Here is a 72,089-nt window from a genome sequence, read left to right on the forward strand (position 1 = left end):
TTCATTTGCACACAAAACAATCATACAATGATGGAAAGACCTGTGTGTTGTCCTTGTTAATGCAGACAGAGAAGAGCTCCAACTTCTTAACCATGGCCTCAATTTTGTCCCGCACATTGAATATAGTTGCAGAGAGTCCCTGTAATCCTAGATTCAGTCTCGTGAGAAACTCTTCATCATGCAAGTGGTCAGACAAGTGAAAATGACGGTCAGTAAAGAAAACTTTAAGCTCGTCTCTCAATTTGAAAAAAACTTGTCAATACTTTGCCCCTTGATAACCAGCGCATTTCTGTATGTTGTAAAAGCGTTACATTGTCGCTGCCCATATCATTGCATAGTGCAGAAAATACACGAGAGTTCAGGGGCCTTGCTTTAAAGTGAACCATTTTAACTTTTAGTTTCCAAAACGTTTTTCAAGCTGTCGTTTTTCAAGGCATTCCCTTGGCAGCAAGAGCCTCTCGGTGGATGCTGCAGTGTACCCAAGTGGTGTTGGGAGCAACTGCTTGCACGCACGTTACCACTCCACTATGTCTCCCTCTCATGGCTTTTGCGCCATCAGTACAGATAACAACATGAGCAGCAGCTACGTTTGGCTACATACAGAACGTTAGTGAAATTCCAGCGAGCGAGTAATGGCTAACCATCTAGTGTCCAGCAAGCGAGTAATGGATGTTAATTATTTGACTAGGCTAACTGTATTTGACTTTGTTGTTATTTCGCTGAATACTAGATGGTTACATTTTATTTTTGGCAGTGAAACGAGGCAACTCAGGCAAGAAAATGTATTCCCAAATGTTTAGCCCCGTTGGAAAATATAAATGGACGGTTTGAAAATGTGAAAAGAAAAAAGAAAAAAAGAAATATATATATTTAAAAACAAATGTGAATCACATTTTTATTTGGCATACCCCCGACAGCATTGTACGTATCCCTGGGGGTTTGGGAATACCTGCCCTAACAGAACCGTATTCATTACCAGGATGGCCTAACATTCTCACTTGTCTGCAGATGCTGCCACAGACAAAGATGACAGTGATGAGGATAAGGACACTGAACTAGATGGTAAGGCCCATGCAGAAGACACACAGACAGAGGAAGTGGCAGACAGCGACTCTGTGGCAGACAGCGAAGCTGCAGACTCAGACTCTGACACAGACGATGACAGGCCAGAGAAAGACGTTAAGAACAACTCAGATGACAGCCAGGACACCACCGAAGACGACAAACCAGACAAAGATGATAAGAAAAACAGAGACAGCGCAGACAACAGCAATGATGACAGCGATGAGATGATCCAGGTCCCCAGGGAGGAACTAGAGCAGCAGGAAATGAACCTGGAGGAGGGAGGAGTGATTGGCAGCCAGGAGGAGACTGTAGCTGCAGACATGGAGGAGGGGAGTGATGTGGGGGACCAGAAGCCCGGCCCTGAAGACAGTATCGAGGAGGGAAGCCCTGTAGGGAGGCAAGATTTTAAGCATCCACAGGATTCTGAGGAGGCGGAGCTGGAGGTAAATGAGGAGGAGCTGGAGAAGGAGGCAAAGAAGGAGGAGTTGGAGGAGGCAGAGGAGGAGAGGAAACTAAAAACAATACAGTCCGACAGTCAGGAGGACAGTAAGGATGAAAGTGAGGCTGAACCAGACTCCAACAGTAAAAAGGACATTGGGACCAGCGATGCCTCTGAACCACAAGAGGATGACAGTGAAGAGGACACTGAAGCCCAGTCAGAGGACACTGATGATAGCATGATGAAGGAGCCCAAAGGTGAGGTTACCACTACAAAACCATAGAAATGTAGCCAATAATTAGGCCAGGTCATGTGGTCAGGAAAAACAGCTAATAATGAAAAGTACATATGTGATTCCATGTAAAAGATGGTGTAGTATTGTTCGTGGCAATGGTATTATATTGTGGTAACTGAAACACTTCTTTCTGATATAGATTCTGACGATGCTGAGTTTGACAAAGATGATAAGGACAAGAATGATATGGACAAAGAAGATATGGACAAAGATGATATGGACAAAGATGATGTGGACAAAGATGATATGGACAAAGATGATATGGACAAAGATGATATGGACAAAGATGATATGGACAAAGATGATATGGACAAGGATGCCTCTGGTAAGTCTCTCTATCTTGTGTGTCACTTAATCACCTTGCCTGTTTTTCAGCTGATCCATGCAGTAGTGAATAAAAGAGTTGTCAAGTAACCTATGTCAAACGGTCCATCATTTTATCTTCATAGACTCAGTGGATGACCAATCTGAATCGGATGCAGAGCCAGGCGCAGATTCGCACACAGGTTTATTTCCTCTGATCCTGAATAATATCACTGGGGCTTTCAAATGGCTTGTTCTTTAGCTGTTGTAACATTCAAATTCATTATTGTGGCTCAACATAATATATATGAATCTGTTCTTTAGGAGGAGGATGAGACCAACGAGGATTAACATTTTTTTTTAAATGCATGTGAAATAAAAAACATTGGCCATACAAATGTATGTATTCTAAATAATGTATGTATTCCAAATACATTTACAAATGTGTATCATGGATTAAAATACATTACAAAATGCATTAAAAAATACATTATTTGGCCATTTATTTTATTTCACACATATATCCTAAAATGCATCAAAAAATATATTTCAAATCATTTGTTTTTCTCGTATGTATGTAATATTACTTGAAATAGTAAAAACAAGGCTGATTCGTGTTTTTTCCGCAGATGTCGATGAGATAGATGGGGAAGAAACAATGACTCCAGATTCAGAAGGTAAGGCCCAACACTGACTTACTTCTTGGGGTAGTTACCAATGAAAGGACCAATCATTCCAAGGCTTCCTCGCCAGGGGAAGAAACAGTGCATTTGTGTTCACCAGTCAACTCAGTCAACGAGCCACAAAATAAACACATCTTTTGTCCTTGTGACTTTTCTGATCAGATGTCTATTTGTTTGAACAGAGATAATGAAGTCTGGTGAGATGGACTCGGTTGTCGAGGCAACTGAAGGTAAGAGAGGAGACAGGACTGCCCTGCCTGATGCCTCCCACAGCTCACATCAATGGACACTATGCAGACACAAACACGAATCCGCCCGTACGCACACACAAACACACGTACACAGGAACCCAGGGCACTTTGCTGTGGCTAGACCAGTTAAATAAACAACTCTAATGAACTCACCAGAGGTTTGTTGTGGAGTACTGGCTGTGTTTGTGCTAAATTGCTTTGTGCTAAACCCCCCCCCACACACACACATTCACACATCCAAAGCACATGATGAGCTGGGAATGACAAGTATGAGGAAGTGACAGAGCAACACACAGACGACAGAAAGTTATTGGAATAAATGTGTTTTTTTCTCTCTCTCGGCCGTTCCAGCTGACATTCTGGACCAACCAGACCAACAGGATGACATGACACAGGGCGCCTCGCAGGGTAATGTCAGCAAAACACTGCAACCCACCAAACCACGTCAGCACTTTAATATATAATAATATATGCAGTTTCAGCAGACGCTTTTATCCAAAGGGACTTAGTCATGCGTGCATCCATTTTATGTGCGCACATTTTACATTTACATTACATACTTATTTGACCCGTCTCTCACTCTGACATACATTTATCGTATCGTATGATGCAGTCAGATGCTGTTGTATTCACTTCTATGTACTGTATATCTAATTTGATTTACAGCCGCCGATGCTGCTGCCACCGCCCTGGCAGCCCAGTCTTAGCCCTGTGGGTTGAGCCCACAGCACATTGTGGATGGAATCAGACATTTTGATAGGTACCTAAAGCCCATTGATTTGTACTTACTAAATGAGAGGAGAGGTATCCTGTACATTGAAATAATATATATAATCATTTCACATTCTGTCTCCTTTCATTGCAGACCCATCATGGTGAATCTCACAGAAAACTGACATCAAGCAATATCAACAAAAACTTTAGTCAAATGTTGCTCTTAAGTTCCTTAACCCTCTTTTGCCACTCAAAATGGTGAAGGTGTGTGCAGTGTCTATGAGGATCAAATTAAATTATTCTACTTTTTTTGGTGTACATTACATTTTCACCCACTTTTTGAATGTATTGTTTCTTTGGTAGTTGGACATTGAATCATGAAGAATGTCAACTTTGTTTTTTGTTAAAGACATTTTATGTAGTTACACTCCTGTCGTATCAACTAGCATATTGATAAAATGGTCACGATGTTCTTTTACAATGCCCTTGGGAATACCAGAAGTCTGTTTTTTTAATTCAGTCATTGTAGATTTGCTATGTTTCTGCAGGGTTCCTACTGGTTTCCTCCTGATTTCGTATGATGCATTGATGTCTCAGTCCTTGACAGAAAGCTCAATTGGCACGTTGTCCTTCTAACTGATAACAGCTGCTACATTTGAAAAATAACTCAGACTGACTCACAGCTCAACATTCGTTTTTAAATGATGAAAAACATTAGGTCATTTATACAAAATTGAGAAGTGTACATACGTTTTATGACGCAACAATGTCTTTGATAAGGTATACAAAACAAATCTAGAGAAAGTACTAAAAAAGTGTGATCTACATTAGTAGGAAAAGATTGTAAAATAACAATTGTATAGACATAATGAGAATGTCATTTGAATATGTACACAGGGGGGAAATCTAATAAAGACTGAGTTGTCAGCAAGTTTTTGGGGATAAAAAGCTGTATGTGTGTGTTTTTGTGAATCAGCTGATGAAACGAGTAGCAGGTAAGAAGCCTACTCACAGACTCCCAGGACTTTCAAATCATATGGTATTTGTCACATGCTTTGTAAAGAACAGGCGAAATGCATACTTTACAATAATATCAACTATAAATAATATGATAACATCAAATGTATACAATATCATAATAATAATCAATAGAGTTACGAGAATTTGACACACATGTCAAGTTCAATAGCCATGTTTTGAAGTTGCAAAGTCCTACATCTGAGGTCTGATAACAGTTACAAGCACACTTGTAACCGACACAGTAATAAAAGGGACCATGCCAATGACAATGATGACATGAAGAAGTGTGAAGTGGCCTGGTAGCAATCACTGTTTAGCTACAGGTAAGGCAGGGCCAGCGTACACACATTTCTCCTAAACTGTATCTTGAGACTTTCGATCAACTGTGTCGAGTAGTATTCAACACTCCTATTCCTGACAAAGCTTTCATTCTAGATGGATAGCGCCACGCCCTACTTTCCTTTCAACCAAGTCAGTGCCACTGTGGTGTTTGTCTTCTAAGAAAGCAGCATGCCATTGGCAATGCTTATTTATGCATTCCTTAACCTTGTCCTAAGAAATCTTTCTCCGAGCAAAAGCAGGGAATCCAGCACACACAAAATCAATGCATTCTGTTTTAAAATGTCTTACACACTGAGTATAACAAACATTAGGAACACCCCCCCCCCCCCCCCCCAAGTTGGCTGGATGTCCTTTGAGCGTGAAAATCCCAGCAGCGTTGCAGTTCTTGACACAAACTGGTGCGACTGGCACCTACTACCATACCCCGCTGAAAGGCATTTCAATCTTTTGTCTTTCTCATTCACCCTCTGAATGGCACACATACACAATCCATGTCTCAATTGTCTAAAGGCTTAAAAACCCTTCTTTAACCTGTCACCTCCCCTTCATCTGCACTGATTGAAGTGACATCAATAAGGGACCATAGCTTTCATTTGGATTCACCTGGTCAGTCTATGTCATGGAAAGAGCAGGTGTCCTTAATGTTTTGTACACTCAGTGTAAATGACCAATAACATTGAACTGGTAAGGTTTTTGTACAGTTCACAGGTGTCCTACATTAAAAGGAAATAAATGAAACAATTCTCCAGCACCACCCCAACATCAACATCTTTGATGCTTTTCTATGTTTTGTAGTAAAAAAAGATTGAGGAAAATAAGTGTTTCCAATTCCACTTATCTTACTCCATCTTTTTTTTACATCAAAACATAGAAACATGCCATTTTCACATCCTGTACGTTCTGGTGGTGTTGGAGATGATGAATATGAAGTAGAAAAATGTCCCTTTAAGATAAAACAACACTACACAGAAAGCCATCTGAGACATTACTATTTGCTGTTGAAGACATACTTTTTTTTACACATGAACACATTCTGACAAGGTATGACAACACAACGGTGGTAGGCCTGATCACTGACGACAATGAGACAGCCTACAGGGAGGAGGTCAGTGACCTGGCAGTGTGGTGCAAGGACAACAACATCTACTTCAACATGCAAGAGGAGTTGATCATGGACTACAGGAAATGGAGGGCTGAGCACACCTCCATCCACATCGATGGGGCTGTTGTGGAGCAGGTCAAGAGCTTCATGTTCCTCGGTTTCCACATAACTAAGGAACTATCATGGTCCACACACATCAACAAAGTCGTGAAGAGGGCAAGACAATGCCTCTTCCCCCTCAGGAGGCTGAAAACATTTGGCATGAGCCCTCAGATCTTCAAAAAGTTCTACAGCTGCACCATTGAGAGCATCTTGACTGGCTGCATCACTGCTTGGTATGGAAACTTCTCTGCATCCGACCGCAAGGCGCTACACAGTGTAGTGAGTACGGCCCAGTACATCACTGGAGCCACACTCCCTGCCATCCAGGACTTCTATACCAGGAGGTGTCAAAGACTCCAGCCACCCAAGTCATAGAGCTTTCTCTCTGATACCTCATGGCAAGCAGTACCGATGCAACAAGTCTGGAAACAACAGGACCCTGAACAGCTTCTACCCCCAAGCTATTAGACTGCTAAATAGTCAGTTAAGTAGTTAACCAATAGCTACACGGAATATCTGCATTCACCCCTTTTGCTCTAACTTTTTGTCTCATCACATATGCTGCTGCTACTGTTTATGATCTATCCTGTTGCCTAGTCACTCTATTCCTGGTTATATTTGCATATCTATCTGTAACGATGTGCACTGAGAGCTGGGAAGCAAGTTCAGGGAGTGAGTGTTTTAATAAATAAACACAATGTAATACAAAAACAAGAAACACTAACAGCACACAGACATGACACAGAAGCAGAAACAATGACACCTCGGGAAGGTACCAAAGGGAGTGACATATATAGGGAAGGAACCAAAGGGAGTGACATATATAGGGAAGAAACCAAAGGGAGTGACATATATAGGGAAGGAACCAAAGGGAGTGACATATATAGGGAAGGATCCAAAGGGAGTGACACATATAGGGAAGAAACCAAAGGGAGCGACATATATATGGAAGGAACCAAAGGGAGTGACATATATAGGGAAGGATCCAAAGGGAGTGACATATATAGGGAAGAAACCAAAGGGAGCGACATATATAGGGAAGGAACCAAAGGGAGTGACATATATAGGGAAGGAACCAAAGGGAGTGACATATATAGGGAAGAAACCAAAGGGAGCGACATATATAGGGAAGGATCCAAAGGGAGTGACATATATAGGGAAGGAACCAAAGGGAGTGACATATATAGGGAAGAAACCAAAGGGAGCGACATATATAGGGAAGGATCCAAAGGGAGTGACATATATAGGGAAGAAACCAAAGGGAGCGACATATATAGGGAAGGAACCAAAGGGAGTGACATATATAGGGAAGAAACCAAAGGGAGTGACATATATAGGGAAGAAACCAAAGGGAGTGACATATATAGGGAAGAAACCAAAGGGAGTGACATATATAGGGAAGGAACCAAAGGGAGCGACATATATAGGGAAGGATCCAAAGGGAGTGACATATATAGGGAAGAAACCAAAGGGAGTGACATATATAGGGAAGAAACCAAAGGGAGTGACATATATAGGGAAGAAACCAAAGGGAGCGACATATATAGGGAAGAAACCAAAGGGAGTGACATATATAGGGAAGAAACCAAAGGGAGTGACATATATAGGGAAGGATCCAAAGGGAGCGACATATATAGGGAAGAATCCAAAGGGAGCGACATATATATGGAAGGAACCAAAGGGAGTGACATATATAGGGAAGAAACCAAAGGGAGCGACATATATAGGGAAGGAACCAAAGGGAGTGACATATATAGGGAAGGATCCAAAGGGAGTGACATATATAGGGAAGAAACCAAAGGGAGCGACATATATAGGGAAGAAACCAAAGGGAGTGACATATATAGGGAAGAAACCAAAGGGAGCGACATATATAGGGAAGGATCCAAAGGGAGTGACATATATAGGGAAGGAACCAAAGGGAGTGACATATATAGGGAAGAAACCAAAGGGAGCGACATATATAGGGAAGGATCCAAAGGGAGTGACATATATAGGGAAGAAACCAAAGGGAGCGACATATATAGGGAAGGAACCAAAGGGAGTGACATATATAGGGAAGAAACCAAAGGGAGCGACATATATAGGGAAGAAACCAAAGGGAGTGACATATATAGGGAAGAAACCAAAGGGAGTGACATATATAGGGAAGGAACCAAAGGGAGCGACATATATAGGGAAGGATCCAAAGGGAGTGACATATATAGGGAAGGATCCAAAGGGAGTGACATATATAGGGAAGAAACCAAAGGGAGCGACATATATAGGGAAGAAACCAAAGGGAGTGACATATATAGGGAAGGATCCAAAGGGAGTGACATATATAGGGAAGAAACCAAAGGGAGTGACATATATAGGGAAGGATCCAAAGGGAGTGACATATATAGGGAAGAAACCAAAGGGAGTGACATATATAGGGAAGGAACCAAAGGGAGTGACATATATAGGGAAGGAACCAAAGGGAGTGACATATATAGGGAAGGAACCAAAGGGAGCGACATATATAGGGAAGGAACCAAAGGGAGTGACATATATAGGGAAGGAACCAAAGGGAGTGACATATATAGGGAAGGAACCAAAGGGAGTGACATATATAGGGAAGGAACCAAAGGGAGTGACATATATAGGGAAGGAACCAAAGGGAGCGACATATATAGGGAAGGAACAAAAGAGAGTGACATATATAGGGAAGGAACAAAAGGGAGTGACATATATAGGGAAGGAACCAAAGGGAGTGACATATATAGGGCAGGTAATTAGAGAAGTGATGGAGTCCAGGTGAGTCTGATGATGCGCAGGTGAACTTAACGATGGTGACAGGTGCGCGCCATAACGAGCAGCCTGGTGACCTAGAGGCCGGAGAGGGAGCACGCACACGTGACACTATCTCAATTACCTCATACCCCTGCACATACAGAAATGGAATATCCCTTAACTGGGGTCAACCTTTAAGAGAAAGCAGACAGAGAGATATAGAGACATACCTGCAGAGACATAGAAACAGTGAGACAGAGAGAGAGAAAGAGAGAGAGACAGAGAGAGAGAAAGGGAGAGAGAGAGAGAGAGAGAGAGAGAGAGAGAGAGAGAGAGAGAGAGAGAGAGAGAGAGAGAGAGAGAGAGAGAGAGAGAGACAGACAGACAGACAGACAGACAGACAGACAGACAGACAGACAGACAGACAGACAGACAGACAGACAGACAGACAGACAGACAGACAGACAGACAGACAGACAGAGAGAGAGAGAGACAGAGAAAGAGAGAGACATAGAGACAGAGAGACAAAGACAGAGAGACAGAGAGAGAGATACAGAGAGACAGAGAGACAGAGAGACAGAGAGGAGGGGATATTATGTTCTCAAAGTTTGGGTTTTGAAATCATCCAGTGGACTAGATCGCTTGACCCAACCGCAAAAGAGCTGTTTAGAAGGGCTCAAGTTCCCACGTGGCTCCTCCAAAGGGCCCCTGAAGCCTGGAGGCCTTCTCATGTTACAAATAAACCAAACCTGGTGGTCCAGACCGGACGCAGCCTGCATGGAGACGGAGGAAGAGGAGGAGAAAGAGGAGGAGATGGGAGGTGAACCAAAGACAAAAGTCTCCAAACAGCTCAGAACAAAGAGTCTGTGCCCTGCCAGACGACGAAATGGGGGTGGCCACTGAAGCTTGACCCCCCCCCCCCACAACCCCCTTCAACCTACATTAGTAGCTAACCTCCCCCCATGCTACTTTCCCAAAGAATCGAGCAGGCGGAAGAGCCCCAGAAACCTGCAGTAATGTTATACTGGTACTTTCATTTGAGGTGTAAGAGGTTTTAAACACCTACTACCTGATGGAAGGTATGATATCGGTGAGAAATGTGCTACCTTTTACCTGTAAAGTGGCATCTCCAGTAAAGGGCTTACTTGCCTTACACTTCTGTCCGTGGGTAGGGTGCATTCAGAAGTAAAAGTGATCACATTTTAGGCACTGGAAGTCCCTCTCAACAGAGAATGTCTTCAACAGTGTCTACATCAGGAACATTAGAAGCAGTATACAGTATCATTCTTTAGCTAGTTGGGGCCTGTATTCAACCCTGAGGGCCAATCCTGAATTACTTTGACAAACCTTTTTCTCTGTCATTTAATAGGTGATAAAACTAAGGTGATTAAAGGGGAAGGGGGGATTGAGACCATATATTATGATCCGATGTTCACTCTATCTATAAGAAGAATGTCAGAGAGCCTGCAGCCTAGAGAGGTTACAGTCAGATTCCGATGTTCACTCTATCTATAAGAAGAATGTCAGAGAGCCTGCAGCCTAGAGAGGTTACAGTCAGATTCCGATGTTCACTCTATCTATAAGAAGAATGTCAGAGAGCCTGCAGCCTAGAGAGGTTACAGTCAGATTCCGATGTTTGTTGTTTGTTCCGTTTGTCCCTAGTGGTTCTTTGTTTTCTTTTAGACAGATTTTACAGTCAGATTCCGTTTCACTCTATCTATAAGAAGAATGTTCTTTTCACTCTATCTATAAGAAGAATGTCAGTTTGAGAAGTTCAGAGAGCCTTATTAATCTCTTTTATTACCTTGTGATGTTTTTTGATCTCCTTTATGTTAATGCTTTACTGCACTTTAAATAAAGTTTGATTTGATTACAATTTGATTCCTCCCATAGAGATGAATTACAAGCTGATATATGACCACTCCACTGCCAGTCATTTGAGAAATATATCATAATACCACAAAGAATGACTCCTTCAGGAGGAACAGAGATGGCTCGTGACCACCAGGACAAAAGCACTAACAGGATTTGAGATCAACCTGAGATGGCATGGTAACATGAGAAGGATGAAGTGTGTGTGAGTGTGTGTGTGTGTGTGCGCGCGCATGTGTGTGTGTGTGTGTGTGTGTGTGTGTGTGTGTGTGTGTGTGTGTGTGTGTGTGTGTGTGTGTGTGTGTGTGTGTGTGTGTGTGTGTGTGTGTGTGTGTGTGTGTGTGTGTGTGTGTGTGTGTGTGTGTGTGTGTGTGTGTGTGTGTGTGTGTGTGTGTGTGTCTGTCTGTAAGTAATAATGTGTGTCTGTGTATGGGTAGTTAACTGAAAATGAGCTATAAACAAGTTTTTAACTTTATTCATTATTAATCAAAATAACCCAAATGCCTTGTAGGTTAAAATGTTAAATGCACTGTAGAGCTACTACAAATGTGGAATGCAAACTTAGACTAAATGTTTCAAGGATGCTTTGCCAAATGAATAATCTGTCTCTGATATTTCACAGCCTTCAATAAATTGTATTTTTCTTTCTTCTCCATCGCTCATACTTCACTACAACGTCATTACACTGAAGATGAATATTCACTGTTGGTACAATCCAGTTTGTGCATGTGTATCACTCACTTGCTCTACCAACAAGCTTCAGTTAACCCAACCTCAATCCAGTCTAGAATCCATAGCTTCCATCTGCCATATCCACTGGACCTGAGTCTGAGTGGTCTGAGTAGTAAGACATCAGTTACCCCCAGTAAAGACAGACTACATCTGCACTGGTTCCCCTTTGAGGATGATGCTGGATCGATCCATCAGCCAGTCAGGCCTCTAATCTCATCCGTCACCCAAGCTTGGCTCCAAGGCCACTATGGTTTCAACCCACAACAGCAATCCATTGTCCCAGCTCAAGGAGCCTAGCAGTCACATGAGCTGGTGAGGGGGGGGGGGGCATGGATCTAGCTAAGAGGAATCTTGGCAAAAGGCTGACAGGGTCTATCACACTATAATAAGGCAGCCTTTCTATATGTCCTCCTCATCAACCCTGTTATTTTGATATCCAAAAGGAGAAAGGGTCGCATCTCCTGCAGACACACTGTGAGTACCAGTCCCAAACCTTGTAAAGGAATTTAGGCCATTGTGCTGGTTCTGTTCAGTTATTGTTGCTTGGCTACTGAACAACTAGAACATAAGAACTGGCTACTAGAACACAAGCACAATAACTTTTCTCTGTATTCTACACATGTACTACATTGAAAATGTCTCAAATTAACTTCAAATAGCCAAAGTCAAGACACGGTTGATGCTAAATGATCAAATCAATCAGCCAGTTTCCATCCCACAAGCAAGGCCACTATCTTGTCCCAGCTCAAGGAGCCTAGAACATAACAGAGCAATTTACTTAAAAACATAGGTCCAAAATAAAAAAGAGATAAATCAATGCAAAAATGTATATATATATACATTTTTGCTTTGATTTATCTCTTTTTATATATATATATATATTTGTGTGTGTGTGTGTGTGTGTGTGTGTGTGTGTGTGTGTGTGTGTGTGTGTGTGTGTGTGTGTGTGTGTGTGTGTGTGTGTGTGTGTGTGTGTGTGTGTGTGTGTGTGTGTGTGTGTGTGTGTGTGTGTGTGTGTGTGTGTGTATGCGGTTTAAGTTTCTCAGTGCGCCTAAAGTCTATGGAGTTAACAAAGTTATTGGGTTGATCAGGGGAACAGGCAGTCTTATATTTCAGTGGACAACAACGGGGGTCTGTTTTAATGGCAGAGGTAATTACTTTTGTTATGAAAGATATCCTTTTCCAGTTCATCAGGGAGAATTTATTAAACCAATAAGTCTCTGAGCTTCCAGATATTAATGACAGTGTAAAACAGTCCGTCGGCTTGCCCTGACCTGGGATGGGACTGATGCGAATTGGCAAGCTCAGCAGGAATGCAATCAGCCGGCACTGGAGAAGGGGGCTCAACTAACAGTGTCTCTCCGGACAGCATTTGGTTTAATGTAGTATTCTAGTTGGCAAACAGAGGAGGGACTAAACAGAGGTTTAATAGCTAATATACAGGTAACTACCAAAATATTGGAAACACGTGTAAATGAGGGATACAAAGTATTTTGAAAGCAGGGGCTTCCTCACAGGTGTGGTTCCTAAGTTAATTAAGCAATTAACATCCCATCATGCTTAGGGTCAAGTACAAAAATGCTGGGCAGGCCATTATTATGGCAAATTTGGGGGGCTACCATGGCTATGCCACCATCCACCGGGCATGAGTGGTCACTGAATGGTTTTATTAGCATGAAAATGATGTAAACCAGATGCCATGGCCGTCTCAGTCAACAGATCTCAACCCAATTGAACACTTATGGGACATTCTGGAGCAGTGCCTGACACATTGTTTTCCCCCACCATCAACAAAACACTAAATTATGGAATTTATTGTGGAAGAATGGTGTTGCATCCCCCCGATAAAGTTCCAGACATATAATCTATGCCAAGGTGCATTGAAGCTGTTCTGGCACGTGTTGGCCCAACGCCCTATATAGAAGTTATGTTGGTGTTTCCTTTATTTTGGCAGTTACCTATAGAAAAAAATGATGGTGAGTAAAGGTAAGTTGTTTTTCATGACAGTATCCAGTAACATCATGGAAAACTTGGATCAAAAGGCTTCAAGTTGTCTTTATGTGGGCTGGAAGTACACTATTTCCTGGAAAGAAAGTCTCATAGCAAGTTTGACTACTCTGTTCATATCTAAGGCACTCTTAGGCCTTAAAACATAACTAATGAGAAGGGAGCATAAAGCCTTACTCAACATCGACTAGTCTAACCCATTATCCCAGAGGTGTGGTTCGGGAAGGGGAGAGGTGCGCCACAGAAAAACCCTTTGGAGTCTCTTTGTGTCTGTCTGCCTCTCTCTTGGTGGCTCTGGAGAACCAGTCTCTACAGATCAGTATCACCATCTCCCTGTCAGGCCCATCTTCAACAGGGGGGCCACTAGAACCAAAACACTATTCATAATCCACAACCCATAACCCCATCCTCAGAAACGCTGCTGCTGCTCTTTTCATGTCTCCTGTCTGTCAGCGAACAGGAAATGAGAGCAGAATGCAGTAGGCCACTCTGTTTCATTTCATAAGAAGGGTGGCTGTGCCCTCCACTGGCAGAGCAGCTCAACTGTTGATCTCAGAGCTGAGAGGTTAGACTAGAGGTGACAGCTCATGTCAGGGGGATTCAGGGTAGGCAAGGAGGTAGAGCAATCCGACCTGTTTTCTCTCCCCAGTAGGCTTACTCTTCACCACTGTCCACATCTATATATTTGTCTCACTCTCAGCAAGATCCACCAGTAAGAGACTGCCTGACTCAGGACTTGTTTGAAATGTTTGAATATTCATATTGGAATTCCTTTTTTGTTGTTGTTGTATCTTTATAATGTTAATGTGTTTTGAAGTATTTTGACCTGTAGAGAAATGAACCTTGCTAGGGAGTAGCTGAGCTCAACTGGTAGGGGCTGGGGTTATAACATAAGTCCTGCCCCTTCCTAAGATGGGGGGATGAGAGGGTATAAAACATATAGCGGTGCCCAGTCATGCAGAAGGAAGACTAAAGCCCTGGGTGCTACATGCTGTATATGTCTACTCCTGAGTTCCCCACATAGATCTTTAGAAAAAAACATGTGGTCACGGTGAGTAAACAATGAAGCGCTGCAAATGTTGTGTGTCGTGAATGCCGAAGCAGGGCATTTTAGTCATGAAATGTTGCATCTTGGTCCAGGCGTATTGTTTTGATCAAAGCGAGAGATGTTCGTTAGGCCTTGATTATGATTATTGTTATGTAATTGGTGATGTAATTGATCAATGTATGATGATTCTCAGGGTTAGTATTCACACAATGAAAAAATGTGCTAGTAATGCACTGACATTTTATATGACTAAGATAATTGTTTTTCAAGAGCTTGAGAATGATTTTTTGTCACCTAAAGAAATGTTTGCTGTTGATACTGATGTTGAAGAATACATACCATCTGATAAAATAGCTGACAGTTCTAGTCTTAGCATTATGTTGAATGCTTCCTATTGGGTTTATTTGGCACTCTTTCTTGATTCTTCCTCTTGATGTAACACAATTGATATGATGGGGACATCTTCGATTTATGCACTGAGGACATCAAATATGATATGGATGAGAAGAATATGGACTTAACGTATGTTTATGACAGACTTATCAATCCACAATGACATTTCACTTCCATCTGCAAAACGGTATCTCAACTTGAATCATACACTTGAGATTGGACTAGGGATATAATTGAACCTTGTTATAAAACATTTGATATTAACCTATGTTTCCGTCCATCTTTTGATATACATCTTCTTTATCTGCAGAAATCTTTTAATTGCTTCTGTAATTGTCTTTTTGGCAACAACAATTTCAACTGCTCCTGTGGAAGGTATGGAAGTAGCTCATTGAATCAAAGTTGTATTCATTGGGATATTTGAACAGGTAAACAACTCAATGCCTTCTTCCTTCAGAGAAAGAGCCGGAGGAGATAGAGGTAGAGGACGGTGAAGAGGAACTCTCAGAAGAGGAGGAGGGTATGAGATGGGAGGGGGGGAGGTTTGGGGAAGGATGAGGGAGTGGGGATGGGGGGGTTAGAGTCATGTGTCAGGATACCATAGGACTAGCTAGTGCTGGTACGACGAAGAGAATGGGCCTAGCCTAAATGTGACAAAGTAAGCTATTAACAAACAAAAAATAATGCCTCCCCCCAGGTTAACAGATTTCAAAACAAAGATCAATGCAGTCTTTTCTGATTATAAAATTAGGTAAAGAATACATAGAGTGAGAGTGTAGAAATGTCTAATATAACAAAATAAATTATATGGAACTAATAAAAAAGGACTAACACTCTTTAAAGAAATTATAAAGTAATTTTTGAAGTGCACTCAGACCTTTAAAGCTAATACCAATTTCCTCCACTCAAGCAGAAGGATATACACTCTTGGAAAAAAGCTGCTATCTAGAACCTAAAAGGGTTCTTCGGCTGTCCCCATAAAATAACCCTTTGAATAACCCTTTTTGGTTCCAGGTAGAACCCTTTTTGGTTCCAGGTAGAACCCTTTTGGAACCCCTTTTTTCTATAAGTGTAACCTTTCAGGACCAATTTTTGTATAATTTTTCGGGCACCTTTCCATTTGTTTCAATAGAGGGAACGACGTCGTCTAAATATGTGTGGAGCACAGACTTCTGGGAAGTATAGAATATGAGCATATATTTATGAAATGTCTCAACTTACTTTTCTTTTCAGATGATGATGACTCCAAGAGTCAGGAAAAGAATATGGGTGAGAAGTTAACAACTTGCCACCAATGAATAGAACATCTCTAACCTTTGTGCATAAACCAACGCCTACTTGTGTGACTAAAGTCCCATTTTGAGAGTAAACTTATGTAAATGGTTCAACTAAGAGCATAAATTTGTTTTTCCTGTTTGAATGTTTTGCATAATATTACCTTAACACGTTTCAAAGACAAATGGGCCTCATTAGTTCTAAATACAAACAAAATATAAAATAGTGGAAATGTGAATATGATAAAGCTACAAAACAGGACATAAGAGTACATTTAAAGTAAAATCTCACATATTGTTGGTATAAAACTATCATTAATCATAAGTATGTGCATGTGCGCATGCATGTAAACCTAAAATCCTCTCTAATAGGGTATAATACCATATTAAAGGTTTTTATTGATAAAGACAATCATACAGAATCTCAAATAGAAGTATGTTCCTCTTCCCTTCTCTTCCCTCAAGGAATTGGAGCACAGCAAGCTACCACAGTATCTAAAGGCCTGGGTAAGACACATCTAATTCTCTCTTAGCTCAGGGGTTAGGGCTTATGTTAACAACAGAATAGCTCTTAATTCAGTGAGTTCAACTCTGAGAAGTTCTTAGTGCAAAGTGGGGAAGTTGTCTTGAGTATAGACTTTAATCTGGTAAATGCTGCAGATATTTGGCTGATTTTTCTATTAGATAGCCTATCAGGAAAGTGAATTATATGATATTCATCATTCTTGAAATCAAACCATTTGAGACATTTCTGTTGAAGCTTTCTTCCATAAAAGTGAGTTAAACTCACTGCAGAAGTCTGCAATATGTTTGATTCTTACAATACAGGATACATATTTGTAAAGGACTGTATTGAACGATTTTCAATGGACTGTTAAATAAGCTTGTCTAGACTTAAAGGCTGGTTTCCTTCTAGGTTTAAGCGCTCAGCCTGGCACCTCATTCCAGGGCGAAGCCCCGAATGGTAAGGGAGGACTTCCTTCATAACAGTCAATCCAAATACAATTTGTACATTTGAAAAATATTTGATAGGAACCCATTCATTTCCTTTACTGGTTTGGTAAGCGTACAGGCTGTAAGTTGGTTGTGTAATTGGTTATAACTGGGTATTGTGTGTAGGCTGATCTTGTAAATGTATTAAGGGCATTTCACATCAGAATTAAGACAAATCAGAAAAGAAAAGTCTTACGATGACTCTCAACATAAAATCCCTCACGAATTTGTGCACCCCTTCTTCCTGCAGGACATAAAGTCAATGGGGATAGTGCCATGCAAGCTGGGCCTGACCGTGAGTCAGGCTCCATAATAATATTTACATTTACATTTTTATTTCAACAAAAACTGTCTTACAATTTTACATATATATTTTCCTATGTGATTTTGAGAAAATGTTGTTTGCTTTGTTACAGCATCAAGCAGTACCTCAATATCAGAGGGAAGCAATGGTTCAACATGAATTATAAATCGGATTTGTGTTAGAAGAATTAGGCCATAACATTGCATTTCCATATTAATTATGCGTAATATAGATCTGGCACATGGACTGAGTTAAAGGGAAATTCTGCCACTTTTCAATTTGCATTATCTCCACCACCAAACTAGTGTCTACCTAAGTGAAAACAATGCGTTTCTATGATCTGTGGTTAAAAAGATAAGAAGATTCTAAAGAATGCTTCTCTGTGACATCACAGGGTAGGATTAAAAGTCTTTTTTAAACTGCAATGAGTTTCTAGCCAGAGGGAGGGCATATTCTTGCTCCCCATGTCACCGTGAATCTCATAGTGTTTGAAAATCATTGATTTTGATGATGTCAAGGGGTAGAACTTTTTAATTATATATTTTTTTACAAAGCGCAGAAATGCACCGTTTTCACATATGTAGACACTGGTATTGTGCTGGAGAAAATGAAATGAGGTTGAAAAGTGGGGGAATTGCCTTTTAACACAGGAAGCCCAATTCTGATACTTGTGCAACTTATGAATTGAATTGGATTTATTTGGGTAAAGACATCTGTACAATGTGGACCTAAAAGATATAGCACTTAAAAGGGGTGGCAGGTGGCCTAGTGGTTAGAGTGTTTGGCCAGTAACCAAAAGGTTGCTGGATCGAATACCCGAGCTGACGAGGTAAAAATCTATTGTTCTGCCCCTAAACAAGAAACTTATTAACCCACTGTTCCCTGGTAGGCTGTCATTGTAAATAAGAATTTGTTATTAACTGACTTGCCTAGTTAAATGAAGGTTAAATATATATATATATTTGAATTAAAACACTTGTTTCCAAAGTGTTCCTTGATGGTGATAACACATATAATGAAGACAAAACAATCATATAACATTCATTTATATTGACATCCTAAAAAGTGGCACTATACATTTTGACCAATCACATCAACTATTTTGACCATATTTGGGCAAAATATTAGAATTGGGGTGCCTGTGTAAACGCAGCCATGGTGGAATACATTTGTGGAATGAATGGCCTGATGAGTTGCTATCTGTTTCAGGTAATGGTGGTGGTGGAGGAGGAGGAGGGGGAGGTGGTGGTGGAGGAGGAGGTGGAGGAGATTCACATACTTCACCATCTGACCCCAGCTCCCATGGTAAAGCCTTGTTCTGTCATCTTCTCCATGTTATTACCACTTTATTCTGAACTGTCATGTTAAGTGATACAAGTTTTGTTTAAACAATCAGTTTTTACTTATTTCTTAACATCCCCTGTCTTTCAGATGCTTCTTTGCCAGGACATGCAGGCTCCTCTTTAGATACCAGTATTGCAGGTCAAATGACTTATTATGAATGTTTAATTATTAATCAAGTCATATAATATTTGAAGTGATATCTCCATTGAATCTATCTAATAAACAGTGGTAAGTCTTTATCTTCTGTAATTTGATGAAAAGTGTTTTGCCTTCAATGCAGGTCCCAGTTTGGATCCGAGTCAAACAGGTAACGTTACACCCGCTCTCTCCACAAGCATTAAAGTAGACCAAACAAAAACACCTGGATGTTATACAAGCTCTGTCTGGATGGCGCTGGTTTGTCTCTATTAGGGAGGTTGAACTATTGATCTCTTGGCAGGTGCAGGGGCTCATGGCAGTTCAGTGTCACACGTGCAAGCCCCAGGTAATCTCTCGGCCTTGCCTTGGTTCTATTCTATAACAATAGTCCAATAATGCATGACATAAAACCTGGATGAATCGTATTAACAGTAAATCAACATGAATCTCTTTGCTGAAGCTGAATTTCAACATAATTATTTTAGGAAAAGTGGTTGTCCACCCAGGAACAGGGGTTGTCCACCCAGGATCAGGGGTTGTCCACCCAGGAACAGGGGTTGTCCACCCAGGAACAGGGGTTGTCCACCCAGGAACAGAGGTTGTCCACTCAGATACAATCTCTCACGGTAAGTCATCTTGTTCTACATTTGAAGAGTTTATTTCCAAAATGCATTTGTGTTTTTCATCAGACATTATTGCTTATGGGTACATACATACAAGTTTGTGTAAAATATGTCTGTTCTCATATTTTACATTTATACATTTTAGATGTGTATCAAAATGTGTTTTTTTTTGCTAAATGATTATATCCATTGTTTAGCTGGAATGGAATGTTTGTATGCTGTTTACTGTGGTTGTCTCACCTAGCTATCTTTAGATCAATGCACTAACTGTAAGTCGCTCTGGATAAGACCATCTGCTATATGACTCAAATGTCAAATGCTAATGTTTTACCTACATATCTCATATTACTGTACATTTATTTATAAAACATTTAGTTATTTCTTACATTTGACTGTGCAAAACCTAGCAGTACTACTTCTTTCTCTGAGAGAATTTTGAATAAAAACACAATTTGTTGTTGATGTCATTGAACAACCCCACGCCCTGATTAGACAAAAAACACACCCATCTCTTCCAGAATTTCTTTAAACAATAAAAGCTAATTTCCCAACATTTTTAAAAATGAAAATGGATAAATAGCATTTTGGAATGAAACTCTTCATTTGTTTGTATAAACATATCTCAATGGTCCCTTGCAGTGATTAACTTAGTCTTATGTTCAATGTGTTTACCTTATAGGCTCAATGGGACAAGCAGGAGGGAGCTCCACTCTCATCATTATCCATGAGGCTCATCCACAGCCTGCAGGTATCATTCACTACATAAAGCCACAGAACGTTCTGGAAACAGACCTGTGACAAACAAACATATGCAGTTATGAGTTATAACGACCAATAATAATATCACTCAGTCATGTGTAGCAAACCGGTAACTAACAATCAAGTGAATGTGTGGGTTTGGATAAGGACCATTGATAACACATAGTCAGGAACACTTTGTCGTTAATATTTAATTTTAGTGTCAGCCCATCAACAAATGGGCTGACACTAAACATTATTATGGTAAACATTATTATTAGGCTGCAGTCAAATGGCCAAATCGCCCTCTAGTGGTCTCATGGGTGTGTCATTAATATTTTTCATAATTTCATAAATAATTAACATCATTTTTGAAAACAAGCCTTAAAATCCAGTGTTTCTATGTCAAACAGTTTTGTTATATTTCAGTCTTCTGTGATGTGTATATAAAGTCTAATATTGGGATGCAAACTGAAAATGTAATACATTTCAACTCTATATCTGACATGGTACAGGTGTCAAAATGTTTTAAGCCCATAGCCATGTGTGTGAGGTGTATACTTCTTAGGAGGCTGCTGAGGGGAGGACGGCTCATAATAATGTCTGGGATGGAGTGAATGGAATGGTATGAAACACATAGAAACCATGTGTTTGATGTGTTCAATATAATTCCATTGATTCCATCCCAGCCATTACTAATAGCCCATCCACCACAATGAAGTTGCCACTGGCCGCCTGTGGTATACCTTGTTTCAAGGTATAGATTTACCCCACTGCAGTAAAAGGTTATTCATAATTTACATTTCCAAGACACTCTGTATGTTATGTACAGTATGTAAAGTACATCACAAATATGATCCACAACTAGCATGCTTACAATGTTTAAATCAAGGCAGCATTGTATTGTTATTACAGGTGGCATCATTGTATTGTTATTACAGGTGGCAGCATTGTATTGTTATTACAGGTGGCAGCATTGTATTGTTATTACAGGTGGCAACATTGTATTGTTATTACAGGTGGCAACATTGTATTGTTATTACAGGTGGCATCATTGTATTGTTATTACAGGTGGCATCATTGTATTGTTATTACAGGTGGCATCATTGTATTGTTATTACAGGTGGCATCATTGTATTGTTATTACAGGTGGCAGCATTGTATTGTTATTACAGGTGGCAGCATTGTATTGTTATTACAGGTGGCATCATTGTATTGTTATTACAGGTGGCAGCATTGTATTGTTATTACAGGTGGCAGCATTGTATTGTTATTACAGGTGGCAGCATTGTATTGTTATTACAGGTGGCATCATTGTATTGTTATTACAGGTGGCATCATTGTATTGTTATTACAGGTGGCATCATTGTATTGTTATTACAGGTGGCAGCATTGTATTGTTATTACAGGTGGCATCATTGTATTGTTATTACAGGTGGCATCATTGTATTGTTATTACAGGTGGCATCATTGTATTGTTATTACAGGTGGCAGCATTGTATTGTTATTACAGGTGGCATCATTGTATTGTTATTACAGGTGGCAGCATTGTATTGTTATTACAGGTGGCAGCATTGTATTGTTATTACAGGTGGCATCATTGTATTGTTATTACAGGTGGCATCATTGTATTGTTATTACAGGTGGCATAATTGTATTGTTATTACAGGTGGCAGCATTGTATTGTTATTACAGGTGGCAGCATTGTATTGTTATTACAGGTGGCAGCATTGTATTGTTATTACAGGTGGCAGCATTGTATTGTTATTACAGGTGGCAGCATTGTATTGTTATTACAGGTGGCATCATTGTATTGTTATTACAGGTGGCAGCATTGTATTGTTATTACAGGTGGCATCATTGTATTGTTATTACAGGTGGCATCATTGTATTGTTCTTGCAGGTGGCATCATGGTATTGTTATTACAGGTGGCATCATTGTATTGTTATTACAGGTGGCATCATTGTATTGTTCTTGCAGGTGGCAGCATTCATACATTTGATGCTGCTGGCTATCAGACTGAGGCTCCAAGTAAGTGCATCCTGACACTAAAGAAGCAGACAGACACTATCACCATGAATGGAAAAACATTCGTTTACAATAAATGACATAAATGAAGAATGAACAACACAGGCACACAACTGTACAGATGTAAGATCTTAATTTGATCAATCTCTGGTTGCTGAACATTTTCCTGCATCACAGGAAATGCCAATGAGCTTTGTGATAAATATAAATTCCCTAAAAACCCACACTAACACACGATTATATTAACAGTATTGCACTTTTCACGTAGCCTACTTTTGGCCAGCTAATAGCCTAACCACCGATAAAGCAACATTATGGACTAAAAGTCAAAATCGTGTTGCTGCACCGTTCAAAAGTTTGGGGTCACTTAGAAATGTCCTTGTTTTTGAAAGAAAAGCACCTTTTATGTCTATTAAAATAACATAAAATGTATCAGAAATACAATGTAGACATAGTTAATGTTGTAAATGACTATTGTAGCTGGAAATGGCTGATTTTAATGGAATATCTACATTGGCATATTTATATATCAGCAACCATCAGCAACCATCACTCCTGTGTTCCAATGGCACGTTGTGTTAGCTAATCCAAGGTTGTCATTTTAAAAGGCTAATTGATCATTAGCATTAGACAACCCTTTTGCAATTATGTTAGCACAGCTGAAAACTGTTAATCTGATTAAAGAGGCAATAAAACTGGCCTTCTTAGACTAGTTGAGTATCTGGAGCATCAATATTTGTGGGCTTGATTACAGACTCAAAATGGCCAGAAGGAAAGACCTTTCTTCTGAAACTGGTCAGTCTATTCTTGTTCTGAAAAATGAAGGCTATTCCGTGCAAGAAATTGCCAAGAAACTGCAGATCTCGTACAATACTGTGTACTAATCCCTTCACAGAATAGCGCAAACTGGCCCTAACCAGAATAGAAAGAGGAGTGGGAGGCCCCGGTGCACAACTGAGCAAGAGGACAAGTACAGTAGAGTGTGTAGTTTGAGAAACAGACACCTCAAGTCCTCAACTAGCAGCTTCATTAAATAGTACCCTCAAAACACCAATCTCAACATCAACAGTGAAGAGGCGACTCCAGGATGCTGGCCTTCTAGGCAGAGTTCCTCTGTCCAGTGTCTGTATTCTTTTGCCCATCTTAATCTTTTCTTTTCATTGGCCAGTCTGAGATATGGCTTTTCATGGCAACTCTGCCTAGAAGCTCAGCAACCCGGGGTCGCCTCTTCACTGTTGACATTGAGACTGGTGTTTTGCAGGTACTATTTAATGAAGCTGCAAGTAGTACACAGCGTTGTATGAGATTTTTCTTGGCAGTTTCTTGCATGGAATAGACTTCTACTCAGAACAAGAAGAGACTGACCAGTTTCATTTTGACATTTAGAGCCTGTAATCGAACCCACAAATGCTGATGCTCCAGATACTCAACTAGTCTAAAGAAGGCCAGTTTTATTGCCTCTTTAATCAGCACAACAGTTTACAGCTGTGCTAACATAATTGCAAAAGGGTTGTGTCATGATCAATTAGCTTTTTAAAATTATAAACTTGGATTAGCTAACACAACGTGCCCTTGGAACACAGGAGTGATGGTTGGTGATAATGGGCCTCTGTACACCTATGTAGATATTCCATTAAAAATCTGCCATTTTCAGCTAAAATAGTCATTTACAACATTAACAATGTCTGCACGATATTTCTGATACATTTTATGTTATTTTAATGGGCAACAAAAATATATTTTCTTTCAAAAACAAGGACATTTCTAAGTGACCCTACAATCTTTAAAGGTAATGTAGGTCAAATTAAGATCCTACATATGCATGTAATACTTTTACAGATACAAGTACAGTGGGGCAAAGTATTTAGTCAGCCACCAATTGTGCAAGTTCTCCCACTTAAAAAGATGAGAGAGGCCTGTAATTTTCATCATAGGTACACTTCAACTATGACAGACAAAATGAGAAAAAAAATCCAGAAAATCACATTTTTAATGAATTTATTTGCAAATTATGGTGGAAAATAAATATTTGGTCACCTACAAACAAGCAAGATTTCTGGCTCTCACAGACCTGTAAGAGGCTTCTTTAAGAGGCTCCTCTGCACTCCACTCGTTACCTTGTGTTAATGGCACCTGTTTGAACTTGTTATCAGTATAAAAGACACCTGTCCACAACCTCAAACAGTCACACTCCAAACTCCGCTATGGCCAAGACCAAAGAGCTGTCAAAGGACACCAGAAACAAAATTGTAGACCTGCAACAGGCTGGGAAGACTGAATCTGCAATAGGTAAGCAGCTTGGTTTGAAGAAATCAACTGTGGGAGCAATTATTAGGAAATTGAAGACATACAAGACCACTGATAATCTCCCTCGATCTGGGGCTCCACGCAAGATCTCACCCCGTGGGGTAAAATGATTGGGAGAATGTCATATGGTCAGATGAAACCAAAATAGAACTTTTTGGTAAAAACTCAACTCGTCTTGTTTGGAGGACAAAGAATGCTGAGTTGCATCCAAAGAACACCATACCTACTGTGAAGCTTGGGGGTGGAAACATCATGATTTGGGGCTGTTTTTCTGCAAAGGGACCAGGACGACTGATCCGTGTAAAGGAAAGAATGAATGGGGCCATGTATCGTGAGATTTTGAGTGAAAACGTCCTTCCATCAGCAAGGGCATTGAAGATTAAACGTGGCTGGGTCTTTCAGCATGACAATGATCCCAAACACACCGCCCGGACCATGAAGGAGTGGCTTCGTAATAAGCATTTCAAGGAGTGGCTTAGCCAATCTCCAGATCTCAACCCCATAGAAAATCTTTGGAGGGTGTTGAAAGTCCGTGTTGCCCAGCAACAGCCCCAAAACATCACTGCTCTAGAGGAGATCTGCATGGAGGAATGGGCCAAAATACCAGCAACAGTGTGTGAAAACCTTGTGAAGACTTACAGAAAACATTTGACCTCTGTCATTGCCAACAAAGGCTATATAACAAAGTATTGATATAAACTTTTGTTATTGACCAAATACTTATTTTCCACCACAATTTGCAAATAAATTCATTAAAAATCCTACAATGTGATTTTCTGGATGTTTTCTTCTCATTTTGTCTGTCACAGTTGAAGTGTACCTATGATGAAAATTACAGGCCTCTCTCATCTTATTAAGTGGGAGAAGTTGCACAATTGGTGGCTGACTAAATACTTTTTTTGCCCCACTGTATATTGGTAGCTTTCTTGCAATAATACTTGCACTTGTCTTTTCTTTCTAGCACTGAATTTCTAGCACTGATTTTACTAGCACTGACTTTACTAGCACTGACTCTACGAGCACTGACTCTACGAGCACTGACTTTACTAGCACTGACTTTCCTAGCACTGACTTTACTAGCACTGACTCTACGAGCACTGACTTTACTAGCACTGACTTTCCTAGCACTGACTTTACTAGCCCAGACTTTCTAGCGCTAACTTTCTAGTGCTGATTTTACTAGCACCGACTTCCTAGCACTGACTTTCTAGCACTGACTTTCTAGCACTGACTTTCCTAGCACTGACATTCCTAGCACTGACATTCTAGCACTGACTTTATAGCACTGACTTTCCTAGCACTGACTTTCTTGGCACTGACTTTACTAGCACAGACTTTCTAGCACTGACATTCCTAGCACTGACTTTCTGGTACTGACTTCCTAGCAATGACTTTCTAGCACTGACTTTCCTAGCACTGACTTTCTTGGCACTGACTTTACTAGCACAGACTTTCTAGCACTGACATTCCTAGCACTGACTTTCTAGCACTGACATTCCTAGCACTGACTTTCCAGCACTGACTTTACTAGCACTGACTTTCTAGCACTGACTTTACTAGAACTGACTTTCCTATAACATACTTTACTAGCACTGACTTTCTAGCACTGCCTTTCTAGCACTGAATTTACTAGCATTGACTTTACGAGCGCTGACTTGACTTGCACTGACTTTACGAGCACTGACTTTACAAGCACTGACTTTACTAGCACTGACTTTACTAGCACTGACTTTACTTGCACTGACTTTACTAGCACTGACTTTACTAGCACTGACTTTACGAGCACTGACTTTACTAGCACTGACTTTACTAGCACTGGCTTTACTAGAGCTGACTTTCATAGAACTGACTTTCATAGAGCTGACTTTCTAGCACTGACTTTTCTAGCACTGACATTCCTAGCACTGACTTTCTAGCACTGACTTTCAAGCACTAACTTCCTAGCACTGACTTTCTAGCACTGACTTTCTAGCACTGACTTTCCTAGCACTGATATTCTAGCACTGACTTTCTAGCACTAACTTTCTAGCACTGACTTTCTAGCACTGACATTCCTAGCACTGACTTCCTAGCACTGACTTTCTAGCACTGACTTTCTAGCACTGACTTTCCTAGCACTGATATTCTAGCACTGACCTTCTAGCACTGACTTTACTAGCACAGACTTTCTAGCACTGACATTCCTAGCACTGACTTCCTAGCACTGACTTTCTAGCACTGACTTTCCTAGCACTGACTTTCTTGGCACTGACTTTACTAGCACAGACTTTCTAGCACTGACATTCCTAGCACTGACTTTCTAGCACTGACATTCCTAGCACTGACTTCCTAGCACTGACTTTCTAGCACTGACTTTACTAGCACTGACTTTCTAGCACTGACTTTCTAGCACTGACTTTCCTAGCACTGACTTTCTTGGCACTGACTTTACTAGCACAGACTTTCTAGCACTGACATTCCTAGCACTGACTTTCTGGCACCGACATTCCTCGCACTGACTTCCTAGCACTGACTTTCTAGCACTGACTTTCTACCACTGACTTTACTAGAACTGACTTTCCTAGAACATACTTTACTAGCACTGACATTCTAGCACTGCCTTTCTAGCACTGACTTTCCTAGAACTGACTTTCCCAGAGCTGACTTTCCTAGCGCTGACTTCCTAGCACTGACTTTCTAGCACTGACTTTCTAGCACTGACTTTACTAGCATTGACTTTACTTGCACTGACTTTACGAGCACTGACTTTACGAGCACTGACTTTTCTAGCACTGACTTTACTAGCACTGACTTTACTAGCCCAGACCTTCTAGCGCTGACTTTACTAGCACCGACTTCCTAGCACTGACTTTCTAGCACTGACTTTTCTAGCACTGACTTTCTAGCACTGCCTATCTAGCGCTGACTTTACTAGCGCTGACTTTCCTAGCACTGAATTTCTAGCAATGACTTTACTAGCACTGACTTTCTAGCACTGACATTCCTAGCACTGACTTTCTAGCACTGACTTTCGAGCACTGACTTTCTAGCACTGACTTTCCTAGCACTGACTTTCTTGGCACTGACTTTACCAGCACAGACTTTCTAGCACTGACATTCCAAGCACTGACTGCCTAGCACTGACTTTCTAGCACTGACTTTCTAGCACTGACTTTCCTAGCACGGATTTTCCTAGCACTGACTTTCTAGCACTGACATTCCTAGCACTGACATTCCTAGCACTGACTTCCTAGCACTGACTTTCTGGCACCGGCTTCATAGCACTGACTTTCTAGCACTGACTTTCTAGCACTGACTTTCCTAGCACTGACTTTCTTGGCACTGACTTTACTAGCACAGAATTTCTAGCACTGACATTCCAAGCACTGACTTTCTAGCACTGACATTCCTAGCACTGACTTTCTAGCACTGACTTTCTAGCACTGACTTTCCTAGCACTGACTTTCTTGGCACTGACTTTACTAGCACAGACTTTCAAGCACTGACATTCCTAGCACTGACTTTCTAGCACTGACATTCCTAGCACTGACTTTACTAGCACTGACTTTCTAGCACTGCCTTTCTAGCACTGCCTTTCTAGCACTGCCTTTCCTAGAACTGACTTTCCCAGAGCTGACTTTCCTAGCGCTGACTTGACTTGCACTGACTTTACGAGCACTGACTTTACTAGCACTGACTTTACTTGCACTGACTTTACGAGCACTGACTTTACGAGCACTGACTTTACTAGCCCAGACTTCATGAGCACTGACTTTATGAGCGCTGACTTTACGAGCGCTGACTTTACGAGCACTGACTTTACTTGCACTGACTTTACTAGCACTGACTTTACTAGTACTGACTTTACTAGCACTGACTTTACTAGCACTGACTTTACTAGCACTGACTTTACTAGCATGGACATTCCTAGCACTGACTTTACTAGAGCTGACTTTCATAGAACTGACTCATAGAGCTGACTTTCCTATCACTGACTTTACTGGCACAGACTTTGTAGCACTGACTTTACTAGCACAGACTTTCTAGCACTGACTTTCTAGCACTGACTTTCCTAGCACTGACTTTACTCGCACAGACTTTCCTAGCACTGACTTTCTAGCACAGACTTTCCTAGCACTGACTTTCTAGCACTGACTTTCTAGCACAGACTTTCTAGCACTGATTTTCTAGCACAGACTTTCCTAGCACTGACTTTACTAGCACAGACTTTCCTAGCACTGACTTTCTAGCACTGACTTTACTAGCACTGACATTCCAAGCACTGACTGCCTAGCACTGACTTTCTAGCACTGACTTTCTAGCACTGACTTTCAAGCACTGACTTCCTAGCACTGACTTTCTAGCACTGACTTTCTTGGCACTGACTTTACCAGCACAGACTTTCTAGCACTGACATTCCAAGCACTGACTGCCTAGCACTGACTTCCTAGCACTGACTTTCTAGCACTGACTTTCTAGCACTGACTTTCCTAGCACTGATATTCTAGCACTGACTTTCTAGCACTGACTTTACTAGCACAGACTTTCTAGCACTGACATTCCTAGCACTGACTTCCTAGCACTGACTTTCTAGCACTTACTTTCTAGCACTGACTTTCCTAGCACTGACTTTCTTGGCACTGACTTTACTAGCACAGACTTTCTAGCACTGATATTCCTAGCACTGACTTTCTAGCACTGACATTCCTAGCACTGACTTCCTAGCACTGACTTTCTAGCACTGACTTTACTAGCACTGACTTTCTAGCACTGACTTTCTAGCACTGACTTTCTAGCACTGACTTTCTTGGCACTGACTTTACCAGCACAGACTTTCTAGCACTGACATTCCAAGCACTGACTGCCTAGCACTGACTTCCTAGCACTGACTTTCTAGCACTGACTTTCTAGCACTGACTTTCCTAGCACTGATATTCTAGCACTGACTTTCTAGCACTGACTTTACTAGCACAGACTTTCTAGCACTGACATTCCTAGCACTGACTTCCTAGCACTGACTTTCTAGCACTTACTTTCTAGCACTGACTTTCCTAGCACTGACTTTCTTGGCACTGACTTTACTAGCACAGACTTTCTAGCACTGACATTCCTAGCACTGACTTTCTAGCACTGACATTCCTAGCACTGACTTCCTAGCACTGACTTTCTAGCACTGACTTTACTAGCACTGACTTTCTAGCACTGACTTTCTAGCACTGACTTTCTAGCACTGACTTTCCTAGCACTGACTTTACTAGCACAGACTTTCTAGCACTGACATTCCTAGCATTGACTTTCTAGCACTGACATTCCTAGCACTGACTTCCTAGCACTGACTTTCTAGCACTGACTTTCTAGCACTGACTTTACTAGCACTGACTTTCCTAGAACTGACTTTCCCAGAGCTGACTTTCCTAGCGCTGACTTGACTTGCACTGACTTTACGAGCACTGACTTTACTAGCATTGACTTTACTTGCACTGACTTTACGAGCACTGACTTTACGAGCACTGACTTTTCTAGCACTGACTTTACTAGCACTGACTTTACTAGCCCAGACCTTCTAGCGCTGACTTTACTAGCACCAACTTCCTAGCACTGACTTTCTAGCACTGACTTTTCTAGCACTGACTTTCTAGCACTGCCTTTCTAGCGCTGACTTTACTAGCGCTGACTTTCCTTGCACTGAATTTTTAGCAATGACTTTACTAGCACTGACTTTCTAGCACTGACATTCCTAGCACTGACTTTCTAGCACTGACTTTCTAGCACTGACTTTCTAGCACTGACTTTCCTAGCACTGACTTTCTAGCACTGACTTTCCTAGCACTGACTTTCTTGGCACTGACTTTACTAGCACAGACTTTCTAGCACTGACATTCCTAGCACTGACTTTCTAGCACTGACATTCCTAGCACTGACTTCCTAGCACTGACTTTCTAGCACTGACTTTACTAGCACTGACTTTCTAGCACTGACTTTCTAGCACTGACTTTCCTAGCACTGACTTTCTTGGCACTGACTTTACTAGCACAGACTTTCTAGCACTGACATTCCTAGCACTGACTTTCTAGCATTGACATTCCTAGCACTGACTTCCTAGCACTGACTTTCTAGCACTGACTTTCTAGCACTGACTTTACTAGAACTGACTTTCCTAGAACATACTTTACTAGCACTGACTTTCTAGCACTGCCTTTCTAGCACTGACTTTCCTAGAACTGACTTTCCCAGAGCTGACTTTCCTAGCGCTGACTTGACTTGCACTGACTTTACGAGCACTGACTTTACTAGCATTGACTTTACTTGCACTGACTTTATGAGCACTGACTTTACGAGCACTGACTTTTCTAGCACTGACTTTACTAGCACTGACTTTACAAGCCCAGACCTTCTAGCGCTGACTTTACTAGGACCGACTTCCTAGCACTGACTTTCTAGCACTGACTTTTCTAGCACTGACTTTCTAGCACTGCCTTTCTAGCGCTGACTTTACTATCGCTGACTTTCCTAGCACTGAATTTCTAGCAATGACTTTACTAGCACTGCCTTTCTAGCACTGACATTCCTAGCACTGACTTTCTAGCACTGACTTTCTAGCACTGACTTTCTAGCACTGACTTTCCTAGCACTGACTTTCTTGGCACTGACTTTACCAGCACAGACTTTCTAGCACTGACATTCCAAGCACTGACTGCCTAGCACTGACTTTCTAGCACTGACTTTCTAGCACTAACTTTCCTAGCACTGACTTTCCTAGCACTGACTTTCTAGCACTGACTTTCCTAGCCCTGACATTCCTAGCACTGACTTCCTAGCACTGACTTTCTGGCACCGACTTCATAGCACTGACTTTCTAGCACTGACTTTCTAGCACTGACTTTCCTAGCACTGACTTTCTTGGCACTGACTTTACTGGCACGGACTTTCTAGCACTGACTTTACTAGCACAGACTTTCTAGCACTGACTTTCTAGCACAGACTTTCCTAGCACTGACTTTCTAGCACAGACTTTCTAGCACTGACTTTCTAGCACAGACTTTCCTAGCACTGACTTTACTAGCACAGACTTTCCTAGCACTAACATTCTAGCACTGACTTTACTAGCACAGACTTTCCTAGTACTGACTTTCTAGCACAGACTTTCCTAGCACTGACTTTCTAGCACTGACTTTCTAGCACTGACTTCGCTGATAGCTGCTGTACTGAGGAAAAGTTGTGCTTACCATGACTGTGTTATCATATGTGGTTGTCTTACCTTGCTACTTTAAGATGAATACACTAACTGTAAATTGCTCTGGATAAGAGGGTCTGGTAAATGACTAAAATGTAAATGTAAATATGATTGATAAAGACATCTATTGTATGTGTTTCAGCAAGTGAGACTGAAATAGAGTCGCCTGAGTATGACACACCTGAGTCACCTGAGTTTAATGGTAAATATTTAAATTGTTCTATTTATTTTAGCCACATCATGTACCTGTGAACTGTGAAGAACACAACTATCTTACACTCATTGGTATAATCCTACAAAGAACAGAAGTGTCATGGTATTTATTGGATCTCAATGTTGTTTCCAAGGTAATGGTCACAAGCTGCTGATTGGAGGAGCAGTAGAAAATGGACATGCAGGTAAGGAGAAGGACTTCATTGCGCTTGATCAAAAAACATGATTGAGTTTGGCATTTGTGAGGCCATTTTGATTGTCAATGTCTTTCTGTGTCTCAGCTATACCTGTAGTCACTGACCTCTTCATTGAGGACACAACTCACATGGATCCCACAGGTAACATCTTGCTGAAAATCCGATTAAAGTTGATGTCATGGGCTTGTTTGTTTAATGATAGGGCAAATGAGTAGACGATGGAATGCCTTGATACTTTTTAATAGGTTCAACATTTCAGGTGCTATGGATCCACTTGTTGCAAGTTCTCACCTGGACAATACAGGTGAGTGTCCAGGTGAGGGTGCTGTGTTTCATGCTTGGCTCCTGTCTGGTATATTTACTTGCTTCTCCATCATTTCTTCACTTTAATTCCGTATTGACATTCAGGTATTATCGACCAATCCAGCCATGACTTCCTCATTGGTTTAATGGGTGAGTGTTTGTATGAACTTATCTTTGATGTTTATTTTTAGTTATATCAAGTTTGTTCTTGATTAACTGTATGTCGTTCCAGGTGGTGTGGGGGATCTGTATGCTTCTGACATCCATATTGACATCTCAGGTGGGTTTGTCATCATAGCCCTTCTGTGTCTGCTTTCTGTTGGGGCTTTTCTGACTATAAAGAATCTGTTTTTCTTTGTTGAATCAAAAATATCTAACCAACACTGCTCTGTTGATAGATCACACTGGAATGACTTCTCAATTAGACTCAATAGGTATGTTTCTTCATCCAAGCCTCCCTTAGTCACTTCACTTGTTCCCTTGAAAGAAATGTTACAATGCAACACCTTTGGGAAAGTTACTCTGTGGGAGAGTCCCTCTAATTTATATCAGATTTAAGCTATATTTAAACTGGCACAAACAATGTTATACTACACCTCTAAAGCGTCATTCTATTTAAGTACCTCTCTGTCTGAGGGTTAAAACAGCAAGCCACTAACTTCACTCTGAGAAGTTTATATTCCATATTTTGCTAGTTATCTGTGCTGCTGCAGAGTAAATCACTGTTACAGTTATTCCTGTTTTTGTAATAATTTACTCAAGGAAAACTGCTTTAAATCAGGTTTGATATATATCACTGGCTGTCTGGCGCTCTCTGCTCTCTCTCTGCTCTCTCTCTTCTCTCTCTCTCTCTCTGTTCTCTCTCTCTCTCTGCTCTCTATCTCTCTCTCTCTCTCTCTGCTCTCTCTCTCTCTCTTCCTGCTCTCTTTGTTCTCTCTCTCCTCTCATCCAGCTGTGGGTTCGGGTCCAGGACCGGCGTTGTCGTCCAGTAGCAGCCCGGGTCCAGACGTTCCACCAGGTACCTACTGGCACACCTTTCACCCTCTGCCAGGTCCTGTAAATCACCTCACCCTCCCTCTTGTGTCGTCCCTCATCCTCACAGGCTCAGTTCTCTACCTCACCTCGGATAGAGCTCCTCTTAGGCTTAGTTCTCTAACTCGGAGAGAGCTCCTCGCAGGCTAATCATGACAGAGATTTCAGAGTGTCCCGGAGAATTTACGCCCCAATATATTTTTTTACTCCAAGATTATTATTGGGTCCATGTGTTCCTGTCTGTGCAGACAGCAAGTTATTTGTGTAGCTGTGCTTGTGAACTTTGTAGATCTTGACATTGTTTACTTTCGCGGCTTCACTGTAGATTTTATGTCTTGGTGGAGTAGCATCGCCATCCCTGATGAATGGGGTCAGGCATTGCCTTTTAGAGACTCTATTAGGAGGGATGCCGTGCAACAAGAGATGAGGGTTCACATCATCCAATCATTTATCTTCTTTCTTTCTCTGTGTGTCTGATGTTCTTCCCCCAGGCCTTGGAGATCACATAGGTCTAATAAGTGATTTTACAGGTAGGCATTGTGAGCCACAACTATAATCATTATCTAATAAATAGATTATGATTCACAGTTGAACATGTAAACAGTAGTTGTGGGTCTGTCAACTAGTTTGTATCTCTGTCCTACTTGTGGTCTCTTTTTATTTGCAGGCCTTACTGACTACTCAGGGCCTGACCATCCATATCTGAGCTCAGGTTTCGATGGATCATACCACTCAGCAGGTGATCATGCTGGTCTATCCGATACTACAGGTAAATATACTGAAATAAATCATCATCTCTGTAAGAGACCAAGATGTGACCAAGATGGCATGGAAAAGCTTCATCTCAGTTTTTCTCTCCAGACCACCCAGTAGCAGTGATGTCACATACTGATTATTCATCATCGCACATTGACCACCCAGGTAGGATCACACTCAGGACTAAACATAACATACCCCTGTAAAGGTGATCTTCTGTAGCTCAGTTTATAGAGCATGGTGCTTACAATGCCAGGATAGTGGGTTTGATTCCCGGGACTGCCCATACGTAAAATGTATGCACGCATGACTGTAAGTTGCATTGGATAAAAGTGTCTGTTAAATGGCATATATATATATTTTGAATGAAATACATTATACTATGAATGTATTTCAGAGAATGGTATTGATGTGTCCAGCTCAGACAGATGATGGTTAAGATAATGTCAGCATAAATGAACATGTATGTTGCAGGAAATGGTCGTCAAAGCCAGGTTACAGACACACATGGAGGTGATCATGCGGTCAACGATGTGCATCATGATGTAACAGGTATGTCTACCCTAAAGGTACACGGAAGCCAGTAAGCCGAAGCCAGCCTGGGTGCCAGTCTGTTTCTGCTCTCCTGCCAACTCCTAATGGAATTATCATGCCAAACAATTAAACATTTAGCTTCCAATGACAATGGAGTACGCAAAAGCAGCAGATCTGGGACCAGGCTAGGACTAGGCTATAACCAGGGGTAGAGTATTTGCACTTGATGGAGCAAAACAAATGCCACATGCATTTTTTGAGAAGCATTGAGGATATATGCTTGACATACTGAATTCATGTGGTCATTTATCCCAATATGCCTAATGCAAAAGCCTGCCAATACAATGGTGTATATGACAGTGTTTTTGCTTTTCAGATCCACCTGGGCAGCAGATTGTGTCTACAGACATAGGCCTACTAGATGCTGGTAACTCAGTGTTTTAATTCTCCATTATTTACAAACCTATTTCAGTGCATTTGTTATTCATAAACACGTTTTTCTGTCTGCTTAGTTGCCTACTGTAAGTGCAAAATAATGGATTGTACCTCAGTTATGTAAAGCACTTAAGTAAAAATACTTTAAAGTACTACTTAGATAGTTTTTTGGGTATCTGTACTTTACTTTACTATTTATATTTTTGACAACTTTTACTTTTACTCCATTACATTCCTAATGAAAATAATGTACATTTTACTCCATACATTTTCCCTGACACCCAAAAGTACTTGCTACATTTTGAATGCTTAGCATGACAGGAAAATGCATGCACTTATCAAGAGAACATCCCTGGCCATCCCTGCTGCCTCTGATCTGGCAGACTCACTAAACACATATTATTTTGTAAATTAAGTTGGAGTGTATCCCTGCCTATCCATATGGTTTGCTTAATATGTGAAATTATTTCTACTTTTACTTTTGATACTCAAGTATATTTGAGCAATTACATTCACTTTTGATACTTAAGTATATTTAAAACCGAATAATTTTAGACTTCTACTCAAGTAGTATTTTGCTGGATGACTTTCACTTTTACTTGAGTCAATTTCTATATATCTTTACTATTGCTTAAGTATGACAATTGGATACTTTTTCCACCACTGTTGGACCTGTTCTGGTCTTATGTTATGTCTTGAGCAACAATTGTCTCATAGAACTATAACCTTTGTGGAAAATAAGTGTCATGATGGAAAATAGGCTTCACCAAGGCCAGTGCTGGCTAAATAAATACCTCCATTAAAAACGGTCCAGGGATGAAAATTCCCAGGACGCCTATCTGTCAGAGTAAAGTGTTCTATGCTTATTTTCACACAGGAAAAATATACTTAAAAAAAAGTATTTCCAAAATGTTAGCCATCACCACTCACCGGTCAGCTTTTCTTCCTCCCTTATTTCCTGCAGGTGAGCACGGCGTCGTCTCTCACCACGACGACATGGGAGGCGAGTCCTACAAAAAAATAGAATCAATGATAGGCCTACATTTAATTTGCCGAGTTAAACATTTCTGAAGGCATCACTTTTTACAATGTTGTTGTAATAGTGTTGCAACAATGTTTCATCATGGGAGCTCACGCTGTAATTTCGCGGGTTGAGTTTTAATTTCGTGGTTCTTCAGCTGTTACAGACGGGGTTGCTGTTCAGCGTCATGATGACATTCACACCGTCAGCCCTCAAACAGATACCACAGGTAAGCCACCACCTCGAAATCCTACAGTGAGCTTTCGGGAAATTGGTCGAATTTGGCTAGGCCTACTAATGTGTTTCTATGAGCAGGGCTGTCTGACATGGCCACACGACATCCCTCTACAGATAGAACACCCTGTTGACTTTGACTGCTTATACTTTGTATACTATACATGTTAAAATATGCACTATGCAGGTCCCTGGATAAATAAAGGTTAATTGCATTTAAAGAAAATGCATAACTCGCTCCGCCACTTCGTGTTGCCCAAAAAGTGACATATTACAGCTTTAAGTTACTGATAATGGAGAAAATAAATGAATAGTTTACCTTCACAAGTAGAGTCTGAAATATTCTGTGCACACGTACAATGATACAGGTGTCAATGTGTGAACAGGTGTGGCAGAAGAACTTGTCACCAGCTCACATACACAGATAGATATCACTGGTAAGGGTTTGAAGTGTACGTTTCTGTTTACTATATATTGTAAACATTTACAAGATCAAACAAGAACATCCCATTACAACACTGGGTGACATCTAATAAAACATATTTAGTAGGCTATTCAAACATATGGATACTCAATGAAGTTCATCTAACATAGTAACTCATGTGTTTCTCCCTCTCCCTAGCACTTGGGGCGAACGTGTACAGCTCCAGCGCACCAGGGACGCCCGGTAGGCTACGCACTTGTCTGATGATCAAGCATTCCTTCTCTAACCTGCATATTTTTAGAGCTGACACACTGCTTGCCGCTGCTTCGCTAGTTACGCCAAAATAAATGTAACACTCAGTGCAGAGCCGGCTGAGCTGGGGCCAGCCTGAGGAGGGGCAGGCAGTAAGGAGAAATAAAGCTGTCACTAACACAGAGCATATTGTGGGAAACAGCATTCAACCACACATTTTTTTGATTTTCTCTGGAACAGTGTTCTGGAGTAGCTTAGAAAAATCTAGAATAGGTACACAATCCAAGTAATATATATATACAGTACCAGTCAAATGTTTGGACACACCTACTCATTCAAGAGTTTTTCTTTGTTTTTTAAAACTATTTTCTACATTGTAGAATAATAGTGAAGACATCAAAACTATGAAATAACACATATTTGTTACACAAATCAAAATATATTTTAGATTTGAGATTCTTTAAAGAAGCCAACATTTGCCTTGATGACAGCTTTGCACACTCTTGGCATTCTCTCAACCAGTGTCATGAGGTAGTCACCTAGAATGCATTTAAATGAACAGATGTGCCTTGTCAAAAGTACATTTGTGGAATTTCTTTCCTTCATAATGCATTTGTGCCAATCAGTTGTGAAGGTCAGTCAATCCAGAAAAATTGAGGACCTCCACAGGAAAGGAAGACCCAGTATTACCTCTGCTGCAGAAGACAAGTTCATGAGTTACCAGCCTCAGAAATAGCTGACCAAATAAATGCTTCATAGAGTTCAAATAACAGACACATCTCAACATCAACTGTTCATAGTCTGCCTTCACGCTGGTCGAATAGCTGCAAAGAAACCACTGCTTAAGACATCAATAAGAAGAAGACTTGCTTGGGCCAAGAAACACAAGCAATGGACATTAGACCGCTGGAAATCTGTCATTTGGTCTGATGAATCCAAATTTGACATTTTTGGTTCCAACCGCCGTGTCTTTGTGTGACGCAGAGTAGGTGAACGGATGATCTCCGCATGTGTGGTTCCCACCGTGAAGCATGTAGGCGGAGGTGTGACGGTGTCGGGGTGCTTTGCTGGTGACACCATCTGTGATTTATTTAGAATTCAAGGCACACTTAACCAGCATGGCTAACACAGCATTCTGCAGCTATATGCCATCCCATCTGGTTTGCGCTTAGTGGGACAATCATTTGTTTTTTAACAGGACAATGACCAAACACACCTCCAGGCTGTGTAAGGGCTATTTGACCAAGAAGGAGAGTGCTGGAGTGCTGCATCAGATGTCCTGGCCTCCAAAATCACCTGGCCTCAACCCAATTGAGATGTGCTCAGCATATGTGGGAACTCCTTCAAGACTGTTGGAAATGCATTCCAGATTAAACTGGTTGAGAGAATGCCACGAGTGTGCAAAGCTTCCAAGGCAAAGTGTGGCTACTTTGAAGAATCTCAAATATAAAATATATTTAGATTTGTTTAACACTGTTTTGGTTACTACATGATTCCATATGAGTTATTTCATAGTTGTGATGTCTTCACTATTCTACAGCCTAATTCTAAATTGATTCAATTGTTAACCCCATAATGACAAAGCAAAAAAGAAAAAAATGTTTGCAAAAACACAACTGAAATATCACATTTACAGAACTATTCAGACCCTTTACTCAGTACTTTGTTGAAGCACTTCTGGCAGCGTTTACAGCCTGGAGTCTTCTTGGGTATGACGCTACAAGCTTGGCACACCTGTATTTAGGGAGTTTCTCCGATTCTTCTCTGCAGATACTCTCAAGCTCTGTCAGGTTGGATGGGGAGCATTGCTGCACAGCTTTTTTTCAGGTCTCTCCAGAGATGTTTGATCGGGTTCATGTCCGGACTCTGGCTGGGCCACTCAAGGACCAGTCTGAGGTCCTGAGCGCTCTAGAGCAGGTTTTCATCAAGGATCTCTTTGTACTTTGCTTCATTCATCTTTCCCTCAATCCTGACTAGTCTCCCAGTCCCTGCCACTGAAATGGTGCCTGGTTTCCTCCAGACGTTACACTTGGCATTAAGGCCAAAGAGTTCAATCTTGGTTTCATCAGACCAGAGAATCTTGTTTTTCATGGTCTGAGTTCTTTAGGTGCCTTTTGGCAAACTCCAAGTGGGCTGTCAGGTGCCTTTTACTGAGAAGTGGCTTCCGTCTGGCCACTCTACCAAAAAAAGCCTGATTGGTGGAGTGCTGCAGAGATGGTTATCCTACTGGAAGGTTCTCCCATCTCCACAGAGTAACTCTGTCACTTCCCTGACCAAGCCCCTTCTCCCCCGATTGCTCAGTTTGGCCAGGCGGCCCGCTCTAGGAGGAGTCTTGGTGGTTCCAAAATTCTTCCATTTAACAATGATGGAGACCACTGTGTTCTTGAGGACCTTCAATGCTGCGGAAATGTTTTGGTACCCTTCCCCAGATCTGTGCCTCGTCACAATCCTGTCTCTGATCTCTACGGACAATTCCTTCGATGTCATGGCTTGGTTTTTGCTCTGACATGGACTGACAACTGTGGGACCTTATATAGACAAGTATGTGTCTTTCCAAGGCATGTCCAACCAATTTAATTTATGACAGGTGGACTCCAATCAAGTTGTAGAAACATCTCAACGATGATCAATGGAAACCGGATGCACCTGAGCTCAATTTACTCATAGCAAAGGTTCTGAATACTTCCATAATAAGAAATGTCTGTTTTTTTATTTTTTATACATTTGCAAAAACATATAAACCTGTTTCCACTTCGTCATTATGGGGTATTGTGTGTAGACTGATGAGGATTTTTATTTTATTTAATCAATTTTAGAATAAGTCTTTAACGTAACAAAATGAATATATATAGTATAACAGTGTAATATCCCCTCTTATTTGAAACAGGGTTAGATGAGGTGGCTGTGACCAGTGGACTCATAAACTCTACAGATTAATTTTAACCAATGACGTGCAAGTTCTCCCACTTAAGATGATGAGAGAGGCCTGTAATTTTCATCATAAGTATACTTCAACTATGACAGACAAAATGAGAAGAAAAAAATCCAGAAAATCACATTGTAGGATTTTTAATAAATTTATTTGCAAATTATGGTAGAAAATAAGTATTTGGTCGCCTACAAACAAGCACAATTTCTGGCTCTCACAGACCTGTAACTTCTTCTTTAAAAAAAATAAAAATAATCACTTTTAGTATCATCTCTATGGAAAAACAGCTGCTACATTATCACCCTTATCATTTCACTCCTCACGAGTTGCATGACAGACTTACACTCTCACTCTGAGGAAACTTTTAAAGCCAGTGTTGAAGAGCAAGGAGAATTTTTGTTTCTTAATAATTCCAACTGAAACTCTTCTTGCATGCTTGTCAAATACAGTGGGGCAAAAAAAGTATTTAGTCAGCCACCAATTGTGCAAGTTCTCCCAATTAAGAAATGAGAGGCCTGTAATTGTCATCATAGGTACACTTCAACTATGACAGACAAAATTAGAAAAAATAATACAGAAAATCACATGGTAGGATTTTATAATGAATTTATTTGCAAATTATGGTGGAAAATAAGTATTTGGTCACCTACAAACAAGCAAAATTTCTGGCTCTCACAGACCTGTAACTTCTTCCTTAAGAGGCTCCTCTGTCCTCCCTCGTTACCTGTATTAATGGCACCTGTTTGAACTTGTTATCAGTATAAAAGAGACCTGTCCACAACCTCAAACAGTCACACTCCAAACTCCACTATGGCCAAGACCAAAGAGCTGTCAAAGGACACCAGAAACAAAATTGTAGACCTGCACCAGGCTGGGAAGACTGAATCTGCAATAGGTAAGCAGCTTGGTTTGAAGAAATCAACTGTGGGAGCAATTATTAGGAAATGGAAGACATACAAGACCCCTGATAATCTCCCTCGATCTGGGGCTCCATGCAAGATTTCACCCCGTGGGGTCAAAATGATCACAAGAACGGTGAGCAAAAATCCCAGAACCACACGGGGGGACCTAGTGAATGACCTGCAGAGAGCTGGGACCAAAGTAACAAAGTCTACCATCAGGACTCAAATCCTGCAGTGCCAGACGTGTCCCCCTGCTTAAGCCAGTACATGTCCAGGCCCGTCTGAAGTTTGCTAGAGAGCATTTGGATGATCCAGAAGAAGATTGGGAGAATGTCATATGGTCAGATTAAACCAAAATATAACTTTTTGGTAAAAACTCAACTCGTCGTGTTTGGAGGACAAAGAATGCTGAGTTGCATCCAAAGAACACCATACCTACTGTGAAGCATGGGGGTGGAAACATCATGCTTTGGGGCTGTTTTTCTGCAAAGGGACCAGGACGACTGATCCGTGTAAAGGAAAGAATGAATGGGGCCATGTATCGTGAGATTTTGAGTGAAAACCTCCTTCCATCAGCAAGGGCATTGAAGATGAAACGTGGCTGGGTCTTTCAGCATTACAATGATCCCAAACACACCGCCCGGGCAATGAAGGAGTGGCTTCGTAAGAAGCATTTCAAGGTCCTGGAGTGGCCTAGCCAGTCTCCAGATCTCAACCCCATAGAAAATCGGAGTTGAAAAGGGAGTTGAAAGTCCGTGTTGCTCAGCAACAGCCTCAAAATATCAATGCTCTAGAGGAGATCTGCAAGGAGGAATGGGCCAAAATACCAGCAACAGTGTGTGAAAACCTTGTGAAGACTTAGAGAAAACGTTTGACCTCTGTCATTGCCAACAAAGGGTATATAACAAAATATTGAGATAAACTTTTGTTATTGAACAAATACTTATTTTCCACCATAATTTGCAAATAAATTCATTAAAAATCCTACATTGTGAAAATTACAGGCCTCTCTCATCTTTTTAAGTGGGAGAACTTGCACAATTGGTGGCTGGCTAATTACTTTTTTGCCCCACTGTACGTCCAGGCGAGGAAGATGATAAGTATACATTTTTCAATTTCAGATTCTGTGCTTGGATTTGGACATGACACTACAGGTAAAATTCAATTTACAACAACATATCAGAAGTGCTAGATTTCTAAACCAAACAAGGCCCCTCACACAACACACTTGTAACATCATATACTCTGTCTCTCAGTTGTTGCAGAAGCACACAGTGTCTTCATTCAGACCGATTCCCCAGGTAAGTCCACACACACACACACACACACACACACACACACACACACACACACACACACACACACACACACACACACACACACACACACACACACACACACACACACACACACACACACACACACTAGCCTCCAAAAATATAATGTGAATATATGCAATTCCATATGTATGTAATACCAATGTCTGTAATACAGACGCCAAAGTTGGCAGGAGTGAGTGAGGTTCCCTTACCACTCATTACTCATCAGAGATAGAGTACTATAAAGAGAATAGTGTCCCATAGTTCCTGGTAAAAAAGCATTGCACAATATAGGGAATAGGATACCATTTGGGACACAGCTTTACTGCCAGTCACTAAATAACATAACGAAACGCCTTAAGTCACCATGTTGAATCTATATTTTGTATTGTAGTCACAGCTGATGCACAAGGATCCACTCTACAGGCTTCCAGTAAGTCGGTACAGTATATTCATTTACCCAACCCCTTGACCTTGCACAAGTATCTGTTGCTCCTAAAGGCTTGATGAAATGAAAAGTAGTGGAAATAGTCCTTTGATCTTGGAGAGATAGCCCAGAGCAGGGGTGTCAAACTCACTTCCTGGAGGGCTGTGTATCTCCTATTTTTGGTCATTTTCTTTCAATTCGTATCCAATTAGACCTAGAGAGGGGAGGTCCTAACCAATAAATTACCTTAGCCTAGTGCCTAGAGCGTTGGACTAGTAACCGAAAGGTTGCAAGTTCAAATCCCCGAGCTGACAAGGTACAAATCTGTCGTTCTGCTCCTGAACAGGCATTTAACACACTATTCCTAGGCTGTCATTGAAAATAAGAATTTGTTCTTCACTGACTTGCCTAGTTAAATAAAGGTTTAAAAAAAGATGTACACGAGAGGATTGGAAACTTGCAGAACCTCAGCCCATCAAAAATGGAGTTTGACACCCCTGCCATAGATTAATCAACCAATCAATAAAATGTATTTACAGCCCAACAGTTGCCATAAAGTGCTTTACAGATCTTTGCAGTTAACCATAGTCTAAGTAGTGATAGACATGTAATGGTGTGAAATGACATTGATGACAGACAGCCCTGGTTGCCCGTTCACGGTGGTCTCCCCCTGCTCTGTTCGTAGGGTCTGTGTTCATGCAATGTCTTTGTCCAAACAGGTCATCCTGGTGTAACAGAACAGACACAGCCTGCTGGTAAGCTTCATAAGAGTTCAGGTTTAAACTCTGTTACATGGCTGTGTTGATACAGGCAGCCCAATTCTGATTTTTTTCTGATATTCTTTTTTAACCAATCAAATCAGCTCTTTTGCCCATAATTAGGCAAAAGATCAGAAAATGGTCTGCCTTTGTAAACACAGCCTTATACAGATTTATCAGTAATGTTGATATCTAGCTATCTATCAAATTGACTACAAATGCTGCATTTACACAGGCATCCCAATTCCAATATTTTGCCCTATTATTGGCAAAAGAGCTGATCTGACTGGTCAAAAGACCAATTAGTGAAAATAAAGATCAGAATTGGGCTGATTGTGTATATGCAGCAAAAGTAATTGAAATAGCGAAATGGACCCATGGGACAAATTTAGCAGTTTTAGTAAAGGTGATATTTTGTTGTGGAGGCTAAATGGGTACTACGGCCTAATAAGGCTCTGTTTACACAGACACACTAAGAACCCAAAGCAGATTTTCTTTCTATATCCAATCTTTTTTTCTGACTGTCCACACTCAGTTTTATATGTGACCAATATCAGATTTGCACATTCATGCTGATGTAGCCTCTGAAGTAACACACAGATGCCATGTTCATTTCCTGCCACTGTTCCTTAACATTTTGGGGTGGTTGTCATGGTAACACATGAGTTCACGTATGGCGGATAGGTTTTTGTATCAGGATTCAGATCCATATATGGAGGTAGTATAAATTGGAATTCAAAAGATCAGATTCCATGTGTTGTTTTGCTGTTTACACATTAGAGAAAATATCAGATAGGTATCAGATATGCAAATAATTGGGAAAAGATCTGAATTGGGCTGACTGTGTAAACACAGCCTAACTTGTTATTTAGCACAGGATTGCACAGCTTTCAGATATTACAATGCGGTGTCATTATGACAGCATATATTGAACCACGCAGTGAACAGATGCTCAAGGGCTCTTTTCTTTCCTCGGTTTTGCTTGCTCTTTCCAGTTTCCGCAGCTGAACAGTACAACCCATCTGGTCAGGGTCCTGAAGGTAGGTTTCTCAGCTCCTTATAACGTCTCTCTCATGTCTCTCTCTTCTTTTAAAAACATTATTAAATGACGAAAGCCTTGTTTTATTTACATGATGTACTCCCCTGTCAAACCACATACAATATATTATAACTAATATGTTTTATTACACTGTATTAACTACAGTAGTAAGATGGCAAAGTTTCTGACTGCAAGGTTTCAGGTGATAATACAGTGCTGTTAAACTGTACCTTTGAAAGAGAGACAAAGGTAAGCTCTTGATTGGTACTACAAGAATAAAAATTGTGAGCAAGTAAAAATGAAGGACACTAAAGTAGTATTACTGCCTCTGAGGTAGGACTCAATGCTACAGTATACTGCTAATATACTCAATATGCTGTATTTCTACAATATATTGCATTACTTTTTTAACATTAAAGGGGTAGTCCACACAAGTTATGGATTTTTGTCTCGTCCATAGACTGCTCACAGGGTAAGGAAACCAAAATGTAATTTAGTCATATGGATGAACTATCGCTTTCAGTCACCTCTTAGATAGATGAATTACAGATATGTGTGTCAGAGACTAAAATACATCTTCACTTCTGAAGGTGCAGAAAATGTGGAACTGGAGGATACCTGCTGACTTCCATATGAAACCTCGTGTCAAGTTTCTACGCTACAGATTTCAGTGTACGGACCAGCCTGCATGGCAGAGAAACAGTGATCCAGCCCACTAGCAAATCTAGTTGTTTGTGTCTATGTTTGTTTGTTTGAACTTTGTCTATTTAAACTTAAAGATGACACTGTAAGTAAACTTTTTGCGCACTTGTTAATAGACGTTTTGTTTCATTTGTTGCATATATGACAAAAAGACAAGAGGGTACTAAGGAGAACCCTCTGACTCAGATGAATATGGCTCATACAAAAGCGTCATCCCTATGAATATTGTTGTACAAAAGCTCAAACAATATACTGAATCTTTATGAAGCTTTGTTTTTTTTGTAATTTCCACAAGTACTGTATTTCCCAGTTTAGAAAATGTGAGAAATAATAAATAATTTTGTGTCAGAAATTGTACATTGCGAAATGTATATCAAAGTAATCTCTACATTAAAAGGAACATCTATTTTGAACATCAAACTCATTTTTCTCCATATTTTTCACATACGGAAGTGGGGAGCAATGTTTATGGAATCCATGTGCCTGTTCAACTGATTAATCAGCCATTATTTACAACTAAAATAGAACCTTAAATGCAGTAATGTATTATGGATATGCAAATAATTTATTTCAAAACAACCATGTTTATTTAAAACATACCATACACAAAATATTGTTCTCATGCGTAATTTGGGTTTCTCAGGCTGTGCCATTGTGTTGTGGTGAAACTGGTAAAAGTGCTTAACAATGTACAATTCAGCACATCAATATACTCCAATACTTCCCCTTTCTTAAAAGGAGTTCATTACAAAAAAAAACAGTTTGAACAAACTCAAAACAACCTCTGGGGGAAGTATGCGTAAATTCACAAAGTTCCTCACACTTGAACCAAGATTCAATGATTCATTTGTTTTCCTAGACAAGGATTTGACTATAAAATAATAACGCTCGAGGGAAACAGGCTTCCAGAAAATAAATGAATAGCATATGATTGACAAGACATTGGAGGATATACAGTGCATTCGGAAAGTATTCAGACCCCTTTATTTTTTTTACGTTACAGGGCTCCCAAGTGACGCAGCAGTCTAAGGCACTGCATCTCAGTGCTAGAGCTGTCACTACAGACACCCTGGTTCGATTCCAGGCTGTATCACAACCAGCCATGATTGGGAGTCCCATAGGGCGGAACACAATTGGCCCAGCATCATTCGGTTTTTGAAGTTGTAGGCCGTCATTGTAAAAAAACTTGAAAAGCCTTAATCTAAAATGGATTAAATAAAAACATTTCCTCATCAATCTACAAACAATACCCCATAATGACAAAGTGAAAACAGGTTTTTGGATGTTCATTTTTTATTTATAAAAAACTAAACGGAAATACTTTATTTACAAAAGTATTCAGACCCTTTGTTATGAGACTTAGCGCTCGGTGCATCCTGTGGTAAATTGTGGTAAATTCATTTGATTGGACATGATATGGCGAGGCACACACTTATCTATATAAGGTCTGAAGGTTGACAGTGCATGTCAGGGCAAAAACCAAGCCATGAGGTTGAAGGAATTGTCCGTAGACCTCAGAGACAGGATTGTGTCAAGGGACAGTACCAAAAAATGTCTGCAGCATTGAAGGTCCCCAAGAACAGTTTCCTCCATCATTCTTAAATGTGAGCGGTTTGGAATCACCAAGACTCTTCCTACAGCTGGCCGCCTGGCCAAACTGAGCAATTGGGGGTGAAGTGCCTTGGTAAGGGAGGTGACCAATAACCCGATGGTCACTCCGACAGAGCTCCAGAGTTCCTCTGTGGCAATGGGAGAACCTTCCAGAAGGACAACCATCTCTGCTGCACTCCACCAATAGGGTCTTTATGGTAGAGTGGCCAGATGGAAGCCACACCTCAGTAAAAGGCACATGACTTTGGTTTGGCAAAAGGCACCTAAAGACTCTCAGACCATGAGAAACAAGATTCTCTGGTCAGATGAAACCAAGATTGAACTCTTTGGCCTGAATGCCAAGCGTCACATCTGGAAGAAACATGGCACCATCCCTACGGTGAAGTATGGTGGTGGCAGCATCATGCTGTGGGGATGTTTTTCAGCAGCAGGGACTGGGAGACTAGTCAGGATTGAGGGAAGGATGAACTGGGCAAAGTATAGAGAGATCCTTGATGAAAACCTGCTCCAGAGTGCTCAGGACCTCAGACTGGGGTGAAGGTTCACCTTCCAACAGGACAACGACCCTAAGCACACAGCCAAGACAATGCAGGAGTTGCTTCGGGACAAGTCTCAATGTCCTTGAGTGGCCAAGCCAGAGCCTGGACTTGAACCCAATCAAAGATGTCTGGAGACCTGAAAATAGCTGTGCAGCGACGCTCCCCATCCAACCTGACAGAGCTTGGGAGGATCTCCAGAGAAGAATGGGAGAAACTCCCCAAACACAGGTGTACCAAGCTTCTAGTGTCATACCCAATAAGACTTGAGGCTGTAATCACTGCCAAAGGGCTTCAACAAAGTACTGAGTGAAGGGTCTGAATACTTATGTAAATGTGATATTTCAGTTTTGTATTTTTAATACATTTACAAAATACTGTTTTTGCTTTGACATTATGGGGTATTGTCTGTAGATTGATGAGGGAAAAAACAAATGTTATCCATTTTAGAACACGGCTGCAACATAACAAAATGTGGAAAATGTCAAGGGGTTTGAATCCTTGCCGAATGCACTGTACATGGAATCCTGCTTTAAATTCAAATCATTTCTATCCCAAAAAGCAATCCACATAATGGGATGTGCTGGCTGGTATAGAAGGATTAACCCAGGATATTATGTCAATCTCTTGTCATATACAGAAAGCATCTTAAAAGCAGTCTATTGTACACTTGTACAAAGGGCCAGTCTTAAGTCAGTGGATTTGGTTTCAATAAATCTAAACCAAATCAGTTCGATTTGATTTCAAGACATGAATGCTTACTGTGAACAAAGGCAGATGGGTTATCTACTAGAAAACTCTATGCCATTCAGCTGTCTGACGTGTAATATTTTATTGACAGTTGGTCATCTAGTCTAAGAAAAAATGCTTGCCATTCAATACTCAATGTTTCATTATATTATTTAAAAAATCAATATGATTTTGTCATCCAGACTATATGCATGTGAACATTGACACTTCTGAGGGCTAGAGTAAGTAGTATTTGGTGTTTTGGAGAACTCTGTCTAAAATAAATTAATGTATGGTTCTTTAAACAACAAGTAATAAAATGAAACAATCTTAGATACGAAAGTATAACTATAAGGTGCTGAAATACCAACAGCATTCCATTATGAATTATGCAAGGGAAAATGTCAAAGAAAACACTTCCTGCATCTAATGTGAATAAAACAAGATATTGGTGCAGCACAAAGATTCAAACACTAAAAAAATGATGATTAAGGTACAATCCTCATATCAATAAGTGAAAGCGCAAGAACCTAAACATTTAAAAAAAAGAAACACAAAAACCGTTTTTTTTTCATGAAACAGTCAAGCCTCATCCCTTGGATAGTGAGTCTAAAAGAACAGAGTTGACGAGAGAGAAATGATTCAGGTGGAGTCTAGTGGACCACACACACACGCACACACACGCGCGCACACACCTTTGAAATGTATTCGATCTTTACACTTGGTATAACAAAAAAATGGTTCTGCATACTTCCACTTTTAATAATTAAAGGAGCTTGGTGAACAATGCTTAAAACTTGACCTAGTAATGATTATGATTGAGCTTTATTTGTGTCCGCCAGTAAGATCACAGATAATTCAACCCAGGAAGTCCTTTCCATGGGCTGAATAAACCATGCCAGGAGCGTAAGTCGAACATTTGGTTTGATTCATCTAAGCAAAATTCTTTCATTAAGTAGTTTAAGCCTTAAAATGAATGAAAATCAATAGCTCAGAGAATAATGAACACCATAATAATAAATGTTTTAACAGGTTGATTTTTCATCATCTGCACATTAACATAATGACAAAAAAACAAACACTGCAATACATCACTTTATAAAAAAAAATGCTTTAGGATAGTTCGGGCTTGTCTGGTGCTGCTGTGTGGTAGTCGGTAGTGAGGAGCGAGATGGTAGGGTCCTCTTCAGGGTCCTGGTCCTGGGTGAAATACGAGTCCCCCTCCAGCTCCAGCAGAGTGGGGAGGTCCGCTCCGCCATTCTCATTGGTCAGTGGGTCAGTCAGTAGCATTGGCTGGGAGGTGTACTGGACCAGCTGCTTCCCTGCTTTAATCAACATAGAAAAACATGAAACTCTGATCTATGAAGACAGCGTGATCTTTTTGGTTGATTTAACTTTAACTAGATATCTATGGAGTTTCCATAGCCCCTTTACACTGCATGTAGTGAATGCATTGAAAGTGTTAATGTTTTTTCACGATGACATTTTAAAGGTTGATTCAAGTGTGTTAATTTTCCGTAGTATGTATTATGTAGTATGATGAGTAGCATGCGTGGAATATGATGGTTTTTAGGCAATCCGACTAAATCCACATAGGAATTTGTTATACATCTGTCATTCTCATTGAAAGCAAGTCGGAAAAGCAGTAGATCCATTTGCATGCTTCCAGTTTTTAAGTTGAGTTTTTCACATACTAAGCTTTAAAACAGAAGAAAATACAATGTTTTGGGTTATTGAAAAAATACAGTATTTCACAGTGGTTAAATTGGTCCAAAGTTGTGTCACAAACTTCAATTAGGCAAACGGTTTAGTTTATTTTGGTCACACTTTATTTGGATTACATAGTATCAACAAACTGTTGATAAGCAACTGCTTGCTAAGGTTACGGTTAGGTTTAGAATAAGAGTCAGGGTAACAGTTAAGGTTAGGAGAGTTGAAATGTTACGGATAGTCTGTAGAGCATCTATGGACGGACTATCCAAATAAAGTATTACCTACAATTTTAAACCATCAGGTAATGTTGGAGTGTTTTCTACATATTGCAGGAAGTGACAGAGGTCTCATTATCATATTTCGCAGCATGCTTTGCTGCAGGTAGATTATTTTGAATGGTTTGTTTCAATATCTTGGTTTTGTACATTGGTCATTATTGATCTTATGGTATACAAAGAAAAATAACATACAGATTGGGTTAGTGGTTGGATTTATTGCAAGCGTTACCGAGATAGATTGTGTAAACGGGAACAACTAAGTAGTATTTTCAAATGACACCTTCCAGCCTAGCAATAACTTTGACAGCCGGTTGTGGTTCATGTAAAGTTCAGATTGTTGGATGTCCTCCTTCTGGCTGGATTACATAAGGAATTAGATGTCATGGTAATCGGTGGTAACCTTATCATTCATTCAAATAGCACAGTGGGAAATATGCAAATTAGGCTTTAGTCTCTACAGTGTTAAACAGGTAGTAAAGTACTAAAGGGAAAATGTAGTCAGATGATTGAAATTCAAAACATAGAAAAGTGTAAAATGGCATGGGAGCATGTTAAAAACACAGAAAAGTGTAAAATGGCATGGGAGCATGTTAGATAAACACAGAAAAGTGTAAAATGGCATGGGAGCATGTTAGAAAAACACAGAAAAGTGTAAAATGGCATGGGGGCCAATTAAAAACACAGAAAAGTGTAAAATGGCATGGGAGCCAATTAAAAACACAGAAAAGTGTAAAATGGCATGGGAGCCAATTAAAAACACAGAAAAGTATAAAATGGCATGGGAGCCAATTAAAAATACAGAAAAGTGTAAAATGGCAGGGGAGCCAATTAAAAACACAGAAAAGTGTAAAATGGCATGGGAGCCAATTAAAAACACAGAAAAGTGTAAAATGGCATGGGAGCATATTAAAACACAGAAAAGTATAAAATGGCATGGGAGCCAATTAAAAACACAGAAAAGTGTAAAATGGCAGGGGAGCCAATTAAAAACACAGAAAAGTGTAAAATGGCATGGGAGCCAATTAAAAACACAGAAAAGTATAAAATGGCATGGGAGCCAATTAAAAATACAGAAAAGTGTAAAATGGCATGGGAGCCAATTAAAAACACAGAAAAGTATAAAATGGCATGGGAGCCAATAAAAAACACAGAAAAGTGTAAAATGACATGGGAGCATATTAAAAACACAGAAAAATGTAAAATGGCATGGGAGCAAATTAAAAACACAGACAAGTGTAAAATGGCATGGGAGCATATTAAAACACAGAAAAGTATAAAATGGCATGGGAGCCAATTAAAAACACAGAAAAGTGTAAAATGGCAGGGGAGCCAATTGAAAACACAGAAAAGTGTAAAATGGCATGGGAGCCAATTAAAAACACAGAAAAGTATAAAATGGCATGGGAGCCAATTAAAAATACAGAAAAGTGTAAAATGGCAGGGGAGCCAATTAAAAACACAGAAAAGTGTAAAATGGCATGGGAGCCAATTAAAAACACAGAAAAGTGTAAAATGGCATGGGAGCATATTAAAACACAGAAAAGTATAAAATGGCATGGGAGCCAATTAAAAACACAGAAAAGTGTAAAATGGCAGGGGAGCCAATTAAAAACACAGAAAAGTGTAAAATGGCATGGGAGCCAATTGAAAACACAGAAAAGTGTAAAATGGCATGGGAGCCAATTAAAAACACAGAAAAGTGTAAAATGGCATGGGAGCCAATTGAAAACACAGAAAAGTGTAAAATGGCATGGGAGCCAATTAAAAACACAGAAAAGTGTAAAATGGCATGGGAGCCAATTAAAAACACAGACAAGTGTGAAACCACAGTAGTTTTGACTAAATGGGGTGGGACTATATAAACCCCAAAATGGTGTTGAATTTCACTCCATGGGAGTTGAATTAACTCACAATTTCACTGTGTAGTAGCAGTAGTATCAGAACACGGTCACATAAAAGCAAAATTAATATTTACAAAATAATGCATTGTCAGCATGATATACAGTTTATTAGGAGTTTTTTACCTGTGTAATTGTCACTTCTCTCAGCCCCTTTGGGTGAATCTGATGAAAGCAAGTCCTGGATCTATAAAAAACGGAGGGGGCCACAGTGTGAGACACTGACTTATTTTATGAACAATACAAAAGGAAGTAAATAGCTAAAGACACAATCCCCTTGCCCTGCTACAGCAGCAGGTCTATATCCATACCCCTTCAACCCCATCTCCCAAAGACTACCCTCTGGCAAATGGTTCAGGTCAATCACGACCAAAACGTCCCGCCACCTGAACAGGTTCTTCCCCTGTGCCGTGGCCCTCACCAACCAGCCGCCTTGTCTACCATGATCTTTTCATCCATGGACTATGCACCCTGCACTCTCATAGAACTGCACATTGCTCTTTGCACACAGAATTACACAATCCAGATGTTATGTACACAACGAACATCAAGCTGTCATGCACCTGCCCTTTGCACCAAGCACCTCTGCATCTGCCCTTTGACAGACCCTTATATATATATATTTCCCCTATTGTACATTACCCTGTAAATTGTTTTATCTATACATGCACAACTCATAATGTAGTCTGTAGTTTTTAGCTTGGTGTTCATTGTGTACATAGAATGTGGATTGTGTACATGCTGTGTCTAGAATCTGTCTGACTTACACAGTCAAGGCTCTCCAGGTCGAATTCAGAGCCAGGCAGGGAAGAACTGAAGAACTGAAAGACAAGTAGTTGAAGAAAATGTGATTATCCCCTGGGTTTTTTCAGCAGATAACATATAACATCATATAACATTCACAAGGAATAAGACAATATACATTGAGTGTACAAAACATTAAGAACACCTTCCTAATATTGAGTTACACCCCCCTCCTCCATTCATCGGGGCATGGACTCTACAAAGTGTCTAAAGCATTCCACAGGGATGCTGGCCCATGTTGATGCCAATGCTTCCCACATTTGTGTCAAGTTGGCAGGATGTCCTTTGGATGGTGCGCCATTCTTCATACACCTACTATTATACCCTGTTCAAAGGCACTTAAATATCTTGTCTTGCCCATTCACCCTCTGAATGGCACACATGTACAATCCATGTCTCAAGGCTTACAAATCCTTCTGTCTCTAACTGCATCTAATTGCTGTAAATGAGAATGTGTTCTAAGTCAACTTACCTGGTAAAATAAGGGTAAAATATATATATATTTTTTTATAAAATCCACTGATTGAAGTGGATTTAACAAGTGAAATCAATAAGGGATCATAGCTTTCACCTGGTCAGTCTGTGTCATAGAAACATCCTGCCGTTTTGTAAAACCAGTGTGCACAAACATAACATGAACCATTAACTCTATCTGTGTAGTCACAGTCACCTCACACCAAGTTGACCAACAAAGCCACAGTCCCTTTAAAACACACCCTGTCACCTAGAAATGCAGTGACAAACCTCAATGCACATTCTTATTCTACCAGTCACAGTGTCCCACACAGTAAATGCCTCAGCATACGGTTGCTGGGACAGAAAAACAAAGCCTGAACTTACTTCAAAGAGGGGCGAGGACTCGAAATTGATGGACTGCGCGTTTAGGATAGTCTGGAGGTTTTCCAGGCCATTGTCGATGCTGTCCAAATGGTCACTCAGCTCACTCCTACACCAACAAACAAAACATGGTTCATATTTATACGTTTCTGAAGATCTCCCTGACTAAACACGCATTAAAGCAAATTAGCGGTTTAAAACAAATGGTAGTAAAATCACCCAACACAACTCATTTCATATGAGCAACAGAAGCCATTGGAACAGCGCTGAGTGGGTCACACAATCACCGAGCTGTGAGCCTGATCCCCAGAACGTGGAATAGTCTGCCTTTCCCCTACAGTTCACTGGGCCTGCCACATTAAAACACGCTCACAGAATGATTGACCTTTGACCTAAATGGAGGGTAGCATTTGGGGTTGTGCAGATAGATTAACATTTGGACAAAACATGCTGAATCAGATGTTTTTTCAAGCCTGTGTGTTCAAAACATGATCAATTATCAATCATGATGTTCTCAGTTGGTGCCAAATACTGAGACCTATCAAATATTGAGACGCACTATCTGTTTGTAGACCAAGAGTACAGGTTGTCACATCCAGGGATAGGGTAAATGATTAGAAATTATACGCAATAATGACTGATCTAATATATTTGCTCAATATAGACATCACTTTGTTAATTTCTCTCATTTACACACAGGCTTGACAGATTGTTTTCTGGGCTTGTTGCTGGTAGCAATGTCAGGTACAGGCAGCAGCGTCAAACAAGTGTTCTGGGGGAGGACAACATAACAGGGTTTGTGGGACAACTGAAATGCTAACCCTGGGTGAGGTCTGAGGTGTAGAGTCGAGGAGGGGCTGGGGAAGAGGCGAGAGACCTCTGACATCTGTGTAGAACTGAAAAGATAAAAGCACAACAGCTGGAGAGAGAGGAGATCATAGCACTACTACACACTGCACCCCATAGGTTGACTAGAGCCCAGGAATGGGGATCACATTGGCTACTTGGCTTCTCATTGGCTGAAAATAAGAATAAGGGCAGAAAGGAAGAGGCAAAGCAAGAGGTTTCCACTCTTGCCAAAAATCTGTTCAAAATAAACCCAATGTGTTTCCAAGGGCTTATTTTAGACCTAAGTTTGTTGACGACTTCCATTGTTAGGGCGGACACATGAGCATCTCATCATTATATACTGATCTCTGATAAGGGGCATTGGTACCACAGGAAAAGGGACGTTGAATGGTTGCTGGGTTATAATGGAATCCTGCTGAAAGAAATATTAAGCCACAACATACAGTGCCTTCAGAAAGTATTTACACCCCTTGACTTTTTGTTGTTGTTACAGCCTGAATTTAAAATGATTTAAATGTAGATTTTGTGTCACTGATCTACACAAAATACCCCATAATGTCAAAGTGGAATTTTGTTTTTGGAATATTTTCAAAATACTAAATGAGAAGCTGAAATGTTTTAAGTCAATAGGTATTCAACCCCTTTGTTATGGCAAGCCTAAATCAGTTCAGGAGTAAAAATGTGCTTAAGAAATCACACAATAAGTTGCATGGACTCATTATGTGCTCAATAATAGAGGTTAAAAAGATTTTTGAATGACTACCTCATCTCTGTACCACACACACAATTATCTGTAAGCTTCCTCATTTGAGCAGTGCATTTCAAACACAGATCCAACCACAAACAACAGATATTTGTTTCTCAAATCCTCACAAAGACTGATAGATGTGTAAAAACACCGAATATCACTTTAAGCATGGTGAAGTTATTAATTAGGCTTTGGATAGTGTATCAACACACCCAGTCACTACAAAGACACAGGTGTCCTTCCTAATTCACTTGGTGGCGAGGAAGGAAACTGCTCAGGGATTCTCATGAGGCCAGTGGTGATTTTAAAACAGTTACAGAGTTTGTTGGTTGTGATGAGAAAACTGAGGATGGATCAAGAACATTGTAGTTACTCACCTAAATGAAACGAAGAAAGCCTGTTCCGAACACAAATATTCCAAAACATGCATCCTTAAGTGCAACAAGGCACTTAAGTTATACTGCAAAAAATGTGGTAAAGAAATTAACTTTATGTACTGAATACAAAGTGTTATGTTTGGGAAAAACCCAACATAACATCACTGATTACCACTCTTCATATTTTCAAGCATTGTGGTGCCTGCATCATGGTATGGGTATGCTTGTCATTGGCAAGGATTAGGGAGGTTTTATTGGGGATAAAAAGAAACCGAATACAACTAATAATAATAATAATAATATATGCCATTTAGCAGACGCTTTTATCCAAAGCGACTTACAGTCATGTGTGCATACATTCTACGTATGGGTGGTCCCGGGGATCGAACCCACTACCCTGGCGTTACAAGCGCCATGCTCTACCAACTGAGCTACAGAAGGCAAATCCTAGATGAAAACCTGGTTCAGTCTGCTTTCCAACAGACACTGGGAGGCAACTTAGAAATATATTTCTAGCAATGATCAACAATCAACTTGACAATGCTTGAAGAATAAAATAATAATATTAATAACAGGAAACATATTGTATAATCCAGGTATGGAATGCTCTTAGACACTTGCCTAAACAGCTTTAAATTGCTGCAAAAGGTGATTCTAATGTTTTTTTCAAGGGGGGGGGGGGGGTTATATCTACGTAATCAAGCTATATTAGTGTTTTATTTTTCATTAATCATGAATAAATGTTTGAATTTTTCTTCCACTTTGACAAGAGTATTTTGAGTAGATCGTTGACCAAAATTGACAATTAAATCTATTTTAGTCCCCCTTTGTATAACACAACAAAATGTGGAAACAGTAAAGGGGTGTGAATACTTTCTGAAGGCACTGTATGTAATGTACAGTCTAGGTTCCATTAGAGAGTACGATTTCTAGAAAATAAATAATTTTAACTCATCTCAACAATGACACAGAAGTCAATGACTGAGACAACATCAAGAAAGGAAAAAGGTTAAAAAAAAACTTGAAAATTGCATTTCTCTGCCCATAAATCTACACATTTGTAGATTAAGATTTACAGTATGCATTAGTTTGATTAAACGGCAAGTAACTTATTATGTTCAGTTAGTAGCAACAGCCAGGATCCTAAAACTAAAAAGCCAAGATGAAATGCAACAAATCAACAGAACGATGTCTAAAATGCCAACGAATCCATGTCTGGGTTTAAAATAATTTGCCTCGTCTTTGAAGTGTATACTTAGCAAAACCAGAGAAAGGCCAGTGGGTTGTGTATGTAGAGCTTGTTGAACGATGGTGCGTATTAAACTAGCATAAATCGCCAACAGCTGCATAAACTGTTCATCAGTGGAGGAGCTTCTTTGAATCCCTAGCACATCCTCTTGATGCAATGTGACGTGAACCACACAGAGACGGTTGAGCATGGGGAGAAGCATAGGGCAATAGGCTGGCTGCAGACATCCACTGGCATGCGACGACTGATTATCAAGGCAATGAAATGCTAGCGTGATGCAAGTGGATCTTAAGCTATGGAAAAAACGCAATGACGAATAGTGAAAAGCAGCGGGTGGCCTTCCTATCGCCGCAGTGTGTTTTAGGCAATTAGATTGACAAGGAATCCTTTAAGGGGAAGTGAACAAATGAACACGAGTGTAGAAGGGGATAATTAGGCTCATTGTGGTCATTTCTGTTGACCTGTGCTATGTGGGAGCGACTGAGGGGCAGACTGGCAGTGGGACCTGATCACGATGACATCATGGGAATCACTCACTTGTCTAGACAGGCGAGGCTGAGACACTTTTGCTCCGTAGGGGTCGTTGGGGCAGGGGACGCGTTAGGCTCGTTGCTCTCCTGCAGGATGGAGTTGATGAAGGTGATGGGTGACAGGGGAGTGTCTACTTGGACTCCTGCCCCACCGATCACGGCCTCGGCCGGACAGACCTCCTCCAACACGGGACTGGACGGCTCCTCCTTTATGTGGACCAATGGGCTCGTGCTGAAGACAGGAAGAGAAATGGGGTAATTTAGTTTATTCTTGGATAGTTGGTATGTGGTCAGGAGTTGTTCCTGAATCCTGACTTGACCAGGAAAAGCTTTAGGCCTTAGTTCAGGGTTCCCCAACTGGCGGCCCACGGGTGATTTTCTTTGCCTTTCAAATCAACTCCAAGTGATTTTCATTTTGGAAATTGGTTCCAAAGTAATCCCACGCATAATAGAGAGGTATGAAAATCGTATACAAATGTAAGCAAGGTTTGAAATTATTATGTTTTAGTCAAATTATATATCCGTTTGGACTTCTTGCGGTCAATTTGCAGTCTACAAATTATTTCTAATTATGTTTCTGCTCCCTGACCATCCCCTCAAGAAAATAATCTAGTTGATGATCCCTGCCTTAGTTGTTAGAGGATTTCTTGGTCAGGTCATGTGATCAGGAAAGAAAAGTAGATTTTTGAAACAAAAAAAACAACAAACACATTTAACAGATGGTTGATGAAATGAGGCAAGCTCACTAACCTTTCCTCTATCCACTCATTAGTGACCTCCACAGGACTGGCCTGTGCCAGGTCGGTGACGTCAGAGATTATGGGGCCGTTGTTAAGAGACGGCTCTGCCGTGAAGAGACCGGTATTGGTGAATGGTGCGCCTGAGGCCTGGGAAGATGACACACATTCACATACATACTACAGCTGTACTGACATCCTAACAAGATCAGTTGATTTTTATTTTATTTTTATAAAACTTGTTCTCCCCAATTTTGTGATATCCAAATTGGTCATTAGTCTTGTCCCGTCGCTGCAACTCCCCTACGGACTCGGGAGAGACGAAGGCCGAGAGCCAATCGTCCCTCGAAACACGATCCTGCCAAGCTGCACTGCTTCTTGACACTGCAGTATCTGGAAGCCAGCAGCACCAATGTGTCAGAGGAAACACCGTACAGCTGGCGACCGAAGTCAGTGTGCATATGCCCGGCACAACACAAGGAGTCGCTAGATCGCGATGGGACAAGGACATCCCGGCCGGCCAAAACTTCCCCTAACCCGGACGACAATGGGCCAATTGTGAGCCACCTCATGGGTCTCCCGGTCTCGGCCGGCTGCGTCACAGCCTAGGATCGAACCCGGGTCTGCAGTGAAGCCATAGACCACTGCGCCCCTCAGGAGGCACTCTAACAAGATCAGATGCGTAACACAAGCTCAATAACAATACACCTTTCTTAGTGGCGCTCCAGCGACCACACCTCTGAATGAACTAGCTTACCCCTGTCTGGTTAAAAGACCAATAAACTTAAAAAGAGACTTACAGTAAGTCCTCATGTCTGAGATATGAATTAGCCATCTGTGACTGATGAAGTCTTTTCTGGAGATTGTCACCATGTTGTGTACTTACCTCACTAGCCTACATCAAAACATGCCTTACAAATCAAGTTGTCCATATCATAACTCAATTGTAAAGTACAGCTGTAAGCAATAGCATCAACTGTGAATTCACTCAGCCCGAGTTCCACTTCTACCACAGGGAGGTGCCAAGCTCGGCTAGGTTCCCGGTGATGCTGAACTCACGGAGATAGCAGGCGAGACCTGCAGCGAGGCCTGTAGATGTTCCAGAGAGTACTGCCTGCTGAACTTGGGCAAGGAGTGGGCGGAGCTGCTGTCATTCAGCATCAGGGGACTTTAGTAGTTCCATAGAGAGGAGACACAAGACAAGAGTCAAACACTCACAACCCTTTACTGGTTCACTATTTGACTGAATGTGTGGTAGCTATGTTAAATGACTTGCATCTTTCTCTTCATCCCCAGGACTCTGTTGGACTGCACCAGGGTCACTAGGAACTGGATGAGCTGTGGGAGACAGACACAGTTAGCAGTAGAGCTGGGTGATATTGGCAAATTTCACGATAAATAGAAGTATACATTTCTAACATTAAATTTGCACCGGTTAGCCTACTTTTGTATATTGCCGTACCCTTATAACATCTACTAATACTTTGAATGCTTTAACTATCAATTGAACCGTTAGCAAATGGTTGGTACGGTCGGTGTCAACGTTCGGTTTATCGTCCCAGCTCTAGTTAGCAGGAGGTGATTGGTTGATTTATTAGACAATTTAAAATCCACATACACCCAGACACCAATGCAATGACAGTACAGGGTTTATTCTGGATCAAAAAGGGGCTTAGGTGGTTGGCGCGGCGATGGACAGTTTCCCCGGCTGATTTTTTTTGCCTCCCCCATCCTGGCAGTGTATAGAATTTTGGGGCATTTTTAAGCCAACTCTCTGCAATTCTACACAATTCTAATGAGTTTTAAAGCTAATTTCCTGCAACTCTATGCATTTTGCCATGGCTAATGCTAATGCACATTGTAGAATAATAGTGAAGACAACACACCTATGCAATAACACATATGGAATCATGTAGTAAGCAAAAAAAGTGTTAAACAAATCAAAATATATTTGATATAATTTGAGATTCTTCAAAGTAGCCACCCTTTGCCTTGATGACATTTTTGCACACTCTTGGCATTCTCTCAACCAGCTTCATGAGGTAGTCACCTGGAATGCATTTCAATTAACAGGTGTGCCTTGTTAAAAGTTCATTTGTGGAATTTATTTCCTTCTTAGGGTTGGTATACAGAAGATAGCCCTAAAAATACCAAGAAATTGGTTATATTTTAACGTCTGCGTAGCCAGGAGCTAAAATAAAACTTGGTTCTATTTGTGACGCTTGGCGCACTGCATGTCCTGCCTCTCCCATCTCCTCATTGGTTTTTAGGAGCATATACCCACGTGGGTGAATGAAAGATGAACTGAGGTCCACACCCCAGTTGGTGGTGGTAATGCACCTTAAAGTTGGTTGCAAACCACCATAAAAAGTCAAAAGAAGAAGATGCCTGAAGGAAGAGAGATAATTAGAAATGAACTCGGTTCACCATTTTATCTGTGGATTAATTGTCTGATTAGAGGACATTGTGCATCAGGTCAAATAACAACCCAATGATTATATCCCAGGACAAATTAGCTACAGTAGCAACAGCAAGCTAGCTAAATTGCAATACATGTTTAATGCTTTTCGACCGGTCCACAAATTAATATAGTTGGTTCAGAGTTCATTTACTTATTTCAACCTGCATGTCCTGATTGCATCTGGTGTGGGTGGACAATACCAACATGCGCGTGCAAGCGGTGTGGTCAGCATGTTAGAGTTACCAGCCTCAGAAATTGCAGCCCAAATACAAGCTTTACAGAGTTCAAGTAGCAGACACATCTCAACGTCAATTGCTCAGAAAAGACTGCGTGAATCAGGCTTTCATGGTCGAATTGCTGCAAAGAAACCACTACTAAAGGACACCAATAATAAGAAGAGACTTGCTTGGGCCAAGAAATACGAGCAATGGACATTAGACCGCTGGAAATTTGTCCTTTGGTCTGATGAATCCAAATGTGAGATTTTGGGTCTCAACCACCGTGTCTTTGTGAGACACAGAGTAGGTGAACAGATGATCTCTGCATGTATGGTTCCCACCCTGAAGCATGGAGGAGGAGGTGGTGGTGTGATGGTGCTTTGATGGTGACACGGTCTGTGATTTATTTAGAATTCAAGGCACACTTAAACAGCACGGCTACCACAGCATTCTGCAGCGATACGCCATCCCATCTGGTTTGCACTTAGTGAGACTATCATTTGTTTTTCAACAGAAAAATGAAGCGACACACCTCCAGGCTGTGTAAGGGCTATTTAACCAAGAAGGAGAGTAATGGAGTGCTGCATCAGATGATCTGGCCTCCACAATCACCTAACCTCAAACCAATTGAGATGGTTTTGGATGAGTTGGACCGCAAATTAAAAGGAAAAGCAGCCAACAACTGCTCAGTATAATAAAATTAATAGAATGAAAAGGAAAGTTTTACATCTTCCGAAGTCTGAGGGTGGTTTTAACCTTCCAGATTTGGTATAGTATAAACTCGATACCCTAGGCTTTTACTTGTGACATATAGTTAAAAGCACTAAAAAGGAACAATGGGTACATATTGAAGATGTGGATGCTCATCCCCAGAATATTTTTTATATGTCTATTTTCAAAGGATAAAGCTAAGAACATTAACAACTTCATAGTTAAAAACACTGTAACAACATGGAAGACAATGAAACGTATTCTACAAGAACCAATGCGAGTTCCTAAAAACACAACCCTATGGAACATTCCTTGGATAGCTTTTCAGGAATCACTGATAAATTGGTCCACATGGAAAACTAAAGGCATAGCAATTGTAAATGACATGGTAACAGGAAATACATTCATTCCCATGGCAGAATTAAAAAGTAATTTTGGACAGACCAATGTAGATAGTATCAGATACATGCAACATAAAAGTTATATATCACAAAATTAGGATTAGAAATGTGATGTGTTGGACATTAGAGCAACCTTGAGGGAATCGTATTTGAGACAGAAAGGGGTATTCATACGATAGGGAAGATATACAAAACCTTGCAGAGAGCATATCCAACTGACAATCTCTTAGAAAATAATATAAACTACTGGAACCAAGACTTCAGGAGAACTGATGTTGGCACACGATGGAGGGAGAGTTGGAGCATAACTAACAAAATGACATTCAACAACAATGTACCCTTAATCCAGTATAAACCAATGTTTATTATAGAAGAGACAAAATGCACAGATGCTTCAGCACAACGTCAGAGTCATGTCTTAAGTGTAAAACTATTAATGACTCAATAATCCATGCTCTCTGGAAATGCTATAGTCTCTGGAAGTTGTGGGCGGAGCTAGAAAGTTGGTATTACAATGTAAACGTACTTTTAATCCGTCTGTCTGCATATTTCAAGACATGCCATATAGGGATGTCGTGAGATACCCAATGGGCTGGACGATTCTCTTGTCGTTACTCATCTTGAAAAAACGTATACTAAAAACTTGGAAATCAATCCGCCATCATTGATACAATGGAAAACTCTAATGATGTATTATTTAAATATTGAAAGTGTGTGGGCTACGGAGAGATACAAAATGGTGCCGTTTCAGTCCATGTGGAGGAAAGTGATGCTGGCGCTGGAGACGGGGTGCTAGTTGGTCTGCGAGGTGTGATGTAGTTGATGTTTCTACAATGTTGTCATTGGTATATGTATGTTTTGTACTGTTCATAAAATATTAAAATAAATAAAAAAGGAAATAAACATTTAGGTGGCCCGAGGATTTCAATGGCCGAAAAATACGTGCAGTACACACATTCAGAATCATTGACGATGACAAACAAGTCTAGGACACAATCCAAGTGTTATAATATATATACAGGGCATCCGGGAAAGTATTCAGACCCCTTGACTTATTCCACATTTTGTTACATTACAGCCTTATTGTAAAATGGATTAAGGACAAAGCGAAAACAGGTTTAGAAATTTCTGCTAATTGATAAAAAAACAATAAAAAAAACAGAAATACATTATTTACATAAGTATTCAGTCCCTTTGCTATGAGCCTCGACATTGAGTTCAGGTGCATCATGTTTCCATTGATCATCCTTGAGATGTTTCTACAACTTGATTAGAGTCCACCTGTGGTAAATTCTATTGATTGGAGATGAATTGGAAAGTTGCACACCTGCCTATATAAGGTCCCACAGTTGACAGTGCATGTCAGAGCAAAAACCAAGCCATGAGGTCGAACGAATTGTAGGTAGAGCTCAGAGACAGAATTGTGTCAAGGCACAGATCTGGGGAAGGGTACCAAAAAATACCTGCAGCATTGAAGGTCCCCATCATTGTTAAATGGAAGAAGTTTGGAACGACAAAGACTCTTCCTAGAGCTGGCCGCCCAGCCAAACTGAGCAATCGGGGGAGCAGGGCCTTGATCAAATAGGTGACCAAGAACCCGATGGTCATTCTGATAGAGCTCCAGAGTTCCTCTGTGGAGATGGGATAACCTTCTAGAAGAACAACCATCTCTGCAGCACTCCAACAATCAGGTCTTTATGGTAGGGGGGCCAGACAGAAGCCACTCAGTAAAAGGCACATGACAGCCCGCTTGGAGTTTGCCAAAAAGCACCGAAAGACTCTCAGACCATGAGAAACAAGATTCTCTGATCTGATGAAACCAAGATTGAACTCTTTGGTCTTAATACCCAGCGTCTGGAGGAAACCTGGCATCATCCCTACGGTGAAGCATGGTGGTGGCAGCATCATGCTGTGGGGATTTTCTTCAATGGCAGGGACTGGGAGACTAGTCAGGATCTAGGTAAAGATGAAAGGAGCAAAATACAAAGAGATCCTTGATGAAAACCTGCTCGAGAGCGTTCGGGACCTCAGACTGAGGACAACAGGACAACGACCTGCACACAGCCTAGACAATGCAGGAGTGGCTTCGGCACAAGTCTATGAATGTCCTTGAGTGGCCCAGCCAGAGTCTGGACTTGAACATCTCTGGAGAGACCTGAAAATAGCTGTGCAGTGACACTCAACATCCAACCTGACAGAGCTTGTGAGAATCTGCAAAGTCGAGAAATTCCACAAATACAGGTGTGCCATACATTTTACGTATGGGTGGAATTGAACGACACTACCCTAGCGTTACAAGCACCATGCTTCACCAAGGACCACATGTTATCACACAAATTATTATGTTGCCATAGCATAGAAGACCCAACCCCATGTTCTGCGTGGTTAGAGCAGTGTCGGGTACCGTGACTGTCTTTTACCTTGTTGACGACTTTCTGTTGCTGGGCGTGTTTCTGTCGGAGGCTGGCCACCTCCCTCCACAGAGCTTCATTCTCACTGGAAAGACAAAGGGGATACTTGTTTACAGATCAGTTAATCATTATTTTAAATTGAATGCCACAAATGGCAAATATATTACACATTTGAATCATTTAGCAGACACTCTTATCCAGAGTGCATACACTTTCATACTTTTTTTCTTGTAGTCCCCCATGGGAATCGAACCCACAAGCGCCATGCTCTACCAACTGAGCCACAAAGGACCGCATATTCAACTGATGCCCAATTAGGCCAACTAATCATTTGCCTTCCATTCCCAAACCCATGACATCCTCTTTGGGTAATGTCATGGACACTTGCTACAATGACATCAGTCCTTGACATTGTGATGTTTCTTCATACATCAGTTGAATAACCAGCTGCAACGCATGTTTTGAAATAAATAAAAGAATGACTAACCAATCTCAGAACAGCACGTCATCCCTAACTGATCTAAAACTCCACAGTACATGTAGCCAAGATGGGGGAAGGGCAAAGGGCAGGAGGGCAAGGGCTTAGACCCTAATCTTTAAGAGCCCCCCATACTGTGGCATGCCTAACGAGGCACAGCAGATTTTTTACAGTACTGGTAAAGATTTGAGGAATAGTTGAGGCAGTTTATTTTGTTAAGTTAATGGCTATTGAAAGATCTTAGCGCGCTGTGTTTATTCAGCTTTTTTAGTGCAGTCTATAAAGACCCTGCCCCTCCACCTGGCTCTTAAAGCCTGGCTCCCCAGACTATGGTTAAGCTGCTTTGTGGGTGTGCTCATGGGCCTGATTCATCCATTGTCCATACACATGGCTCACATTAAATTACATGCCCTGGACTCGGACAAAACCTAGCCTGGACCCAGATATGTTTGTGCTGTCCTGTAATCTATTATGGTCTCTGTCCCACTGGAGTTGGCAAGACAGAGCAAACAGTTGTGGAACCAGGCTAGACAACACCTTGATGACTTCTGTCAGATTGATTATTCTGGCTCCATGACAACATGAAGATTTCAGAATCACCTTCAGTTTCCAAGTACATTGAAATGTACCAGGAATGACCTGGTGCTGCCACAATAATCAGAATATAAATGTATATATTTCAGGGTTTGATTAGCATTTTAGTCTTGTCTTGACTAAGGTGGCTCTAAAAAAGTGCAAATTAAACTATAGATGTAATATCTCAATTTGATCACTCAGCCGCAGGAAATTCAAATGAGCCTTGTGATTTACATAACTTCACTGAAAACCCGCAGATCTCCCTCGATCAAATGTTAAAGCACCAGACAGAATACGTCCTACAACTGTAGATCCTACTACATTCAAAAATGTATCTACATTGCTGCCATACATCAACAACTGTCGTTTTACATAGGTTAAAGGGTAGGTAGTATAAATGTAACCACATTCAACACGTGGATTTGCATTAGAATAAGCATCAAAAGTACTGGATAAATAACATTAAATGAACTTAGAAGCAAATACTTAGATTTTATTGTTAAAATTCAGCTTGCAAGGTTGCTAGCCAACTAGCCTGTCAACGTTAGCCCTACTAGCCTGCTAACGTTATGTTAGTACTGCTTGAGTCCGCCAGTTGCTATCAACACCTAGGTTATAGCTACATTAAAGTAAACCAAAGTTTAGGAAATACTTAATGCCAGCTAATCAGTTATCAAATAATGTTATTAGCATAAGCAGTTCTCTAAACCAATCCGCTCACTTCATTCAACAAGGTTTTTTGCATTAATTTGCATGGTTTCTTCTGAGTGAATGTGCACTACGGTTCAAAAGTTGGGGGTCACTTAGAAATGTCCTTGTTTTTGAAAGAAAAGCTATTTTTTGGTCCATTAAAATAACATCAAATTGATCAGAAATACAGTGTAGACATTGTTAATGTAATAAATGACTATTGTAGCAGGAAATGGCAGATTTTTTAATGGAATATCTACATAGGTGAACAGAGGCCCATTATCAGCAACCATCTCTCCTGTGTTCCAATGGAACGTTGTGTTAGCTAATCCAAGTTTATCATTTTAAGGCCACATCCTGGAGTCGCCTCTTCACTGTTGACGTTGAGACTGGTGTTTTGCAGGTACTATATAATGAAGTTGCCAGTTGCGGACTTGTGAGGCGTCTGTTTCTCAAACTAGACACTAATGTACTTGTCCTCTTACTCAGTTGTGCACCAGGGCCTCCCACTCTTTCTATTCTGGTTAGAGGCAGTCTGCGCTGTTCTGTGAAGGGAGTAGTACACAGCGTTGTGTGAGATATTCAGTTTCTTGGCAATTTCTCGCCTTCATTTCTCAGAACAAGAAGACTGATGAGTTTCAGAAGAAAGTTCTTTGTTTCTGGCCATTTTGAGCCTGTAATCGAACCCACAAATGCGGATGCTGCAGATACTCAACTAGTCTAAAGAAGACCAGTTTTATTACTTCTTTAATCAGAACAACAGTTTTCAGCTGTGCTAACATAATTGCAAAAGGATTTTCTAATGGTCAATTAGCCTTTTAAAATGATCAACTTGGATTGGTTAACGCAACGTTCCATTGGAACATAGGAGTGATGGTTGCTGATAATGGGCCTCTGTATGCCTATGTAGATATTCCATAAAAAATCTGCCATTTCCAGCTACAATAGTCATTTACAACATTAACAATGTCTAAATTGTATTTTTGATACATTTTATGTTATTTTAATGGACAACAAAAATTGCTTTCCTTTCAAAAACATGGACATTTCGAAGTGACCCCAAAGTTTTGAACGGTAGTGCTGGTGAGCTACTATGTACACTAATACTTGGTTTGGAATACAATTACATGCTAACATGGCTAGTAGCTAATGTTAGCCAGCTGGAACTAGCTATGTAGCACCGGTTCGCCATATGACGTTGAGAAATAGTGCATTGTGGGTAGTTCCGAAGATATACGGTAATAACTTAATAAATATGTAACAACACTAAAACATAACTATGTTTGTAGTTATAGGTAACCAGATCATGACGACAACTAAGTTACTAAGTCTTTGACCACACTTACTTTGGTGAGTGAAAGCATGCTTCCTACCCTTTAATAAACACAAGATAGATATATTGGTCTCCACTACGACACACAAGTGTAACCCGTAGGCATCATTGAAAACCCATAGCCTAATGTAACCGATCAAAATCATTTCCTTTTAGAAATGTATTCTTTTTGTATTCATTCATAATCAAATCCTTCTGGTGCAGGAATATTTTACTCCTGCGACTAAACTGGTCAAATTAAGATCTAAGTCCTGTATTATAAACCTGAAAAATCAATCAACATGTAGGCCTAGCTTTCGAGGACAAAATGAAACATTAATTTGCTGATTATTATAGCTTCGGCCTTACAACCTGGCATTGTTATGGAGTAACGCATGTTAACCTTAAGAACTTCCAGTACACAGATGTGGTATTAAAACAGAGACTGAACGAGGGTTGAAGGAGGTGTGTACTGGGGGTGTCATCTGAGTGCTACAGGGCCCTCAAACTTCCGACATGGAAAAGAGAGGTGCTCTATCTGTGTTTATAGACTATCAGGGGTCCTTGCTGCCTTGTAAACTCACCCTGCCCTGTATAAGGTTGCACCAGAAAAGCCCACTGTCTGTGCTGACCTCCCTGTGGGGCAGATGAACAGGGTTTATAGAGGCAGGTGTGGATGCCTCCAAGTGGATAGGGTCATCACTGACCCCTCCCGAAACACCACTGACCAATAGTTAGAGGGATTATTTAACATGTGAAAGTCATCCGATAATCAGAAACATAGCTATAACTTTTCAGACTGTCAGATTTCTCTGAGTGTCAGAGGGGAGGTGCGCAGGTGTGAAAATAACAAGGAATATGGTAAGAGAGAAGCATCCATTTTTATAAGTAAGAGAAATTCTTGCCTCGTTTTATTGAGAGCCACCCACCTCGCGTGATGGACATTCATCGTTTGAGTGATACATCTTAATTTGAAGGTATGGATCGAACAGGCAAGTTGAATAAAATAGATTGGATAAATAATCACATCTTCTTGCACTCTCTTATTCTAAGAGGACATGGTGAGAGACATGGAGAGAGACTGTCATGCCGTGCCGATGGACAGGATGAATAAGGTCATAAGGAAAACTGCCCTGCGCATTGCATCATGGTACCATGAAGAAAAAGTGTGGTTTGTGAACATATGTTTGGGACAGGAGAGAAAGCCCTCAGCGGCAATGAAGAGTCCAAGGGTCCAGCTGGAGAATCCAAGTGTGTCTGTGTGTGTGTGGAGGAAGGATTGTATTAATTATGTGGAGCCTGACAAGCACCCTGACGGCCTAAAGGCAGCTGGTGTGCAGCCTAGCCACATCATCCCAACTGCATGACAGGAGCCACTCGGTTTTAGAATGGTGACTAAGCGTCCTGAAACATGAAACACCATTATATAGTCTCAGAGTTAGGTGCACCGACACAACCCAATAGGTTATCCTATAACTGTTACAAAATGGGAACTTAACTTTGCACCCCATTTCATCAAGACATCTATAATGAGTAGACACGCTAACTAACCAGACAGGTACAATGACACAACCCAATGGGTTATCCTATAACTGTTACAAAATGGGAACTTAACTTTGCACCCCATTTCATCAAGACATCTATAATGAGTAACACGCTAACTAACCAGACAGGTACAATGACACAACGCAATGAGTTATCCCCACATCATTACTGCTACAAACATGGAACTCCGTCTGAACCACAATTGATCTAGTCTGGTCCCAGATTGGTTTGTGCATTTGCCAACTCCATTGTCAAGTCAAACATGGCAATTCCATAATGAGTTAGCAAGAGGCAAGAGCAGAAACAGACTGGCACCCAGGCTACAATGTATCAAGTCATCCAGAAAAGGTACACATAGAAGTAACCCTGAACCTATCCTAAACCTCAGCCAGGTAAAAACTAAAAACAGAAGGTCCAACTCTCCACAGCTGCAGTTCTACCACAATTAAAAACTCTACTTTACACCACTAGATGTGTGCCTTTAATCGTAGTTTTACAAAATAGTGTGAATGTGTTAATTTAGGACAGCTCTGTGGATTCAAACAGCACACTGACTCCTGCATGTATACTTCAGCCTCTAGGAATTCTGTCTCTAGCAGCCTAATCACTAGCTTAAAGTAAACTGGTTGACACCGCCTTAATGCAGCATGCTAGGTTACGGCAGCCCTATGGGGACACAATATACATGCTCGCTAATTTAGCAAAACAGCAGCAAAGCGTGAACGAGAGAGAACCTTATTGTGTGGAACAGAGGCTAAGCTGGGGTAGGAACGTTTTTGGCTCGTTTAAGGGGCAGTCAATTCTGAAAATTTTGCATCTACAGTGCCCTCGAAAAGTATTCAGACCCCTTGACTTTTTCCACCTTTTTACGTTACAGCCTTATTCTAAAATTGATCAAATAAAAATCCTCATGAATCTACACACAATACCCAATAATAAAAAAGTGAAAAAGAGGTTCAGAATTTTTTTCAAATGTATAAAAAAACAACTTATTTACTTAAGTATTCAGAAACTTTGTTAACAGTTAACTTACAGTGCATTCGGAAAGTATTCCAAATAATTTTCCACATTTAGTTACGTTACAGGCTTGTTCTAAAATTTATGAAATAAATAAAAACGTCCTCAATCTACACTCAATATCCTATAATGACAAAGTGAAAACAGTTTATTCTTATTTTTATAAATGTTTGCAAATGTATTAAAAAACAGAAATACCTTGACATAAGTATTCAGACCCTTTGCTGTGAGACTCAAAATTAAGCTCAGGTGCATCCTGCTTCCCTTGATCATCCTTGAAATGTTTCTACAACTTGATAGGAGTCCACCTGTGGTAAATTAAATTGAATGGAGATTAATTGGATACCACACACCTGTCTTTATAAGGTCCCACAGTTGACAGTGCATGTCAGCGCAAAAACCAAGCCACGAGGTCGAAGAAATTGTAGGTAGAGCTCAGAGACAGGATTGTGTCAAGGCACAGATCTGGGGAAGGGTACCCAAAAATATCTGCAGCATTGAAGGTCCCCATCATTGTTAAATGGAAGTAGTTTGGAACCACCAAGACTCTTCCTAGAGCTTGTCGCCCAGCCAAACTGGGCAATCGGGGGGAAAAGGGCCTTGGTCAAGGAGGTGACCAAGAACCTGAAGTTCCCTCTGACAGAGCTCCAGAGTTCCTCTGTGGAGATGGGAGAACCTTCCAAAAGGACAACCATCTCTGCAGTACTCCACCAATCAGGCCTTTATGGTACAGTGGCCAGACGGAAACCACTCCTCAGTAAAAGGCACATGACAGCCCGCTTGGAGTTGCCAAAAGGCACCGAAACACTCTCAGACCATGAGAAACAAGATTCTCTGATCTGATGAAACCAAGATTGAACTCTTTGGTCTTAATACCCAGAGTCTGGAGGAAACCTGGCACCATCCCTACGGTGAAGCATGCTGGTGGCAACATCATGCTGTGGGGATGTTTTCAGCGGCAGGGACTAGTCAGGATCGAGGGAAAGATGACCGGAGAAAAGTACAGAGAGATCCTTGATGAAAACCTGCTCCAGAGTGCTCAGGACCTCAATCTGGCGCGAGGGTTCACCTTCCAACAGGACAACGACACTAAGAACACACCCAAGACAACGCAGGAGTGGCTTCAGGACAAGTGTCAATGTCCTTGAGTGGCCCAGCAAGAGCCCGGCCTTGAACCTGATCGAACATCTCTGGAGGGACCTGAAAATAGCTGTGCAGCAACGCTCCCCATCCAACCTGACAGAGCTTGAGAGGATCTGCAGAGAATGGGAGAAACTCCCCAAATAAAGGTGTGTCAAGCTTGTAGCGTCATATCCAAGAAGACTCAAGGCTGTAATCGCTATCAAAGGTGCTTCAACAAAGTACTGATTAAAGGGTCTGAGTACTTAAGTAAATGTGATAGTTTTTTAATATTTTCAATAAATTGGTAGAAAAAAATCTAAAAGCCTGTTTTGTTTTGCCATTATGGGATATTGTTACAACCTTATTCAAATGTAACAAAATTTGGAAAATGTCAAGGGGTCTGAATACTTTCCGAATGCACTGTATGTGGATTTGGGGATTATACTTTGCACAAAACTTGTCAGACCTTTTGTTGATTTTGTTCATTTCAATTTATTAGTTAAGTCGAGCCAACCGTCCAATACGCGTGAGAATGAGTCACAATATGAATGAGAATGTGCCTCAACGTTTCACTTACTGCTTCATGGCGATGATTTGGGAGTCTATGGTCTCCTGCTTGCCCTTTATGTGCTGCACATTGGTCAGGATTTTTGAGACGTCGTCTGAGCTCATCTTAAGCTCATCATGTT

General features: G+C 40.7%; 3 protein-coding genes across 6 annotated transcripts in view; 2 read left to right on the forward strand and 1 right to left on the reverse strand.

Annotated features, from left to right (window-relative positions):
* Positions 1-4,688, forward strand: part of LOC124042726 (otolith matrix protein OMM-64) — a 21,822-nt gene extending 17,134 nt beyond the window's left edge. For both annotated transcript variants that reach the window (XM_046360828.1, XM_046360827.1), the window contains 8 exons: positions 1,009-1,761; positions 1,939-2,124; positions 2,249-2,305; positions 2,732-2,779; positions 2,968-3,015; positions 3,388-3,444; positions 3,703-3,796; positions 3,902-4,688. In XM_046360828.1, coding sequence (XP_046216784.1) covers positions 1,009-1,761; positions 1,939-2,124; positions 2,249-2,305; positions 2,732-2,779; positions 2,968-3,015; positions 3,388-3,444; positions 3,703-3,743 — 1,190 coding nt within the window. In that variant the 3' untranslated portion in view covers positions 3,744-3,796; positions 3,902-4,688. The remainder of the gene's footprint in view (positions 1-1,008; positions 1,762-1,938; positions 2,125-2,248; positions 2,306-2,731; positions 2,780-2,967; positions 3,016-3,387; positions 3,445-3,702; positions 3,797-3,901) is intronic.
* Positions 4,689-14,646: 9,958 nt separating this feature from the next.
* si:ch211-80h18.1 (uncharacterized protein LOC555593 homolog) lies at positions 14,647-45,976 on the forward strand. The gene is made up of 37 exons (XM_046360829.1): positions 14,647-14,732; positions 15,433-15,497; positions 15,580-15,642; positions 16,356-16,391; positions 16,862-16,903; positions 17,313-17,360; positions 17,640-17,684; positions 18,903-18,998; positions 19,125-19,175; positions 19,318-19,344; positions 19,477-19,521; positions 19,661-19,689; positions 19,774-19,801; positions 20,478-20,546; positions 22,518-22,568; positions 32,228-32,287; positions 32,433-32,483; positions 32,580-32,636; positions 32,755-32,799; positions 32,904-32,948; positions 33,031-33,078; positions 33,197-33,232; positions 33,751-33,816; positions 34,322-34,360; positions 34,498-34,599; positions 34,692-34,751; positions 35,061-35,138; positions 35,497-35,547; positions 36,520-36,558; positions 36,734-36,805; positions 37,433-37,477; positions 42,439-42,471; positions 42,574-42,618; positions 43,031-43,069; positions 43,783-43,818; positions 44,817-44,861; positions 45,451-45,976. The coding sequence occupies exons 1-37, from the start codon at positions 14,722-14,724 to the stop codon at positions 45,483-45,485; spliced, it is 1,833 nt and encodes a 610-aa protein (XP_046216785.1). The 5' UTR covers positions 14,647-14,721; the 3' UTR covers positions 45,486-45,976.
* Positions 45,977-49,220: 3,244 nt separating this feature from the next.
* hsf1 (heat shock transcription factor 1) overlaps positions 49,221-72,089 on the reverse strand; it is a 29,196-nt gene continuing 6,327 nt past the window's right edge. The window contains exons 4-14 of one of the 3 annotated variants that reach the window (XM_046361678.1): positions 71,978-72,089; positions 64,670-64,745; positions 59,735-59,796; positions 59,518-59,626; positions 58,472-58,608; positions 57,729-57,953; positions 54,790-54,864; positions 53,972-54,077; positions 53,095-53,148; positions 52,454-52,514; positions 49,221-49,760 (exon numbers count right to left, since the gene is read on the reverse strand). The exon at positions 71,978-72,089 is cut by the window's right edge and continues 13 nt beyond it. In XM_046361678.1, coding sequence (XP_046217634.1) covers positions 49,552-49,760; positions 52,454-52,514; positions 53,095-53,148; positions 53,972-54,077; positions 54,790-54,864; positions 57,729-57,953; positions 58,472-58,608; positions 59,518-59,626; positions 59,735-59,796; positions 64,670-64,745; positions 71,978-72,089 — 1,226 coding nt within the window. In that variant the 3' untranslated portion in view covers positions 49,221-49,551. Of the gene's footprint in view, positions 49,764-52,453; positions 52,515-53,094; positions 53,149-53,971; positions 54,078-54,789; positions 54,865-57,728; positions 57,954-58,471; positions 58,609-59,517; positions 59,627-59,734; positions 59,797-64,669; positions 64,746-71,977 lie in introns of all 3 variants that reach the window. The other 2 variants (XM_046361677.1, XM_046361679.1) reach the window with 2 other exon arrangements.

Source organism: Oncorhynchus gorbuscha, linkage group LG09 (assembly GCF_021184085.1).
Source record: "Oncorhynchus gorbuscha isolate QuinsamMale2020 ecotype Even-year linkage group LG09, OgorEven_v1.0, whole genome shotgun sequence".
NCBI classification, from domain to species: domain Eukaryota; kingdom Metazoa; phylum Chordata; class Actinopteri; order Salmoniformes; family Salmonidae; genus Oncorhynchus; species Oncorhynchus gorbuscha.

Coding starts and splice junctions, on each gene's coding strand:
- si:ch211-80h18.1 (XM_046360829.1), top strand. Junction 36,806..37,432: donor CCCTCAAACAGATACCACAG/GTAAGCCACCAC, acceptor CCCTCTCCCTAG/CACTTGGGGCGAACGTGTAC. Junction 42,619..43,030: donor CATTCAGACCGATTCCCCAG/GTAAGTCCACAC, acceptor TTTGTATTGTAG/TCACAGCTGATGCACAAGGA.